This window comes from Camelina sativa, chromosome 11 (genome assembly GCF_030686135.1).
Source record: "Camelina sativa cultivar CO46 ecotype springtype chromosome 11, ASM3068613v1".
Taxonomy (NCBI): Eukaryota; Viridiplantae; Streptophyta; class Magnoliopsida; order Brassicales; family Brassicaceae; genus Camelina; species Camelina sativa.
Window position 1 is genome coordinate 15,780,792 of NC_141890.1, and position 55,040 is coordinate 15,835,831.

At 38.7% G+C, this 55,040-nt stretch overlaps 5 protein-coding genes, 1 long non-coding RNA gene, 4 other non-coding genes and 2 pseudogenes across 12 annotated transcripts; 9 read left to right on the forward strand and 3 right to left on the reverse strand.

Moving 5' to 3' along the window:
• Positions 1 to 1,717: 1,717 nt before the first annotated feature.
• On the forward strand, positions 1,718 to 4,623 carry LOC104728062 (BAHD acyltransferase At5g47980-like; annotated as a pseudogene).
• Positions 4,624 to 6,739: 2,116 nt separating this feature from the next.
• On the forward strand, positions 6,740 to 7,785 carry LOC109127633 (cellulose synthase-like protein B6; annotated as a pseudogene). The gene is made up of 2 exons (XR_015572673.1): positions 6,740 to 7,037; positions 7,238 to 7,785. The product of XR_015572673.1 is annotated as a cellulose synthase-like protein B6 (transcript).
• Positions 7,786 to 16,278: 8,493 nt separating this feature from the next.
• LOC109127295 (cellulose synthase-like protein B5) lies at positions 16,279 to 18,436 on the forward strand. The gene is made up of 4 exons (XM_019231884.2): positions 16,279 to 16,339; positions 17,060 to 17,238; positions 17,368 to 17,712; positions 17,822 to 18,436. Exons 1-4 carry the CDS (start codon positions 16,279 to 16,281, stop codon positions 18,434 to 18,436), a joined length of 1,200 nt encoding a protein of 399 aa, XP_019087429.2.
• A 497-nt stretch (positions 18,437 to 18,933) lies between these two features.
• Positions 18,934 to 22,111, reverse strand: LOC104728064 (UDP-glycosyltransferase 71B5-like). The gene has a single exon (XM_087470895.1). It carries the CDS (start codon positions 20,605 to 20,607, stop codon positions 19,180 to 19,182), a length of 1,428 nt encoding a protein of 475 aa, XP_087327021.1. The 5' UTR covers positions 20,608 to 22,111; the 3' UTR covers positions 18,934 to 19,179.
• LOC147934046 (small nucleolar RNA Z157/R69/R10) lies at positions 21,001 to 21,105 on the forward strand. The gene has a single exon (XR_015573487.1). It is a non-coding gene; the product is annotated as a small nucleolar RNA Z157/R69/R10 (small nucleolar RNA).
• LOC147934047 (small nucleolar RNA R11/Z151) lies at positions 21,244 to 21,339 on the forward strand. Its single transcript, XR_015573517.1, has one exon. It is a non-coding gene; the product is annotated as a small nucleolar RNA R11/Z151 (small nucleolar RNA).
• On the forward strand, positions 21,399 to 21,497 carry LOC147934048 (small nucleolar RNA Z152/R70/R12). Its single transcript, XR_015573494.1, has one exon. It is a non-coding gene; the product is annotated as a small nucleolar RNA Z152/R70/R12 (small nucleolar RNA).
• On the forward strand, positions 21,573 to 21,699 carry LOC147934049 (small nucleolar RNA snoR80). Its single transcript, XR_015573476.1, has one exon. It is a non-coding gene; the product is annotated as a small nucleolar RNA snoR80 (small nucleolar RNA).
• A 1,639-nt stretch (positions 22,112 to 23,750) lies between the features above and the next one.
• LOC147934050 (uncharacterized) lies at positions 23,751 to 24,774 on the reverse strand. Of its 2 annotated transcripts, none has more exons than XR_015571217.1 (2): positions 24,640 to 24,774; positions 23,751 to 24,438 (listed from the first exon to the last, which is right to left on the reverse strand). It is a non-coding gene; the product is annotated as an uncharacterized LOC147934050 (long non-coding RNA). The 2 variants fall into 2 exon arrangements; XR_015571218.1 differs by having other exon boundaries at positions 23,751 to 24,325; positions 24,640 to 24,770.
• Positions 24,004 to 25,004, forward strand: LOC104723746 (auxin-responsive protein IAA1). Its single transcript, XM_010442145.3, has 2 exons — positions 24,004 to 24,313; positions 24,407 to 25,004. The coding sequence occupies exons 1-2, from the start codon at positions 24,150 to 24,152 to the stop codon at positions 24,759 to 24,761; spliced, it is 519 nt and encodes a 172-aa protein (XP_010440447.1). The 5' UTR covers positions 24,004 to 24,149; the 3' UTR covers positions 24,762 to 25,004.
• On the forward strand, positions 24,857 to 29,808 carry LOC104723745 (acylamino-acid-releasing enzyme). The gene is made up of 18 exons (XM_010442144.3): positions 24,857 to 25,363; positions 25,607 to 25,788; positions 25,920 to 26,223; positions 26,307 to 26,531; positions 26,612 to 26,809; positions 26,903 to 26,974; positions 27,185 to 27,323; positions 27,483 to 27,634; positions 27,729 to 27,811; positions 27,919 to 28,037; positions 28,121 to 28,199; positions 28,286 to 28,466; positions 28,560 to 28,620; positions 28,703 to 28,825; positions 28,911 to 29,102; positions 29,186 to 29,254; positions 29,369 to 29,445; positions 29,537 to 29,808. The coding sequence occupies exons 1-18, from the start codon at positions 25,227 to 25,229 to the stop codon at positions 29,601 to 29,603; spliced, it is 2,460 nt and encodes an 819-aa protein (XP_010440446.2). The 5' UTR covers positions 24,857 to 25,226; the 3' UTR covers positions 29,604 to 29,808.
• A 6,287-nt stretch (positions 29,809 to 36,095) lies between these two features.
• Positions 36,096 to 39,117, reverse strand: LOC147934051 (uncharacterized). Its single transcript, XM_087472449.1, has 5 exons — positions 39,015 to 39,117; positions 37,940 to 38,787; positions 37,748 to 37,834; positions 37,493 to 37,630; positions 36,096 to 37,442 (listed from the first exon to the last, which is right to left on the reverse strand). The coding sequence occupies exons 1-5, from the start codon at positions 39,115 to 39,117 to the stop codon at positions 36,096 to 36,098; spliced, it is 2,523 nt and encodes an 840-aa protein (XP_087328575.1).
• Positions 39,118 to 55,040: the final 15,923 nt, after the last annotated feature.

A 55,040-nucleotide genomic window follows, 5' to 3' on the forward strand; every position in this document is an offset into this window, starting at 1 on the left:
AACAGATCACGACCAGAGGAGCAGCCGACGACCTGAAACCCTCTTTTTTCCCTCTCTTTGAAGCTTTGAAGATCCACCAAACTCTTTTCTATTCTATTTGCTTTGCTCTTTGTTTCTAAAGAAAGAAGATCCTACACTTTGTTTGATAATCATTGAAGTAATATCTAAATCTCTTTTCTCTATTTATTCTTTTATGTTTATGAATTGTTTAAACCTTGCTTTGATGATTCCCTTAAACATGCTAGAGTAGTTTTCTAGTTGGGTTTAAAAGGATAATCAAATGGGGAAAATGATCTTAGTTTAGGTGGCAACTTTTAGGGTTTGTTAGATTTATATTCTTGTTTATTCTATACTTTAATTCTACGTCTTTGCTTAATGCTTTAAGTTAGCCTCATGAACTAACTATGATCTAAAGTGTGTGTGCTTTGCCAAAAGCTTGCATGTGTGCTTGACCTAGCTTAGATGTGTGAGGAGTCATAGGAAGCACATACCCCTTACCTATGGAATCTCATGAATTAGAATCGAACCTGCTTAACATGCTTTGATCTATGCGTCGTTGCCTGCAACAGTTGAGTCTCGGAGTATAGAGATCTTTGACAGTTAGCTTGTGAACTATAAGTTAACGGTTCATTCGTGTTTCGTAGTCTGAGTTTTAGATAAACAAACTAATCCTAAATTTTCCTAGATAGATAGATCATTGAACCCCTATGATTCTCCTTGATGCCCAACGCTCGTTTTATTATTTTCACTTGCTTTTTATTTACGTTTATTGCTTACTTACGACCGTAACAACCAAAACCCATTTTTATTGAGTCCTAGCCTTACATCTCTTCCGATGGATTCTCTAAACAACAACTCTCTCTCTGTGGGATCGATCCTTAAATACTACTACCGATTAGCTGTGCACTTGCAGCAGTTGTGTGGTCTTTTAAGGTAAAAGATTTGAAGTGATAAAAACCACGCATATCAAGTATGGACAAAACGACTTTGTATCTTGGAGGAGTATCACCGAAAAACAGTGAAATATTGGGCAATCGTTATAGTTTTGGCTTGGGACAGCTCCATGTTCGATATCTCGGTCTCCCCTTAATACCTCGAACACTCACTACAGCGGATCTTTCCCCTTTATAAGACCAAGTCCGAAACAGAGTTAAAACGTGGACGGCACGCACCCTCTCTCCTTTGCAGGTCGTCTTGATCTCATACGCTCGGTGATATGGAGCACGGCAAGTTTCTGGATGAGTTCTTTTAGGCTTCCAAGGGAAAGTATTTGATAGCTGAATAGTATATGTTCTGCTTTTTTATGGTCAGGTCCGGATTTGAATACCAAGAATGCCAAGTTGTCCTGGTCTGATGTGTGTAAACCAAAGTGTGAAGGTGGTTTAGGACTGAGATCGTTGAAAGAGACAAATGATGTTAGTTGTTTAAAGTTGATATGGCGGTTGGTCTCTGGAGGGGCATCGTTATGGGTCCAATGGTCTCAAATGAATTTATTTAAGGATGGATGTTTCTGGTCGATTAAACCTGCATCACTATCGGGTTCATGGATGTGGAAACGTTTGTTGAAGTATAGAGACTTGGCAAAAACTTTTGTTAATGTGGAGGTGAAAAATGGGCTCACACATCGTTCTGGTATGACAACTGGTCGGCTAGCTCAAGGTATATGTTGGATAAATTTGGTCCAAGAGGCATGATTGATTTTGGGGTAAGAGAACATATGACTCTCCATGATGCATGGCACAGTCGGAGGAGACGGGGTCACCGTATGGCATTGTTAAATGACATCGAAGATGCTCTGCATCAAGAGTATCAGACTAGAACCACTTCTCAGTCAGATCGTGTCTTATGGCGAGGTAAAGGTGATGCTTAGAAGGACACATTTTCTACTAGAGACACCTGGAACCATATAAGAACAACTTCCAACCTAGTTTCTTGGCATAAGGATGTTTGGTTTGCTCATGCAACACCAAAATACTCTTTTTGCACTTGGCTTGCAGTACACAACCGTCTGTCGACAGGGGATCGGATGGTCGCATGGATTAATGGTTGTAATGTGAGCTGTGTTTTTTGCTCTGTTCTAGTAGAGATGAGAGACCACTTGTTTTTCTCATGTCCATATTCCGCTGCAGTTTGGTCAGGTATAGCACAAACTCTATATAAGACTCGATTCAATACTTCTTGGTTGTCGTTGCTCGACGTTATCTCTGGAACTCAAGCTGATCGGGTGTATGGTTTTTTAATTCGATACACGTTCCAACTTACCGTTTACTCTGTTTGGCGGAAGAGAAACGCCCGACGGCATGGGGAGGTTCCTACGTCTGAGCTAACTCTTATTGGCTGGCTCGACAAGCAAATTAGAGCTCAACTGCTAGCTATTAAACGAATGGGATATCGACGCTATGCTATGGGTCTTCAGTCATGGCTGGCAACAAGATACTAAGGCGATAGTTTATACTATGATAAAAACTGGTTTTTTTGTTCTAATTCAAATATTCTTTCAAATCAAGCTAATGTAAAACGCTATTTTTCTTTGAATATATTTTAACATTTATTCAAAAAAAAACAAAAAAAAAAAACAGTTGTGGAACGCAACAGGAAAATTACCAGAACTCTGGTGTCACAAGATAGCAGCTGTAAACGCAACAGGAGAATTGAACACGAGAAGAATCAAGCTGGAAATGAAGATGATGTGGCGTGATTATGTATTAAATTTTGTTAAGTGTACTGTGTACGTCCTTGAGTGGCGGCCAAGATACTTACGGATCAAAAAAAAATATTGTGAGAATAATTTGGCGTCTAAGTTTAGCACATGTAGGTGATGTAATGAGTATTACTTTTACGTATAATATATATTGTTGGCTAAGTTAATGGTGAGTAAACAAAGAGTGAAAGCATAGTTGTTGTTGTACAGTGAATAAGGTAGTTAGGAATTGCTCATAACGACTCGTGTTGACTCCATGTAAATCTAATTAAGTAATTTTGGGTTAGGTAGATTAGGAATTACTCATGACGTGTAAATCTCATCATTCATACAAATATTTTAATTGTACTACTCAAAACGATGATATAGAGATGACACACCATAGACACGTAGACACGGGTGGATGATGTAAGATTTTAAGTATGAGGACCTATATATATCCGATGAGATGAGATGAGATGAGTCCTCTGTGTGCCACATCATCTACGGTTCAAATCCCTACATTTCCATTCACATGGACATGGGCTGTTTCACATAATTCCAAATAAAGATATAAAAATGTGAAAGGAAGATAATCACCAGAGGGTGAAATTAGCCAAATCTTTACTATATAATTGATATAGACTCACCAGAGGGTGAAATTAGCCAAATCTTTACTATATAATCCAAGACCTTGACCAAGTTCTACCCTCTTGCCGGAAGAATCAACGGAGTCACTGTAGACTGTAACGACGAAGGAACTGTCTTTGTCGAAGCTCGTGTCAATGAATGTACTCTCTCTGGTGTTCTGAGATTTCCGGATTTCAAAGCTCTCCAACAGTTGCTTCCTCTAGACATCGTCGAAAACCCGTACGAGGCTGCTGCTACGTGGCCTTTGCTGATGGTGAAAGCAACTTATTTCCAATGCGGAGGCGTGGCCATTGGAATCTGCATCACTCATAAAATCTCGGACGCAGCCTCCATCTCCACGTTTGTTCGGTCTTGGGCAGCCACGGCTCGAGGAGAGGACGATGCTGTGACGGGAAATCCTGAATTTGCCGCAGCCAAATTTCTATCCACCAGCTAACGAGGCCTTTAGGCTTCCAGTGGACGAACAAGCCAGCAAGAGAAGCAACATCACGAAGAGATTTGTGTTCCCTGCGTCTAAGTTCGAAGAGCTCAGGGGAAACGTAGCTAGTAAAGAAGCCTTAGACCGACCTACGCGGGTGGGGTGTGCCACTGTGCTTCTTTGGAAATGCTTCGTCGCAGCTGCATCCTCAAAGAAATGTGATCACAAAGTGCTGATCCAGCTCGCTAACTTGCGCTCTAAGGTACCTTCCCTTCAAGAAAGCTTGATTGGGAATGTCATGTTCTCTTCTGTGGTCGTGAGTATTGGTCGAGAAGAGGAAGTTAAAACTGAAGAGGCCCTTAGGGACTTACGGAACAAAAAGGAGGAGTTACGAATTGTGATCGAAGACATTGATGGGTCATCTGACTCATCTTCCGTGACCGGATCTAAACTAGCACATTAGATGCTCACTAAATATTCGCAGTTGAGCTCTCACACTCGAACCCTACACCGTGAGTAGCTGGTACAAGCTACCACTTTACGAGGCTTGCTTTGGATGGGGATGTCCAGTTTGGGTTGTAGGAAATGTGGCCCCCGAGTTTGGTAACTTGGCCATTCTAATGGATTCCAAGGACAGACAAGGGATTGAAGCGTTTGTCACCCTTCCTGAAGAGAACATGTTGTCATTCGAACAGAACCCAGATCTGCTTGCATTTGCTTCCCTGAATCCTAGTATTTTGGTTTAAATTCTGTACTCCAACTTACTGTTTCCTGAATAAAGAGTTGAATCATTGTCTTCGCGCTGTGCTACAAGAAATGTAACGTATAGGAAAAATAACTTGAAGGTTTTATTAACATAATTTCTCTCGTGGCATAACGTAACGTAATGCAAATTACATACTAAACCCTAATATTTTATATTAATTTATTGTACCATCAAAACCGAACCAAATTCAAACCAAACTATACCTGAAATATTTGGTTACACTAAATTAAAATTAAACAGAATTACAATATATGGTTCTCTTGTGGAAAAGTCAAAATTGGTAAAGCTTGCACAAAAGCGATAGAGATCTCCACAAAATGCGATGGAAATAAAAGGGAAGAAAAGAAGGAATGTAAACACGTGGTTCTGAGCTAGTTGAGCTTTAATTTGTGTAAGCGTTGCCAATTTTGAATTTTCTACAAAGAGTAAGCGTTACCAAGTTTGCATGTCAACATGGAACTGAAATTTAATGTGCATAACGACACACATTGTTTGTTATTTGTCACATGTCTTACGTACGCTCCTCATTTGTTTTCACTGTCCCAAGTTTCACGTTCACATGCAAACTGATCCCTGAAGCGGTGACTTGGAGAGCTTAGAGATTTTAAAGCCGGCTTTTGGGGCACATACCTAGGAAGCGGTTAGCGTAGGACCGCTCGCTCTCATATTTGATTAGTGCTATCACGTTTGACTATACTGTACGTACGTGTCAAACTTTTCTTTCTTTCTCTAACATATTTCAAAAATTCCAGCTAGGCTGAGGAAAATGTCTAGTGACTAGTACATGTATCCTGAACCAGTGATCGGACAAAAAACTAAGAAGCTTAAAAATGCACTTAACGACCTAATTAAAGGGATTATTTATATGAACAAAGAGGATTCAAAAGTCTACTGAAACTGATGTCTATCAATTCAGCAAGTGCATAATAAATGACTTATATTATGGTTAAGAAAAGATATTAAAATAAAGATAATGAGTCCTCATTTTACTTTTAAAATTTCTTTACATACCAATTTTCTTATTAATAAATACATGTACTTTTCACATATATGACAAAATTATCGAATATTTAATCAAACATATTATTTTTGTAAGATTAATTATTTTGTAGTTCATTGTGAACTTTTTGCTCCAATGGTATGTTCTATCCATAGTGATTAGGATCGTGATGCATAATATACATATGGTCACCGCGACTTATCAGGTCAGCTACAATCCGTAGGTTCTATTTCCAATATTTGAAGGTACGTTGTAAATGTAATGGGTATTACTATTACGTATAATATATTCAAGATTTGATCTACGCAAGTTCTTTGGATAGATGAGATATTTCACACACACATATATATTATTAAATCATATATGGTGTTATTAGGTGATACAAGTGACCCTTTCTTTAACAAAATAAAAGGATACAAGTGACCCTGTATGCTGTATCTAGACAAATAATAGCAAAAATGGCCATTTGCAGCTTAGCGAACTCATTCTTCTACACATAGCCTAGAAACAACGCCAAAGAGAATGTAAGTTTTGGAGAGAACGACCTTCGTCAATTGGGCTCGACATGGGCTGAGACTAAATCCTAAAGGGCTAATCGTTATGAATGCCACTATTGAATGGTAAACTATCACTCGATCGATGACTGTGGTTTGGAAATAAAAAATATATACTGTAACATTATTAATCTTCGAATTAGCTAGTAATATTGAATCTATACATTCTAATCTTACTAATTCCAGCAAATTAATAATCTTAACAAACCTGAATTTGAATAAAATTACAAATCGTAACTAACCTTACCATAACTTGTATAAGTGGTTTGTATTATTGTGGTCATTATGTCACCATCCGGATTCAATTTCGTATAATGCATGTTGTAAAAAATAAAATAAAAAGTAGCCATCTAATTTTTATTACAAAACCTAACTAGTATATCCACCTCATTAATCTAATGAATCAAAACACCTAATCTTGGATTTACCAAACTAATTGAGAGAGATAGAGTGGGCTGGCCAAAAACCATCACTTTTTCCATTAAGACTAAGCTAGATCAATATAACTTACTTCATTGTTGGTAATTCATATCTACTCTAATTTAGTTAGGTATATCTACAAATATTTATTGTAATGGGTTCAACTTTAAATTGTGTACAAATCAAATTCTATATTAGTGTGTATATATATGCTTCCTCAGCGCACTAGTACACATCATGTAAACACACACATTCATATCCGTAAAAAGCAAGAAAGCTCACAAGCAAGCTCCTCCAATGGCGGATTCAAACTCTTCTCTCCTTCCTCTTAGCGAAAATATCTCACACAAAAGCTATGTTTTGAGAATTGTGGATCTCACGATTCTCGGCCTTCTCTTATACCGAATCTTACATATGAGCCAAAATGATAATGTTTGGCTTGTGGCTTTTCTCTGTGAATCTATTTTCTCATTCATATGGCTGATTATTACCTGCATAAAATGGAGTCCTGCTGAAGATAAACCCTATCCAAATAGACTTGATGAAAGGTACCATTTTATTTACAAATAATGAAGCTATACATTTAAAACCCCTATAATTTCATATTATTCAAACAATGATCCATATAATTTCATCCAAATAAAACAAGGATTTACATGTTAAAATTCTACAGTCTCGTCTTAAACAATTAAGTAACATCATTCATTTCTATGTTATCATCCTCTTCTTCTTTTTTTTTTAATTTCAGGGTTCATGACCTTCCTGCAGTAGATATGTTCGTTCCCACGGCAGATCCCGTTAGGGAGCCGCCAATTATTGTTGTGAACACTGTGCTTTCGCTGTTAGCTCTGAATTATCCAGCGAATAAACTAGCGTGTTATGTATCAGACGATGGATGTTCACCTCACACTTTCTTCTCACTTAGAGAAGCTTCAAAGTTCGCCAAGATTTGGGTTCCCTTCTGCAAGAAATACAACGTTAGAGTTAGAGCTCCTTTTAGATATTTTTTAAACCTTTGGTCGTAACAGATGATTCGGTATTCATTAAAGACTGGGAAATGACGAAGGTGAGTTTGACTATTGGCATTTGGGGTTGTTTAAAATAGAACTATAGAAGGTCCTGATTTTTAAAAACAAACTCAAACTGGCTTGTTCTGCCGGTCCAAGTGTCCAACCGGAAACACTCCTTCCCAAGTTTGAGTTTAGATACAACCACACTTTAACTGAACATGTAAGAGGATGACACATCTGAAACGAGGAGTCCACAAAATTTAAGTCACCATTCTCTGATTATTAACTACGTTTTTCTCTTTTTGTTTTCATCTCTTTGTTTCTTTATATTACAAGTCGATAAAAAGAAAGAAATTGAAGTAACTAACTTAACATTTAAATATTTTGTATATGTTGTTTCCATGTTATATTTAGGAGATTTTTATTTATTCTGTTTACTTTTGTATTATTATAAAGAGGGAGTATGAGAAGTTATGCAGAAAAATTAAAAATGCCATTGTTTGGATGCAGATGATGATTTTGAGGCTTTCTCAAACACAAAACCAAATGATCATTCAACTCTAGTTAAGGTATTATTATATTCAAGGAAACTATATGCCAAAACATTTTTTTTTTTTTTAAATATCTACTCTATTGTTCTGCACATATTATAAGGTTTGATTATAACGATGATTGAAATCCTGTCTAATGTGTCATGTGAAGGTGATATGGGAGAACAAGGCAGGCGTGGGAGACGAGAAAGAAGTCCCTCATCTTGTATACATTTCAAGAGAGAAACGACCAAATTGCCTTCATCATTACAAAACTGGAGCCATGAACTTTCTGGTTAGTGATTTATCTCAGACACCTATTTTCTTTTTTCTCTCTCTTTAGTTTCAAAGTAAGTACATAAGTTGTGACCGGCCTGTCATGGTTACAATATTAATTGGTTGAAATATAGATTAGTATTCATCCAGCATACGTACGTTTGATTAATATGACTTAAATTACGTACCTCGAAATAGTAGGAGTTTTCGTTAAATATGAGGATTACAAAAGAAATGACGAGCTTCGATATATTTTCAAGGAAGGTAAAATAGTATAAGAGAACTATACTTACATATAACAATAACAGTATAGCAATCTTATATAATAAAGAAGGTTTTTTTCTAACTTTGCCTAACAATGTTACATTTGACACTCTATTTTGTGACATATGTCATTCTCATTAATTTTAAATTTAACATTCTATTTTTTATTTGATGTTATTTTATTTGTATCTTATGTGGTGTATGGTTTGTTAAAAAAATATAATTGTTGTGTAGTTTGCTTTCTGATTTTTTTTTCAACATTGTTACAAAAATATATTCCTTCCATCTTTTAGTTTTAGCACCTAATATATTTCATAATAAAATCATACACCATAGAACCTAAAAAAGAAATACTGATTGCTAAAAAATAAAAACAAACTGAAACCAAATAAAAATAGAAAATGGTTTCATACTTTTAAAGTAAAAACTGAAACCAAATTAATTTATGATAGACTAATTTAAAAATATAGAAGATTTTCTAATATATATCACATTATATTCAATAATCATATATAATGTATTAAAGACACAACTCAAATTTGTTTTTAATAGTATTCTACAAGTTACTGTTTGACTGTTTTTAAAACATATGTACTAAAAAAATGGTATCATAACATAATTGTTTTATCTCCCCCATAAAATAAGAGAAAACAATTGTTTCAAAATTAAAGTATTGTTAATTATACTATTTATTTTAAAATAATTAGAAATAGAGACAATTGATAGAAGAAAAACATATTTATATTAAATTTGACACACTTTTATTTTCATCAATTTTATAAAAAAATTAGTTAGACTTAGAGTATAAGATATTTGTTTGTGAAATCGTTTCAATAAATTATTTTAAAATTTACTTATCATATTTTAAAATTATTTGTTGTTAACTATTACTTTTATATATCAAAATAAAATTAATATATAAGAAAACATAATTTATCTATCAAAGTAAGGTCTTACACCTTTTTTCTTAGAATACTTATCAGTTTTTTTCCCAAAAAAACCTACTATAAATAAATTAATTTATCTTAATTATTTAACGAACATACAAAATTTAATTAACTTTGCTGTAACTAATTGTCATATTACTATAAAATGGTTTCATACATTTCAAAGTAAAAACTGAAACCAAATTAATTTATGATAGACTAATTAAAAAATATTAAACAGTTTCTAATATATTAAAAACTCACATTATATTCAATAATCATATATATTGTATTAAAGACACAACTCAAATTTGTATTAATAGTAATTTATAGGTTACAGTTTGATTGTCTTTAAAACATATATACTAAAAAAAAAACATAATGGTATCATAACATAGTTGATATAACAGAAAACAATAATTTCAAAAATTAAATTATTGTTAATTATACTAGAAATAGAGAAAATATATAGAAAATAAAAAAATATATATTAAATTTCACACACTTTTCTTTTCATGATTTTTTTATAAAAACTGGTTAAACTTATATTATAAGATGTTTGTTTTGTGATATCGTTTTAATAAATTATTTTAAAATTGACTTATCATATATTAAAAATATATTTTTTTAACTATTACTTTTAGATGATGACAATAAAATTAATATATAGGACAACATAAAATTATCTATCAAAATAATTAAGTAAGAACTTACATTTTTCTTTCTAGACTACTTATCAGTCTTTTATTTTCCAAAAAAGAAAAAAATATAAAAAAATATAATTTATCTTAACTATTTAACGAAAGTACCATATATAGTTTACTTTGCTATAAGTAATGGTCTTATTATTATAGTAACATACTGTTTAAATAATTTCAACAATATATTGTAATCAAAAATACTTAGTAATATATACTTTAACGTTCCTCTTTTTCATGACCCTTCTAAAACACTATATAACATATATAAATTATAAATTGTAGTTGAATCGTAGTATTATAAATATTATTTTTTAAGACATATATTAACAATTACATCTGTACATTTCATATATAATTGAATAGAAACTTCATTTTATATTAGTTAATAATGCATACATAAACCACGCATCGCGTAGGCTACTTTCTAGTATTGAATATAATAAATTAAATTTCATATTTATGTCTTTAAATTCAATTGAAGTAGTATTAACGACTACGAATCTATTGATTGTTGTTGTAATAATCAAAATATTATGAGCCTAATATTTGAACAGTTAAGAGTGTCAGGGTTGATGACAAATGCACCATACATGTTGAACGTAGACTGTGACATGTATGCCAATGAAGCAGATGTGGTGCGACAAGCAATGTGTGTATTTTTACAAAACGCAAAGAATTCAAACCATTGTGCTTTTGTTCAATTCCCTCAAGAGTTCTATGATTCTTACGCCAACGAATTCTCCGTCCTACAGTCGGTGCAATCTCTCCCCTTCTTTTACATTTTTTACTTGAACTTTTGATCACTTCAATGTCATCTATAGACCGATGTTTACTCTTTGTTTATACGTTAAAATTAAGTATTTGGGAAGAGGAGTTGCGGGAATCCAAGGACCGATATATTGTGGCTCTGGATGCTTCCATATTAGAAGAGTGATTGTTGATGTACGAAACCGACAATATTAATAATACGAATCTTAATGGGAATAAATCGGAGCTGGTCCTTTTTTTTAACGTAGAATTGAAGTGAGGGTTTACGGAAAATAACAATCAAAGGGCTAAGCGCAATTAATACGAAAATAATTGCTCTTCTCTCTCTTATTGCCCAAAAATTGGATCCCTTCTCTGACAATGACATTTGCTATATATAGTGGGCCAGTGACCTAGGGCTTCCTCTGTCTTTCTGTAAAATGACGATTTTGCCCCTGCGGCCAGATGGACCAGATCCATAACTTCAGGCCCAAAATCTCTTGAGAATCTTCTGTTTGGGGCTTTAGGAATGTTGGGGGCATAGCTCATATCCAACAATGGTCCCCCCCTAGTCCGATGTGCGATGGCTTGCTTGAGCCCGTCGGATGCAGCTTCGCGTCTCTAGATCCGTCTTGCAGAAAGAACAGGAGACTTTAAAAGCTTGAAGGCCTTCCGGAAGGTTCCTGGATGAATAATGCGTTGCGCATGTTTATCGAAGCATCTGGGAGATTCAGGGATGAATAGTGCGTTGCGCACGTTCTACTAGGTCTCTCGGGTTTTAAACGGGAGTTCTTGCGTGTTCTGCACCCTACCCGAGGCACGAGAAGTGGAGACAGCTTAAAAATTAGGGTTTTCCTTTTCACCTCGGTCAACGCGCTGGTCCCCACTATATATATTTGTCTCTTTGACCTAATTTTACTTCTAACTTTCTACTCCTCTCCAAAAAGGTAAAACTTCTTCTCCTTCCTTATCTCTCTTGGTATGTTCGGCTATGGTTTCGCCGGACTTGTCTCCGCCGCCGCCGCGGAGGGTCCTCCCCTAGCCGCCTCAGGCCTGCGCCGCCGGTTCCTCGTCCGTTGATGAGGTTGGTTCGGTCCGCCGGTGTCGCCATCTTGCGCTCCGGATCTGGGCCTCCGTCGCTCCTACTCCTCCGTTGCTCCACCTCCACACGCTCCCTGCCGGACAGCCGCTCCCCGACCAGCCAGATCTGGCCGAATCCGCCGATTGCTTCTCGCCCTGGCGCGCCACCGTGCTCGTCGTCCGGACCAGGACCGTTAGGCGTCCTGGTCCCGCCTGCCGTGATGTCGTGTGTCGTCATCCGGACAGGGACCGTTAGGCGTCCTGGTCCCGCCTGCCGTGATGCCGTGTGTCGTCATCCAAACCAGGACCGTTAGGCGTCCTGGTCCTGCCTGCTGTGACGCCATGCCTTGTCGTCCGGATCTGGACCGTGAGGCGTCCTGATCCGATCCCCACCCGAGACGCGTTGATGGCGTGCACTGGACATGCGGCGGAGATTGACGATGCACTTGGTGAGATGGTGGTGCGGTGTGCCGCGGCGAGGTGGATTACTTGGTGGCGAGATTGACATGGGGCATGCAGGTTTTGATACGAGGCGTGCTGGTTTTCATTCGAGGCATGCTGGATTCTTGGGCGAAGTAGTGAAGAGGTGAGCTCCAAGATTCGCGGTGGAGAGGTGGAGATTCTGTAGGTAGAGATTCGAATGAATGTTGTTGGAGAGATGGGCTCCGTACGGTAGTGGCGAGGTGGAGACGTGCTTGGTGGTTTCTCGGCGATGCGTAGGCGAGATTGATGGTCCTGCGAGATGTGATGGCGAGCTCGCACATGTGTTTGATTGGCGAGATGGTGTTCTCGCAGAAGTCTCGTTGAGATAGGATGCAGTACGCAGGACGCGATATGCAGTACATGGCGCGCAGTACGCGGGTCGTGGTGCGCAGTATGCAGTACATGGTATGTAGTACGCGGGACGCAGGGTGCAGTGCGCAGTATGCAGTGCGCAGTGCGCGGTACGTGGTACGCAGTACGTAGTGCGTAGTGCGCGGCACGCAGTATGCAGTACATGGTACGTAGTACGCGGGACGCAAGGTGCAGTGCACAGTACGCAAGACGCAGTATGCAGTGCGCAGTGCACGGTGCGCGGTACGCAGTACGCAGTACATGGTACGTAGTACACGGGACGCAGGGTGCAGTGCGCAGTACGCAGGACGCAGTACGTAGTGCGCAGTGCACGGTGCGCGGTACGCAGTACGCAGTACGAAGGACGCAGTACGCAGTTCATTTGGTTGTGCTCGTTCTATCGGGAACCTATTGCGCTTTTGGTGTCCTGTTGCTTTAGTACTGACTGGTTGCTTGGTTGGTTTTGCAAGGTTTCGCGCAATGGCATCCGGAGATGATGTCTTTGGAGATGTTCCAGAAGAGCTTGGGTACGACCAGTATCGCGCGTTTGAGAGTGGCCTCGACGAAATCGAGATTTTGGTGGAAAGGTGGCGAGGTGATACAGCGAGGAGCATACAGGAACGGCGTGGTATCGAGGCACGCATACGAAATGGCGAGATGACTTAGCTTGACATTGCTAGGTGCATACGAGGAAGTTGTGGCGTTGAGGCGTGCATACGAAACGGCTAGATTGTTTTTGTGATTGCACCTAGACGTGAAATCATGTTGTGAAGATGATCTTGAGCATTTCCCGGAGTTTGTTATCGGAGACACCGACGAGACTAGTCAAGAGTGATACGTCTTCTAATTATTGTTTATTCCTTTTTTTTTTGTTATTGCTAACTTGGTTGCTTTATGAGCTTGGTCATTCGTACTTTTATTGATGATTTTCACGCAAAGGTTTATTATTGCTGATTTTTGTCGCGCAAAGTTAGATTATTGCGAAATTACCCTCAAAAAGAGATGCGACGTTTTTCTTGTTTACAGGGCATATTTTGCAGTGCAGGACGTCTCCTGGCTTATCCTGGATATGTTTTTCCCCGAAACGTCTTGAGTAGACAAGACGGACTTGTCGTACTGTTTTAGGTGCGGTACGCGTGACCGGCTTACCCTGTGGGTGCTACAGGAATTACGTGTGTGCGAGTCGGGGTCTCGGCTTACTCACTCCGCTTCCTGCTAGCTCATTGCGAGTCTGGGCTCGGCTTAAAATGTCCTACCGAAGTAAGGACGTGGATTATTTCACTACTGCACTCATGCGGAGCGCGTTTAAAATTGTACACCTGGCCAGGGCGACGATGTGCAAGCTAGGTGCGGCTTTTGCTTCTGGCTTATCCCGTGAACTCGATATTGTCGAGCGTGTGATGATTATTTTTTTTTTTTTTTTTTTTTGTAGATGTTCTCGTTGCGCCAAATGTGGCAAGTATTGGTCCTTGATGCGTGCTAGTGAATGTGCGGTGTTTGCCGGCGGCGCTGTCTGGTGAGGTTGAGGTCGAGCTGACTGCTTGCACGAAACTTGCTGCGTTTGTTGTTGCGAGATTGCAAGGCCATGTCACGTTGGCGAGATGGTGAGATTGAATTCTCCGGTGGTGAGATCAACACTTCTCCGTATGGAATCGTTGGCGAGCTCAACATTCCTCCGTATGGCAAGCTCAACACTCCTCCGTATGGAATCGTTGGCGAGCTCAATGCTTCTCCGTATGGCAAGCTCAACACTTCTTCGTATGGAATCGTTGGCGAGCTCAACATTCCTCTGTATGGCAAGCTCAACACTCCTCCGTATGGAATCGTTGGCGAGCTCAATGCTTCTCCGTATGGCGAGCTCAACACTTCTTCGTATGGAATCGTTGGCGAGCTCAACACTTCTCCGTATGGCGAGCTCAACACTTCTCCGTATGGAATCGTTGGCGAGCTCAATGCTTCTCCGTATGGCGGGCTCAACACTTCTTCGTATGGAATCGTTGGCGAGCTCAACATTCCTCCGTATGGCAAGCTCAACACTCCTCCGTATGGAATCGTTGGCGAGCTCAATGCTTCTTCATATGGCGAGCTCAACACTTCTTCGTATGGAATCGTTGGCGAGCTCAATGCTTCTCCGTATGGCGAGCTCAACACTTCTTCGTATGGAATCGTTGGCGAGCTCAACACTTCTCCATATGGCGAGCTCAACACTTCTCTGTATAGAATCGTTGGCGAGCTCAACACTTCTCCGTATGGCAAGCTCAACACTTCTCCGTATGGAATCGTTGGCGAGATGGTGTGACTTGCGTCATTCGCGGACAGACTGATTGTCAGCGAGCTTGAGAAGTTAGCGAGCTGCAAGGTGACCTGCTTAAGGGTTCACGAGATATTGTGATCGCGAGATGCTGTCAAAGGTGTTGCATTTGATACTTGGCATGTTTGAGGGCTGATGAGGTCGAGATTGTGGCTTGATTGAACTTCCTGTGAGCCCAAAGGGTCGTTGCGATGTCGCTGTTACGGGATATGCGTGCGAGATCGAGATTGTATTTGGGTGTGGAGAATATCGATGATTGTTCGTTGCGAGTAACAAGTGCTTGCGTATGGGCGTGGTACGCATGATTAGATGATGTTTGTGTCGTCCAGGGTGCGAGGATAATTTGGGTGTGATTGGTTGGAGCGACGCGCGTAGCGCCTACGGCTTCACGGTCGGTTGGATTGATGCCAGCGGCTACACGAACGGGGGCGTAGCACCTACGGCTACACCATTGGTTGGAGCGACGCGCGTAGCGCCTACGGCTGCGTGGTCAGTGAGGGTTGCGTCTTCGACCATAGCTACTTCGGTCCTGTCGACGCCTTGGAGCTGGTTCGTCCTCGCGCGGGTGCGCCCCCATATGGTGCGCCTGGGAGACTTGACGCCGGCCGCGGAAGAGTCGACGCCTTCGTCGCTGGAGAGATCGGTGTGAGACATGCTTCTGGTTTTCCGAAAACACCTATCTTCAAATTCTATTCGTCAAATGAAAGGATTTCGTCTAGCCCCACGGTGGGCGCCAAATTGTTGATGTACGAAACCAACAATATTAATAATATGAATCTTAATGGAAATAAATCGGAGCTGGTCCTTTTTTTAACGTAGAATTGAAGTGAGAGTTTACGGAAAATAACAATCAAGGGGCTAAGCGCAATTAATACGAAAATAATTGCTCTTCTCTCTCTAATTGCACAAAAATTGGATTACTTCTCTGACAATGACATTTGCTATATATAGTGGGCCAGTGACCTAGGGTTTCCTCTGTCTTTCTGTAAAATGACAATTTTGCCCCTGCGGCCAGATGGACCAGATCCATAATTTCAAGCCCAAAATCTCTTGAGAATCTTCTGTTTGGGGCTTTAGGAATGTTGGGGGCATAGCCCATATCCAACAGTTATGTACGGATTGTCAACGGACGATTTAGAAGACAACGGAAGTCTTTCTTCAGTTGCTACAAGTAAGTATTAGAAACCGTAAGAGATTTTCATATATTCCTCCACAACATTCTACTTAAAATATCTTAAAACATCATATAATGTATTACTTTTAATATATTTGTTTTTCCAATCTGGTGTGCAACAGTGTTTGTTTTAGTTTTAAATGGTTTTTTTCTTAAAGAACCCTGAAACTTCTTTTTTCTTTTTTTTTGGAAGTCTACTTTCAACTGCAAAATATGCAACCAAAACTTTTTTGAGTTGTAATAAACCCGTATACAATTTTAATATCACTCAAGTATATGTAAAAAGAGGGAACCAGATCCTTCACCGACAACACTACAGTTTCATTAAACCCGTCTTAGAACAATTGGTAATAAGTTTGTGGTGTTGTTCGTAATGTGGAGGGTTTGGATCTCTCATTTTATAGTATCTTCTTCGAACTATTTCATCTTAGACGTAGTTTCAAGAGATAATAAATACTTTATTCTTCACACTTTCATTTTTCATTATTCTAGTAACATTCCTATACATTCATTTAACATTCAGTTCATTTGTTATTCTACTGTTCAACTAATATTCAGTTATTTCACTATGCATACATTAAATCATTAAAGTCTTTCGGAAAAAAAATCCACTCTTTAGCACTTAAGTCCGTTTTAACCGGGACTGGCCGGATCAACTTATAGAGTTTATTAAAAAAAAAAAGTTCATTAAAGAGTTGTTATTGTTATTTTATTAAGGGGAGTTTTTGGCTGAGGAAAGTTTAGTGAGGAAATATGGGACCTCTAAAGAGCTCCTAAAATCGGTGACGGATGCATTACAAAGAAAATCAAATCCCCAAAGTAGCCTTACAAACTTCATTGAAGCGGCTCAAGAAGTAGGGCATTGTCACTACGAGTGCCAAACCAGTTGGGGCAACGTAATACTAGCTTCTCATTTTAATCAGTTTATTCTAAAATCAAACATATCACGAAACATTAACGTGTCCTTTCCTTGAACTTATGAACCTTTTGCCATAGTAATGTATTTTTCTATATAAGTCATGCAGCTTGGTTGGTTATACGGTTCAGTGGGAGATGATATAAAGACAAGTATTGGAATCCATACGAAAGGATGGACTAGCTCATTCGTTTCTCCGGATCCACCTGCGTTTCTTGGATCTACGCCATCGGTAGGACTAGAGACGATAGTCCAACAGCGACGGTGGGCTACGGGAGCGACTGAAGTACTTTTTAGCAAACAAAGTCCGTTGATCGGTTTTCGCCGGAAAATAAAATTCCGACAACGGTTAGCTTATTTTTGGATTCTCATGTGTATAAGGTCAACCCCTGAGCTCATTTATTGTCTCTTGCCTGCTTATTTCCTACTCCACAACTCTACCTTATTTCCCAAGGTGTCTTTCTCTCTTTGAATATAGTTTAGTTTATATTATCATAAAACTAATTTGAAGAAAAAGTTAATTATTTTCTTACATCTTTTTTTTTTGTGTGGGATTTTATTAGGGACCTTGTCTAGGCATAATAGTGACACTTGTGGGGATGCATTGTCTAAACAGTCTATGGCAATTCATAAAACTTGGGTTTTCGGTACAATCGTGGTATGTCTCCCAATCACTTTGGAGAATAATAGCCACTAGCAGTTGGTTATTTAGCATTCAAGATATCGTACTCAAGCTTTTTGGAATCTCGAAAGTAGGGTTCGTAATCGCTAAAAAGACTATGCCTGATTCAAAATCAGTAGATGAGTCTAAAACATCACAAGGAGAAGATGATGGGCCAATATCAGACTTAGGCAAATTTGAATTTGATAGCTCGTGTCTTTTCATTCCCGGCACATTTATTATGTTAGTGAATCTTGCTGCTCTAGCTGAGTTTTTGGTTCGTCTACTACAGTCGAGTTGTAGTCATGGAGGAGATGGGTCGGGTTTTGCGGAGGCTTGTGGATGTATTATGGTGGTCATGTTGTTCTTTCCATTTCTGAAGGGTTTGTTTGAGCATGGAAAATATGGTATCCCATTGTCTACACTTTGTAAAGCTGCCTTTTTAACAGTTTTATTTGTTGTCTTCTCGGTGGCAAAGTATTGTGGCGGCGATATGGTTTGTTTGTTGTGCAACTAGCACAACAGGTGGAAATCCACTTGTATGTAGAATTTACGTTCTATTTATGTAGAATTTTAATTTCTACGAAATTGAAAATAAATATTTTATACTTTGTTTAATGAAAATTATAATACATTTACTCGTGTTCTAAGAGTGTTAAAAGACATATTCTTTAGTTTTTTTTTTCATATTCTGTGAAAATTAGAAAGTACATTATGATGTACTTTGGAACACTTAAAATAGGAAACTGAATATTTCGAGTCTTTTTAGGTTTCGTCTTTATGCTTGAGAATATAGGATAGTCATAAACCAAACAACGCTTTGTAGGAATTAGGATACAAACTTCGAGTACAACGAAACCAAATAACCAAAAAAAAAGAGAGAGTTAACTTCTAAATTCTAGTCAATCCTAATTCAAAAGAATCAACGACGATTGTCTGCGTATTGGCCAACGGATGTCGATAAGTTTCTCCAAAACATACTAAAATCTAAAAACACACATCTACTAGCTCAGATTTTCTCTTTGTACTAATAAAAGTACATTACTACATAAACACAGTTGTGTCTACAAATTCAAGACAGAAAAAAACATAACACCATAACGATAACATACACAACGTAATTAAAACACAGTAGCTAGGCTATACAAATTCCCCCCCCCCCCCCAAAAAAAAAAAAACACATAGCAATAGCAAACAAATACATAATAACACTTGGAAGTTGGAACCGAGTCACCGTATCTCATACGTCCCTAACCCAAATTAAGCAACATTTTTGGTAACGTCTTGAATAAACTTTTGCAAAGCCAAATGCGAAGATCCACCGTCCATTAACGCAACACGACACTTCACAGCCATCTCCGTCACCCTCTTCCTGACATCACTGTCCTGCTCCATCACACACCTGGTCGCTCTCTCTATATCCTCTGACGTAACCGTCTCCATCTCACTGACCATCACCAAATCTCCTCTAATACACTTCCGTATCTCCACCGCAAGTCCCAGCTCTTCCACCATCTCGAACGCGTTCACCTTCTGTTCCGCGTAAAGCGGCCACGTCACCATCGGAACACCGAACCACAAGCTCTCTAGCATCGAGTTCCACCCGCAGTGAGTAACAAATCCTCCTATAGCCGGTTTCGCTAGCACCGCCGCTTGTGGTGCCCATCCGATCACTTTCCCTCTGTCCGATGTCCGGTCCAAGAACCCCTCCGGAAGAACCTCCTCCAAATCAGTGAAATCTCCGGGACCGTCCGTCCTTATATTCGGAGACGCACGACGGAGTGACCAAAGAAACCTATGACCGCTTCGGTCTAACGCTACAGCTACCTCTCTAGTTTGTTCCTCAGTGAAACCTCCCATGCTCCCGAAACAAAGAAACACAACAGACTTATCCGGTTGCACATCAAGCCACCGCAAAATCTCTGATCCCTTCTCGTCCTCATCGACAGAACCGTTTTCAAGATCCAACACTGGTCCAACTGGATAAACTTGAGGAAGATCACCACCTTCGAACATTTTCAAAGCGTGAGGTTCCAGCTCAGCAACAGTATTTACCAAAATACCCGTCATTTTCCGAAACGATCTAGCTAGAGTTCGGATAAAAGGAAACCACTCCTTTGAACTGAGGATATGAGGGAGACACTTCACAGGATAAGGACGAGTCAGACAAGGAAACACCAACTCGTCCACGGACTCATCCAAATCACTGACGTCATACTTCTTCTCATCGTACATTTGCTGAACGTGAAGAGTCATTCCAAGAAACGTAGCGTTCGATGTGTAGATCATGTAACACGGAACTCCGAATCCGTCGGCTACATCGATCATCGAGGAACAGAACATGTCCACCACGAACCCTGCCAGCTTTCTTGTTGGATCTTGAATGCTAGTAACTGCATCTCTCACTTGAGCCTTTTGTCTCTCGATGTAGACCTGAGATGGCTCTAGATCAGCGTTCGGTGATTTTTTAACGACGGAGATAGCTTCGTAACGGAGACGATCTTGAGACTTTGTAGTGAGTGATGCGATATAAGCGGTTACATCGCCGACGTCGTTTCTAGGAGGGATGATGATGAAAGTGATGGAGATAAGATCGTCTCTGCTGATGAGTTGCTTAGCTAGCTTCACGGTTGGCCGGAGGTGGCCGATGCCTGGTGAAGGTATAAACACAAGCTCGATCTTTGTCATTATTGTTTTTTTGGAATCTTCGTTGATAGGGACAAATGACAAAAGGTAGTGCGGTTTTATATAATAAAAAATGGAAGTTGTTTGTTGGGTCACGTAAGCCGGCCCATTTAGTGTTATTGGGCCAGAAAACAATAAAAATAATAGATTATAGATTATGGTATCCCATTGGTAGGGGTAGCCGCCGGCAGTAAAACCCTAATCCTCAGATGAGTTTCTTTTTTGTGTCTGTCTGTGTGTGTTGTGTATTTATATGGTTTTTAGAGACTTTCGTCTTCATCAATTCATAGGATCTTTCTCTCATTTCTCTTTGTCTGTTTGCTGTAGTTGTTTGGTTTTTAGGGTTTATTGAAAGAGGTTAGTGATGTTTTTGAATGGGTGTGGGAAAGGTGTAAGGATGATATGGTGATGACAAAAGTGTATTTTATGGACTAGAGTTTCAGATATGGGATTCTTCTCCCAGTAGTTGAAGATTAACCCCTTGGCTGTCTGAATATTATTATTAGCCCCTCTTCCTTTCATATCAAATCTTGTCTTTTTTTTTTTTTTTTTAAATCCATTATTGAATAAAGTTTTGTTTTTGAAGGCTTTTTGTTTGGATTGGATGTGTTTATTCATGTTTTTGTTTGGGGTATGAAAAAGCTTATGATGATAAAAAAAAACAATTATCTTAGCGGATTTCAGTGAGGTTCTCTTTGAATCTATGATCTGAATTTGTTACACACACTGAGGCTTTTTCTTTTATTGCCCTATTTTGGTTTGGTTGAATTGGTATTATGTTTTGGTTTGATGCTGATGCAATGATGAGAGAAAAGCACGAAGAGTGTGAGAAGAGCAGTGGGTTATACCGTGAGCTCTCCTTAATTAAACGACTTCTCCTTCCACTGAGCATTTTCCTTTATTTTGTTTTTTTTCCTAATTGATGAAAGTTTTTTTGTTTGTTGCCTTTTTGTTTTAAGGCGTCCATTACCAATTCTGAGGGATAAATACAATTCCTTCAGGTATAATGGCTTGTGACGCTATAGTTGTTGTGGTATATCCTGATCATCTTGCCTTTTCCTCTGCTTTTTGATCCTGGAAATGCCTCGTATATTTTATATCAATCACATTGGGTTTTGTTTTCCCTTTTTGTTTATCCCGGAAGGGGATGCGTTATTACATTATAGAAATGAGTAATTTGTTTGTGGGCAGATTGTGGTATCAGTTTTTTTACTCTGCTGAATTATTGAATATCTTCTACTGACAGTCAATTGTCATATGGCTACTTGCAACCATTGTGCTAGTTCAAGAGTTCAAAAGATGTTAACCTTCTGGTTGAACAACATTTCGGAGTGGTGACCAAAATAGACCTGAGATCGTTGAGAGAGACCATTGTTTTTAGAGAACATTTCATTAAGAGCTTCATTGTTGAATCTTTCGTCAAAGTTTTCTTTCTTGCAGTTATATAAAACGCTTTAACGATGTAAAAGCATTAATGGAATTCAATGCGATTTACTACTTCATTCAACAAGTACTGTCTATTCATGGCCTTGCGAATTCCTTTAATTTCTTAGTTTCGTCTCGAAGGAATTTAAAGGTCAAACAGTGAGCACACGTAGCTACAGTATTGACCCTCTTCCCATTGTAAATCGAGCTGTAGTCTTAACAATGCTCACTTATCTAAACCTCATAAGTTAAGAGGTTCTTAAACAATCTTGCAGTTTAGTGATGAACATGGTTCGGAATTGGTTTAGAAGTGGACACAAATGGAAATCAACACTTGTTTGGACATGGTTGCTGGCTTTCTCAATCACATAAAGTGTATATTCCTGTAAGCATCTTTCATCAATAATGCTCTTTTACATAGGTCATGAGAAAATTGGACAGTACACTAACCATAACCTACCGGTTAAAGCAAACGTCTCTGGTATGGTATGCTGCAAACTCATTAGTCCTAACCCACGTTAAACGAGCACGCGGAATAGCTTTGCTTCGAACTAGTCTTGTTTCTCGGATGTTTTGAACAACTGAGATATTTATGCCTCGGCGAAATGAAAACGTGTTCTAAAATTAGAGCCACACAAAGTAACTAAAGAATCAAACCATAACTCCGAACTGTACGGTCAACCACATTAGGACAGAAAAGTATCTAACGACAAGAGATTCACACGTGCCATAGATACCCCCACGTGTTGGACACCAAACAGAATAAAAACAGAGCAAAACCTTTCTTCTCTGTTCTTTCTCATCTCCTTGCCACTGGACTCAACTCACTCACACACCCTTGTAACGCTTCTATCTTTGAACCCTAACTCACATACATTCTCTTCCTTCGTCTTCTTTGTTTTAGGGTTTCGTTGGTTTTCAAGGAGGCAAAATTGGAGTTCGACTCTGTGATAATAAATCTCGTCGGAGATGGAGAATCAGACATCGACGGTGGAGATTCTGAAGATTCAAAATAAGAGGAGAAGCTCCACCAATCGATAATCAAGAATACGGCTTCAGGGAACGATGTGGAGGTCACCACCACGAATGAAGACATGATTGAGACTAGTCTCCAAGGTGAAAAGCTCTTTGATTAGGAGAAACTATTCGTCAGTGTCCCAAACACAAATCAAATTGACGAAGATACGAAAAAGCAAGAACACAATGAACTATTCATTGTGCCAGAGAAGGATGTTGATTGATTCAAAATTAAATATGGGTTTTAGAAGTTTGTGGTTTATGGGTTTAGTAATCATGGGTAGTTCTGATTAATTAGCTTTCTTATCATGGGTTATGGGTAGTTATTTTCTTCCTCTATATATATTTCTCGGTTTGTAATTCTCAGACTTTGTGCTTCTCAATTTCAATCGAGCAATTTTAGTTTCAGTTCTTCTTCTTCTTTCCTGCAATTTTCTGTTTTATCCAACAAAGGATGAGTCAGAAATATTAAGAAGAAGATTGTGTCGTCTGAAAAATGAGAGGAGGTTTCAGAGATGAAAGCTGAAGAAGAAGGCTTCACCATTGTTCTCGCTTATTCTTATTGAACATAAACATTATATATGTTTGTGTTTGTGTTAAATAGTTAATAATATAGCATAGCTCCGTTGGTGAAGTAACTATCATTCTTGAGAAAAGGTGAGGAGTTTGAATCCCATATTCGAATGGTTTTTTTAAAGTCTCAATAGCAAAGTCAACAAAACTTTATGATTTATTTTAAAGTCAACAAAAAAATGCTTTAAATCAACGAAAATGCATATTTGGAGATTTTTATGACATTTTTCCCCGTCCAAAATCTTTGTGTTCCACCTTTGTCCCCTTGCCTCTAGCTTGTCTCCTCATGCTCCCCGACAACGTCATAATTCCCACCTCTCTCTCTTTAACCCTAATTCCAAAGCAACTTCGTTATATAAATCCCTCTCTCTCTCTCTCTCCCTCACCATCTCACAAACACACAAAGCAAACTTCATCACATTTCAGGGATCTTATCACAAACCCAAAGAAAAAGAGAAGAAGAAGTAGATCAAGAGTTAAAGAAGAGAGACTCTAATAGTTGAAACAAACAACAAAAATAGTAGGAGAATATGGCGTTTGAAGAAGTCATCAATGGGCTTAACCTTAAGGACACCGAGCTTCGTTTGGGATTGCCTGGAACAGAAGAACAACAACTTGAAGTTTCTTGCGTCAGAAGCAACAAGCGCAAGAACAGCGACACGAAAGAAGAATCTGCTCCTCCTCCTCCTTCCAAGTAAGTTGAGATCTGAAATAGTATTTTTCATTCAAATCTCTTGATATAGATCGATCAGTGTACTAATGAGTAATCTTGTTTTGTAAACTTCAGAACACAAATCGTAGGTTGGCCTCCAGTGAGATCTAACCGTAAGATCAACAACAACAACAAAAACGTTAGTTATGTGAAAGTAAGCGTGGACGGAGCTCCATATCTCCGTAAGATAGATCTCAAGATGTACAAAAACTACCCAGAGCTTCTCAAGGCACTCGAGAACATGTTCAAGTTCACAGTAGGTGAATACTCCGAGAGAGAAGGCTACAAAAAGGGATCTGGATTTGTACCTACTTATGAGGACAAGGATGGAGATTGGATGTTGGTCGGTGATGTTCCATGGGACATGTTCTCTTCATCTTGCCAAAAACTCAGAATCATGAAAGGATCTGAAGCTTCTTCTTCCTTATGATCCCTGCCCTTTTAGTTGGCTCTGGTCATCAAGTTTCCTACTTTATTTTAGAGATCTTTTTAGACATAAAAACAAAGTTTGATGTAAAGAAAAACAAAGAGAAAGAGAGAGAGAGAGAGAGAGAGAGAGAGAGAGAGGTATGAACAATAGGGATACAAACACTATAGCCCGTTAATTATGTAAAGATCAGTTTTGATTATACAAAGTTTATATGTATTCTCAAGATAAACCAAACATTATGCACAGATCTGTCTATGTGACTAATCATTTACACATCAAACCTAAAGTGTCTAAAGGATTCAAAGATATGTAGTGGTTAGATGTGAGCTTCGTTGTTCTCTATAGTATAATACAAACACTAACTAATAAAGATTGGGACATAGTGAAAGATATAAAATTTTGGATTAAGAAATGTGGGAAATTTAATGGATATTATCAACATCGAAAGTTTTGGACTTAATATAGATGGCGAGAATCTTTACACACCACCCACCAATCAGTTGCTTCACCAAATTGGGGTTTGACTTGAGCTCTTCTCATCGTCATCTTCGTCGCCTTCATTTCCGACCTACGTTCATCACTCTATCACCCACTCAATCGCCGTAAGCTCTTCTTCTTCCTCTCTCTCTCAATCTCTGTGTTTTTGTTTGTGTTGGTACGGATTATGAATCATTGATGGTGTTGCTTTGATGGGTATCGTCTGTTTGATCTTTTTCAATCCGAAAGTTCACTCCTTTGATTGTTTTATCGTATGTTCTGTTTTGACGAATTTGGAGCAAATTTTATCTGTTACGAACTGGATTTGTTTTGCAATCATTTAGAGATTTATGAGATACTTGTTTCAGTTGCAAGAATTGGATTCGAAGATTTGTAGCCATGGATTCTTCTGGAACTGATTCGGCTAAAGAGTTGCATGTTAGTTTGGATTCAACTACTGAGGAAGAGTATGCCACACAGTCAAAGCTACTTAAAGAGTTCATTAATATTCCCAGCATTGACAAGGCTTGGATTGTCAACTCTGATTCTGGTAAGTTGGGACATTGAAATCAAGATTTTAAGCGTTTTGTTCTTGAGAATGAATCATCTGACCAGATGAAATGATGATTCACTTTATTGTAATGGGATAAGTTTGAAGTATTTGAAAACTTTTTACTGCAGGTCCTCAGGCAATGTTTGCCTTGAGTCAGGCTAACCTTTTGGCTAATAAAAGGAAGAAGTTTATGTTGTCGGGTCATATCTCGAAAGAAAGTAACCAATCTGTTAACTTTCACTGGGCGCCATTCCCCATCGAGATGACTGGTGCATCAGCTTTTATCCCATCTCCATCAGGTCTGAAGCTCCTTGTGATTCGAAACCCTGAAAACGAGTCTCCTACAAAGTTTGAGATATGGAATTCGTCTCAGCTAGAGAAGGAGTTCCATATTCCACAGAAAGTTCATGGCTCTGTATACGTTGATGGATGGTATACCACTTTTTTTTTGGCTGATTTTTAAAGACAAGTTCTTGTAGAAGTATAAAAACGAGTAATGCTTATATATGATGTAGGTTTGAAGGGATCTCTTGGAATTCTGATGAGACTCGTGTTGCCTATGTCGCTGAGGAACCATCTCGTCCAAAGCCTACATTTGATCATTTAGGTTATTACAAGAAAGGGAACTCGTTGGACAAGGATATTGGAAGCTGGAAAGGTGAAGGGGATTGGGAAGAGGAATGGGGAGAAGCATATGCAGGAAAAAGGCAGCCTGCGCTGTTTGTTATCAATGTTGACAGGTATTACTCAATTTTTTCATAAGAAAAGAACATTTAGTCGTAATTTTTCTGATGGTTGTTTCTCTTTTTCTGTTTAACAGTGGAGAGGTCGAGCCAATCAAAGGAATTCCTAGATCGATAAGTGTTGGACAGGTTGTTTGGAGTCCAAACAGTAATGGATCAGCTCAATATTTGGTTTTTGCTGGGTGGTTGGGAGATAAAAGAAAGTTAGGTATCAAGTACTGCTACAACAGACCTTGTGCCATATACGCAATTAAGTTCATTGCGGATGAACCAAAGTGAGTTGGTGACTTATATAACTACTAAGAGACATCTGAATTATTCCTAATTTCCCATAAATACTATAGAGTTTATGTTTACTTGGGTTTCAGAGATGATGCAAACGGATTCCCTATACATAATTTAACTAAGAGCATAAGCAGCGGTTTTTGTCCTCGCTTCAGGTTTACATCTTATGATTCCTTGCTTTTTAAGTTATATATGTGCTAAGAGTATTTGTTTTCCTTGTTACTCTGTATTCTTACACAACTTTTGTTCAACATTTCCCTTATATATAGCGGTGTGGATTTGCAACGTTCATTTTTGTTATGACCTGTTAGAACTTTCAAACTTACTCTCTCTAGTCATCATACATTTTTTTCCTTCCCTCACAGCAAAGATGGCAAATTTCTTGTGTTTGTATCCGCAAAGACTGCTGTTGATTCTGGGGCGCATTGGGCAACCGAGTCACTTCACAGGATTGACTGGCCAAGTGATGGGAAACTTCCTGAGTCAACAAATATCATTGACGTGGTGAGGTTATGCGGAATTTTTTTTCTCTTTAAAAGCCAATAAGACCTTCAAAATATTCCCGGGTTGACCACTTTTTGTTTGTTAAAAATGCATAACTCTTTCCACACAAACATATTTGTTATGTTATTTGATGATATTCAAAGATATCTTATATTGCAGATTGAAGTTGTAAATTGTCCTAACGATGGTTGTTTCCCTGGGCTCTATGTTACTGGCCTTCTGAGTGATCCGTGGCTGTCAGATGGACATAGCCTTATGTTGTCTACCTACTGGCGCAGTTGTCGAGCGATACTCAGCGTAAATTTGCTAAGGTGACTGTTGAATTGATATGGAAAGTTTCAGAATTTCCTCCTGCTGCTGTGCTAACTGCTAACTGATAAACTATATATCTTGAGAATATTTCAGCGGTGAAGTCTCACGTGCTAGCCCTGATGATTCAGATTATTCGTGGAGCGCTCTTGCGCTAGATGGTGATAATATTGTTGCTGGTAAAATATTTTGAGCGAGTTACTTAATCTCAGTTACTAGCTGCCACAATTTTATCTTAATGACACACCAGACTTGTAACAACATTATGTTTTCTTTTTCTGACTAGTGTCTAGCAGTCCAGTGAGTGTTCCTGAAATCAAGTATGGAAAGAAAGTTGTCGATTCAGCTGGGAAGCATTCATGGCAGTGGTCGAATGTTCAATACCCAATCAGATGCTCTGAAAAGGTCAAAAGCATATATTGCTTGAACTTTAGATTTAAATGATGTTAAGTCTTTTCCTCATCTATCTTTTGTTTTAATTGCGGCAGGTTATCTCAGAGCTTTCATCTCTTCAGTTTAAAATTCTAAAAGTACCAATTAGTGATGATTCTGAAAGTCTTACAGAAGGTAATTTACACTTTAATTTTGATTTTGACAAAAACTATTTGTTTTCTTGACTGTGGCCCTGAATACTCTGTTATTGTTTATGGCAGGGGCCAAAAACCCTATTGAAGCTATATATGTATCATCCTCCAAGTCTAAGGAGATTGGGAAATGTGATCCCTTAATTGCTGTTCTTCATGGAGGTCCTCATTCTATTTCACCTTGCAGCTTCTCCAGGAATATGGCCTATCTCTCCTCAATTGGATACAGTCAGCTGATTGTAAATTACAGGTTTACTTACGAGAGCGTACAGCTCCAAATTCCACTAGTTCATCAACCTTTTAGAGATCCTAACTTGGTAATGGTGACTCATTTGAATTGAAGGGGTTCATTGGGATATGGGGAAGATGCTTTGCAGTCTCTACCTGGCAAAATTGGATCGCAGGTAATTACTATATACGCCTGCAATGCCATTTTTCTTCTTTCTAACCTGCATTATGCTTAATTGATAAGCTTCTCTGACGCAGGACGTGAACGATGTGCTCACGGCTGTAGACCATGCCATCAAAATGGGACTCGCAGACCCGTCTAAAATAACTGTGCTGGGTGGTTCTCATGGTGGGTTTTTAACCACTCACTTGATTGGCCAGGTACTGCAGTTACTTTACCTCAGAATTGATGGCACTGAATTAGTAAGCACCATCCTTATTCATTTATCCCAAACTTTTTCTGTAGGCACCGGATAAATTTGTGGCAGCAGCTGCAAGGAATCCTGTATGCAACTTAGCATCAATGGTTGGGATTACAGATATACCTGATTGGTGTTTCCTTGAAGCCTATGGGGACCAGACCCACTATACAGAAGCCCCCTCACCTGAAGATCTTTCTCGGTTTCATCAAATGTCTCCTATATCACATATCTCTAAGGTCAGACCAACCTTGTTTATCCGGTTCTTCAGGACGTTTGAAAATATTTAATGATTCTTGTTGTGTATTTACTACTGCTGCAGGTGAAAACACCTACTTTGTTTCTTTTGGGAACTCAAGATCTCCGTGTTCCGATATCAAACGGATTTCAAGTAAGATCCTTTTTAGTTTTGAAAGAATCTGCAACTAGTTCAAGTTTGCAGACTCAAACTCGTTGGTAATATCGTTGGTAATGGTGTTTAATTTGGTGTTCTTGATTTGTATAGTACGTGAGGGCATTGAAGGAGAAAGGAGTTGAGGTTAAAGTTCTAGTCTTTCCCAATGACAATCATCCCCTGGACAGGTAAAAACGAAAGCCTGCCATTTTTGTTATTCATAGTTAATACTTAAATAATCTCTGTGTGAAAGTTTTAAACTTGTGATTGTGTATGCAGACCACAGACGGATTTTGAAAGCTTTCTCAACATTGCTGTCTGGTTCAACAAGTACTGCAAGCTGTGAACACCTGATATTTTCGAATACCGAGTTTGTTTTCTTAAAAAATCGGAATGGAAAGAGTCGAAAGAATAATCCTTTGGTTTCACCAATCTTAGATTGCTTGCAGCAAAGACTGCGACTTTATGGTTTCATGTCATAAACCTTTGAAAATAAAGTGGTTTAACAGGTTCTTTTATGCAATGAAAACACATGAGGGAAGAAAAATAAACGGCTAAAAACTTTAAGGCTTTGATTTTGTTTACACACAATGCATGAGTTTGCAGAAACGGAAGGTTGCGGTTAGTAACGTACGGTATTGAACTCAACTGACAATAGCAGCCGGAAACGGATGTAATTGTATTGTTGAGTGGCACTAGCATGTGTCATAACATATAAATAAACACGAATAACATAGTTATGTGATTAAATAATAATCAAACAATGTAATGCTTTCATCTTTGAAAAAATTATCAAGAAATGGGATGGAATACAAGGTACTTGTTCCAACTTGTGGAGTTTTCAGATTGATTCTTCTTCAATCTAAACGATATTTTTGCGGATGTCGAACCCAAAAGAACTCCTGATTACATATTCTTACGAACTATTATATGTGAATGTAATTATGTGTAACCGGTACCCTGTTTGGGTTTAAAGTTTGAAATGAAAGTAGTTAGAAAACACCTACAAAACAAAAAAACATACAACAACCGCACAGCACCAAACTACTATGAGAGCACATTACTCTGAAAAGTCCCAAACCACGTCACTAGTTCAGTATCTCCTGGAGGCCTTGAAACACGACATGCTCCTTGAGTTCTTGAGAATGCATGGTTCAACCATATTAATCCATCCTGAAACAATATAGTAATAATATCTCCAAACTTCTGTAAAGAAACCACAATCAAAGAACTCATCATGTAGATCACATAAGAGGCACGCTGAAGGAACTGCCAATCTCTAATGTATGAGTTTGTCTCTCGTCTAGTTAACCTGTGTCTTGCCACTATCCAAGTAATGAAGGCATGTTTTGGAATCCTTCCCTTGAACCACACATATTCATACCAATCCACCGTTTCCCTGAGGGATTTAAATATTCCCACCAGGTTCTGGCCGTTGAGAACCTCTGTGAAGCTTCACTTTGTCCCACTTTCCATAAGTACAAATCATCCTCCCCATCCTCATGCAGGTTCACCACAGCATGTATATATATATATTGACAGCATGTATATATACAAGTACAGTATTTATATATACATAATTGTGTGTGTGTGTGTTTAATTTCGTAATCAAGTTGACATGAATATATGGTAGGGAAAATATATTTTGTTATTTTACGTCAACAACATAACATGCATCGTGAATTACATGTAAATATTCTGTTTTTGAATTAGCTTTAAGGATTATTAGAAACTTTGTAGTACTCATCAATCACTATTCTCATTTTTGTATATTTATGTGTGTCAAGAACATAAATAAAACTAAAACCATTACTTAGATGTATTAGTTAATTACTATTACTTAAAGATTTTAGTGATATTATGAGGCGAACAAAATGACAAGAGAAAAATGCCTGAAGAGAAATTGACTAATGCTCAAAGCATCAGATATATTTATGAACATGACTATAGTAAACTCATTCATATTTCATTCGCTATGTGAGAAATGAATGAATGTTAATGTTTTAGATTAGTAAACCAAATTATCATATTTAAAACCGGATTGAATCGTTGGGCTATGTAAGCGTGGTAAAAAAGATAAGATAGTGACATTCATGACTTCGCTGAAACTTTCTTTAAAGCACGATGGACTTGCTTTTATAAGTAAACCGAGCACCCATGGATGTTACATTTATACATTTCCTTTAATTGATGTTCAGACTTGGCAATTTTGTATTTAATATGGGGTACGATTAGGTCAAAACCTTAAGAAAAAATATACTAACAAGATCTTACCATGGAATGAACTCTCTCTGAGATAAAAACATCATGGATGGTTCATGGTTGCCGAGACCAATTCATCTTATATAAACTAGCCGATTTTGGACTCTCTAGATCTTCTCTGGTTGATGGTGAATCTTATATATGTATCAACAGTAGTTGCAGGAACACCTGGTTACTTAGTCCCTGAGTGAGTAATCAATCAGTTATCTTAATCATAAAATATTATGAAATGAAATACCTATAGTTAATATTTTTTTAGGTACTATGGAACAAATTTGCCAAGTGAGAAGACTGATGTGTATAGCTTTGGGGTAGTTTTATTAGAAATCATCACAAACCAGCCTGTGATTGATTCAAACCAGGTGAAAGCGCATATTACAGAATGGGTTGGATTCATACTCATGGAAGGGGACATAAGGAATATTATCAACCCAAAAATGATGGGAGAATTCGATACAAACGGTGCGTGGAAGGCTGTGGAGTTGGCTTTGGCTTGTGTAAACCCTACCTCAAACAGTAGACCAACAATGACACATGTTGTGATGGACCTAAAAGAGTGTTTGGACTCTGAAATTGCCAGGAAACAAGGGAGTTAAGAGATGTATTCAAAAGATTCTATAGAATTAAGCTTCTCTCCTCTTCTAGATTCTTACTTGGACGGAGGTAAATTGAGAATAATCCATTGAACCCAATGATGTCTAATTGAATTTGAAGTCTTATGAACTCAATGATTGTTTAAAGAATCCATTGAAGTGTTTAGTTATCTGGAACTGAAAACACATTCTTTATGAATCTAGCAAGTGGTTTATTAGGAACAAGAAATCGATATGAAAGTACTCCACAAGGCACAAGGTTGACCTACACTTGTTTGATTTGCTTTTTTTTTTTTTTTTTTTTTTTTGACAACAGAGTACAAGATTGACTCAAACAAGGAGGGATCATCTCAGAAATCCCTAAAAAAATTTAGCAAATCTCCTATCTCCCTCTCTATTCTTTGTACCCCTCTTTCTTTTAATGAAATGTGTGCAGACTATTTTACCCTTCCTTCCTTTTATTTTTTTGTTTTTTTTGTTTTTTATTTTCTAAAAAAATAATCATTCACGATTTCTTTTCTTCCTCAGTCATCGTCCTTCCTTTTTCGCCGGAGCTCTCCAGTCTCCACCGTCACTATTTATTCACCGGAGCTCTCCATCCCTGTTGCTTTTCACCTTTTTTTAGTTCACGTTCTCCTTCAAAATGCATGTGTGTTCTTCAACATAAGAATACATTCTTGATTAAATAGGGTTAGGTTTTTAATTTTGGAAATGTAGATTGAATTTTGCTTGAAATACTTAGCAAATTGGGTGTTTTACCATGGGTTATGGGTCTATTGCGCTATTTAGTTGATAAGAAATGAATCTTACTGTTGAATCGTAGTGAATTGTAGAGATTATAATCCCAGACCATTCAATTCGATTTTCAATTATTGCGACTGGGTAAAACTAGTAATACTAGTAAATGTAGTATTGCTAGTAAAACTGGTAATACTTATTAATATAGTAGAACCAATTAAACTAGTAGTATTACTAATTGAGTTTTTTTTGGAATTGTTTTGGCAGGATACAATGAAAGAGAACCTTAGTATGCATTTTAAGTGTGAAGGTCACATGTATAGTATAATGTTCAAGACATATGTGATGGATATAACTTTGTTGATGTTAAAAGGAATGATATACAAGAAGCTTGAGTTTGTTGAAAGTCACGTTACATTGTAGTTGAGCTACAATCCACTAATAGTAGGAGCATCAGTACAATGTGATTTTAATGATGATGAAGATGTTAATGTATTTTTAATGTCCGTTGATCATGAGAAGCGAAGATGTATGTTGTTTGTGAATGTCATCTCTGTCTTGGAACAGCCTGAGCAAGTGCCGAGAGTGGTGGACCAAGGTTTTGTTGGTATGAACTATTGAAAGAAACATTCTGAGGATGATGAAATTGCATCTAACACCATTGTTTGATTCATGTTTGATATTTTGGGTTGTACTACTACTTTGTTGGTTATGTCACAACTATTATAAAACTTATTTTAAAATCTAGTAATGTTTGATCTTTCATTGATGTGTATATTTATTATATCATAACAGAGTAAAACATGCGTAACTAATATAAAAATGGTCAAACTAGTAAAACTAGTATTAAACGTTGAACATCCATAAATAATTTTTAAAGAAAATATAAGAATGTGTGTACTAGTAAACGTCAAAAGTAATGTTTAAATGTTTACTAAGAATGAAATTTTTAAAAATATATGAATTTTGGATTGTGATGAAAGAAGCTAAACAAGTGTTTCTTTATACTTTTAAGGTCACTTTGTAAATAATAACCAAGTTAGGATGACAAAGTTATAGAATTGTAGATTTTAAACATAAGAATGCATAACAAACTCATAATTATACGTTGATAGACTTTAATCAACAGTAAAACTAAAAAATATAATTTTAAGAGTAGGTAAAACTAATTAAATGGAAAAACCTCAAAAGTAGAACTATTTGCAATTGTGGTACAACTATTATTCTTGGTATAACTATGTGTGAACACTAAGTGTGAACACACATATTGCACACGTGGTAATACAATTCAGATTTGATTCTGCAAAATTTGATTTTTTTTCCCAAACGAAGTTGAAAATTGTAGATTAATCGTATAAATAAATAAAAAACTTGTAAAACTGGTTTACTACCCAATTTTAAATGACAATACACTAGTTTTATCTAGTTATACTATTTTAGTATCCAGAAATTCAAATACGAGCATAAACCCAGAATTTATGGACTTGTTTCCCTATTTCTTCTAGCAATAAGAAACGATGAGCCCTTCGTTTGCATAGTCACTCCGAGCGAGATTCTAGATGTATGTGCCACCGATCTCTCTTCATCGTGACGTTTGCAAAATACCTCTTCCTTCTACCTCTTTGTTTGTTTGGGCTTGCAAATCTTCTACCTATGAACTTTGAGCAATCTTCGTCCTCTTTTTCTCCACCTTGTTTTAGCCATTTTCGAGTAGTTATCGTTGAAATCTTGCAATAAACATAAAAACAAGTATTATCAAGTTCTATTAATATATCAAAATCACACTAGTTTTACCTAGTTATACTAGTATTACTACCCAGAAAAATCAAATATGAACATAAACCCATAAATCACAAATTATAATCCCAAAGCTTGTTTTTTGGACTCATCTTCCTTATCAATCGAACACAATAACAAAATACCTCTTCGTTTGTTTCGGCTTGCGAATCTTCTACCTATGAACTTTGAGCAATCTTTGTCCTCTTTTTCCCCACCTTGTTTTAGCCATTTCGGAGTAGCTAGAGAGTAGTTATCGTTGAAATCTTGCAATAAACATAAAACGAAGTATTACCAAGTTCTATTAATATTTCAAAATCACACTAGTTTTACCTAGTTATAGTAGTATTACTACCCAGAAATTTAAATATGAACATAAACCCAGAATTCACAAATTATAATTCCAAAGCTTGTTAATTTGACGCATCTTCCTTACGAATCGAACACAATAACAAAATACCTAGTTTTTCAAATTTCACGAAATCGATTTTGAGATAATAGTTTGAGAAATAATGGATGAGAACGGTGAGAAAAAAATGTAGCAGTTATTTGATTTTAGATTTTTTTAAAAAAAATTATAAGTAATTATATGTTTGTGGATTAGATCCAATAGATATTGGATGGGTGGATAAAGCCCATGTAATATATGTAATATTTCTGTGTTTGTTAGGGTAGTAAGGTAATAGGCATACTTTTAAAATTAAAAATAATTCTAAAAGAAATTGTTTTTCGAGAAGGGAGTTTTGAGATTTCTAAAAAAAAATTGGGGACTTTTGAGATGAAAACTCTTCAAACAAGCCAATATGAAGGAACATTGTTTACATAGGTAACTAAGTGCGGAACTGTGCGAACCCGTCGCGCTAAATTATCCGCTTTACCATTTTGGGATCGAGGGATGTAGACTAAGGAAAAAGAAGCAAACTCCTCTTTATCTGCTTGTATGTCCTCCAAATAAGGCGTAAAAGCTTGCCACTCGGAAGGCGAAGATACCATCTTCACTAAGTCAGAGCAGTCGGTGAGAAAGACGACAGATTGGTTATCCGCCCCAATCATACAGCGCATAGCCCAGAGAAGGGCTTCAATCTCGGCATGAAGAGGGGAGAGACTACGGCGAAGGTTGGCAGCTCCCATAGTAGGGGTGTCCCCCCAGGGTGACGTGCAGAACCATCATCTACCCGCATAACAATTTGTTGCTTTCCAAGAACAATCTACAAAACAAGTATAGCTCGAGAGAGACCTAGGAACCCCTAATCCCCCACTTCCACAGGGAACAACCGAAGTGTTAATATCCGATACTAATACCATATCCTCTGTCTGAGACAGAGCCCATGCTTTTGCCTCATGCTCCGCTAACCGCAAAATTGCACGGGGTTTGAATCCAGATTACTGAAAAGTTTATCATTGCGCGCTTTCCAGATATACCACAAAATCCAGGGAAAGAATTCATGGGTTGAAACATTTGTACACCGCTAAAAGAGATAATCCATGTTTTTGAAAACTGACACTGAAGGAAAAACGCCCAGGACCGCCGGAAACTGCGACAAGGCCCAAACCTGTCTAGCCGGCGGACATTCGAAGAGGGTATGATTAATCGTCTCCTCCTGAAAACCACAAAGGCCACACGCGGCATCACAACTCATACCGTGTTTCCGAAGATTAGCTGTAACCGCCACACAACCCGAAAGCACTTGCCACATAAAGTGACGAAGTTTTGGTGGACACCTAATTTTCCACACAACTGCCTGAAGAGGTACAATGTCCGGCCAAAATACTTTCGGCTCAGCGGGAGCCGTCATATTGGAAACAAGAATATGGTACTCTGATTTTACCGAATATTTACCAGACTTAGTAAAATGCCATCCCAGTAAATCCTGTTTATCCGATTGACGCAACGGTAAGGCAGAAATCATAGCAACATCTTCCGGTACAAACGTAGCCGTAAGGTGAGCCATATCCCAGGAAGTAGAACTCCTATCAATAAGATTTGTAACTCGGAGCAGGGGATTAGAAGGCGACCCTGTGCTCAGTGCTGGTCTCGGGGATTGAGCAGGGATCCATGGGTCAGTCCATACAGAAATGGAAGCACCATATCCTACATGTTTAATAAGTCCTTTGTTAACCAGATAGCGAGCAGAAACTATACTCCGCCACCCATAAGACGGCAAATAAGATTTAATTGGATCCAAAGGATCAGAATGCCGATAGTATCGGCCCTTAAAAACCCGTGCAAAGAGTGAATCCGGTACGGTGATCAAACGCCAGAGCTGCTTCACTAGCAAAGCGGTATTATAATCATCCAAGCACCGGAAACCCAAACCTCCTGCATCTTTACCACTACACAGTTTATCCCACACCACCCAGTGTAGCCCTCGTGATTGGCCAGACGAGCTCCACCAAAAATTAGAAATTGCACTAGTCAACTTCCTCGTAACCGTCTTGGGTAGCCGAAAACATGACATCACAAAAGTAGGAATAACCATAGCAACGGACTTGATCATTACCTCCTTGCCACCTTTTGATAAAAGTCTAGCGGGCCACCCACTTGCCCGTGATTGCAACCTGTCCTGAACGAACGAAAAGATTTTTGTCTTAGCCCCACCCAAGCTTTTGGGGATACCTAAGTAAGATCCCATACCACCCAGATTTGTGATCCCCAGAACCTCTTTTAACTCCTCCCTGAGATCATTATCCACCGTATGTCTGAACTGGACCGAAGATTTCTTAAAATGGATTTGTTGGCCAGAAACCCGTTCATACTTCCGAAGGATCCCTAATACCACCTCACATTGCTCCTTTGTGGCCCGACAGAAAAAAGACTGTCATCCGCAAATAAGAGATGAGAGATGGCGGGACTAGCAGTCAAAACCTTGATAGCAGTAAGGAGTTTCATCTGCTCTGCTTTCCAAAAATGTGCAATTAGCACCTCCGTACAAAGAATAAAAAGATAGGGCGACAAAGGATCCCCCTGACGCAGCCCCCGACAGGGGATAATGGAGCCATATGCCTGACCATTAATCAAGACCTTATATTGAACCGACTTTACACAGCACATAATCCAGGTTATCCACTTTTCACAAAAGCCAAACTGCCTGAGCAAATGTTCGACAAAAGATCACTCTACTCGGTCATACGCCTTACTCATATCCGTTTTGATAGCCATGAACTTCCCCTTACAGGAGGGGTTGGTTCGTAGGCCATGAAACATTTCCTGGGCAATCAAAATGCTATCCAAAATTAAACAACCCTCTACAAACGCCGATTATGTTTCCGAGACGAGAGATGGTAATATAGTTCGTAGCCTCTGGCACAGAACCTTAGATATAATTTTATAACCAACATTACATAGGCTAATAGGCCGTAACTCCGTCATCCTCGTCGGCTTATCCACCTTTGGGATAAGACAAATGTTTGTCACATTTAGCCTTTTGTCGAAATCCCCGTTCCGCAAGAAGGAATTAACCAACAATACTAGATCTGCTTTAACCGCAGCCCATGCTTTCTGGTAAAAAAGGGTGGTCATCCCGTACGGTCCTGGAGCCTTGTCCGGATGCATCATGAACAATGCATGTTTAATCTCCTGTTCGGAAACCTCTCGAGTTAAAAATTCATTTGTCTCTAAAGTAATAGATGACTGGATCTCATCTAACATGTCCGCAAAATCCGAAGGGTCCGAAGATGTAAATAAGTCTTGAAAATAAGAGACCGCAATATTTTGGACATCATTCTCCTCCGTCGTCCAAACACCATGTTGATCATGAAGACCAACAATGCGGTTCCGAACTCGTCTCTGCTTTGCATGAGCATGAAAATAGCTGGTATTATGGTCACCAAGCCACATCCATTGCCTTCTGCTTTTTTGGTACCAGTAAACTTCTTCATCTCTATACACCTCCCGTAACCGCCAAGTAAGCTTTGCAAGTTCATCAACCGAAGTAGTATCATTTTCCTGAGCTACCGCTAATTTGGACTTTAGATCCTCAATTGTCTTCCGCCCATAAGGTAATTGCTCTTTCCTCCAACGAGAAATAGCACGGCGACATTTAGTAATTTTATCCACCAGGGTGGCACTGGGAGCAGTTCCCGTCGTAGAATCCCATCCTTCGAAAACCGCAACAAAGAAACCCTCCTTGTCAAGCCACCGTCTACCAATCGAAAACCACCCTGACCCCGCCGAATCTTATCCTCAATAACAGCTAACACTGGCTTATGATCTGACGCAATCATTGTTAGATACTCCATAAAAGAGTCCTTAAACAAGTCATGTCACTCCTCATTCACCAAAGCCCGATCTAACCGACATCGTATCGGTTTGTTATCCACAATGTTGAATCCACAATGTCGAATCATTGAGTTAAAAGGCACAAAAGAAGAGGCAGGACACAATTTACCACCCCTCTTCTCAGGGTTTCCTTTTAACTCATTGAAATCCCCAATTAAAAACCAAGGAGAATCTCTATTCAAACCAATCCTTGTTAACCGTTCCCAAACCATTTCTCAATTCTTTGGAACTAGATCACCATATACAAAAGAGAGATAAATTAATTTTCCTTTGTATACAATTTTCACATCGATAAGTCTATTGGATTCAAATAAAATAAAAACATTATTATTTTTGTTATTATAAAATAGTGCAAGACCACCACTACAACCAACAGGTTCAACCGTTTTAACCAAAATGACCAAAAAAGGTTCTAAAAAAGAAAAGGATTGCCTAGTTTCAGAAAGAAACAAGAAATCTGGCCGATGCTTCCCCCATAAATCCCTGAGATACCCAATAGTAGCTTTATTACTCAATCCCTGACAATTCCAGCTTAGAATCTTCATATATCAGCTCTCGGAAGTGGTGGTTTGGTGCCACCCATTGCCTCCTTCTCCACCACATGTGGCTTAGGATTATTAGTAACCCCGGATGGACCTGTACCCTTCGGAGCTGGACGCTTACGAGGAGTACGAACATACACATTCAACTTCTTTGACCCCATCCCCTTAAGTCCCATGACACCCTTACCCTTACGCTGCTTGGGCAAGGTAGCTCCATCCGCCACCTGCTGATCTGTCACCATTGTCTCAGAGACAATATCACCTGACAAGCCGGTAACCAGAACCTCATCTATTTCACCAGAACCATCATGTTCCCCAATCATAACAACGTCGACATTAGGCAGGATCTCCTCATTGCCCAAGGAACACTCCCCAACCATCCCCTCTACAGCGATAACAGAACCATCTCCACTTTCCCCAGACCCGAGACCCACAGACTCCTCCACCTTCTCTAACACAACTCGATCCCCTGCTTGCCCTACGACACCCAAACCATCAGCCAAAGGCAGCTCCTCTGGATCTTTTGGCTTCTCCTTGTCCATGACCTCACCAACATTGGCTTCTTCCTCCTGAAACAAAGCCTTACGAACCACTTTCGTCGGGATAGGAACACCAGTCTCCACCTGAGAGTCAGACACACCACCCCTCTCCATCACCACCGACGAACCAAGAGACTCCTTAACAGTGGTCTCCTTAGCAACCGCTTGTGAATGGCAATAGTCATTGTACTGAACATAAGACTGAAAACGTCTCTGTTTAGCCACTGGTTCCCCTCTTGATAAATCAGACCTAGACTTTGTACCCTTTGTATTCCTCGCCTCAAAAGGTCGCTTCCCCTCCGTCTGAGAGCCTTCTCCTATGAACTTTCCTTTGAAACCACCCTTGTAACCACCATCTTGACCAGCACCCTACCTCCACTCAGAAGTGATAGCTCCTTTGTAACTCTTGCCCCGACAATCTTCCGGCTCATCTCGTTGCTGAATCAGACCAGCAGTGACCTGCGGCGGTTGTAACAGTGGAAAATGATCATCGTCATGGCACAAGCTGAAACATCGCCGAAAATACCCGAACAAACGTTTATATCGAAGCGACATTATGGTCTCCTCTCCATTGAAGAAGTCCACTTCAGTCTTGAAACCCAAATGCTTGAGACCATTAATTGTAACCTGGACATGACCACCATCTATATCGACAGCCTCGACACGCCCCAGATCCGCAGCTATCCCTCTGAAAGTCGGCTCAACCCAGAACTGGAATGGCACTCCCATGATGCGAACCCAGAAAGTTAAGGAAGAAGGATACAAAGGATCCACCGTTGGTGCCCATCTAACCATTGAGACCATCCAATGGTCAAAGTGGAATGGACCCATCTTCAACACCTCAACAATGTCTGCTTCCTCAACAAAATCAAACTGAAACTTTCCCATCCCTAAATCCGCACCAACCACTTTCCCTTCCAACTGCTAGATACGGGGAAACATGAGGAGAAGAGATTTCATGTCTTGACGTCGCGGATTAAAGCACCATCCCACCACCGTTTTGGAGTAACCCTCGATCAGAGCTGTGTTGGCAAAGAAAGGAACCTTCAACTTCCTCTTACGCACAACTGGAACCGCAACACTCATAACAGGACTCCTATCGACCAACAAGGACTGAGACATCTCGAGAAAAATTTTCACAACTCTAAAAACCCAAAAGAAAATAGACAAGAAACAAAAATTCTCGATAGGAGATGTCTTATAGATATATTAATCTATAAGACATCCTTTTGTCTTATAGATTTAGGATTTGATGATATCCTTTCCGGTTGAATTATCCAAATAGAAGATGTTGGGCATAATTTTAACCATATAAATTATAATAGATAAATTCTATTGTAAATATGATAATTTTTTATATAAGATGAATTCTACATTCTCTAGAAGATTGAATCAATATGGGCCGTAACGACAAAGGCCAAGTCAATACGAGCCGTAACAACAAACTTCGAGCCAATACGGGTTGTAACTGGACTTTGGGACCGACTTTGATTTGTGACAATATTATCAAGAAGATATTTGACTAAATCTCGTGGAGAGAATATTTGGAACGACCTCATCTCATAAAGAGTCGGTTACCCAAATCCAAATCCCACGAGGATAAGGATAAATAGACTTCTCTATAAAAAGGGAGCGATATCGACATAATACGGAACAAAATCGAGAGCAAAACAAGAGACCTAAAGCACAAGACACACAACTCAATTCTAACGCACGGGTTTAAAGATTGATTCGTTGTGCCTTGGATTTTTGTATTTGAGTTTGATACTTTGATCAATAAAAATGACTATTCAACATCTATTTCTTGTTTTCCGTAGTCTCTAAACGGATCGATTAATTTGTCCAAACAAAAGATTTATTAGAAAAAAACAATATAAATCTTTCTAGAATATAATGGACATTGTCACCACGGCCCATAGTAAAGCTATCTATTACATCAAATTATATATTTAAAATATATAATTTGGCTAAAACAAATCCACAAATCTACAATTTGGCTAAAAGAAATCTAATATGGCTAAAACAAACAAATTATAGTTACATTCTTTTCAAGTTATATATTTTTCCTGAAATCAAAAGAAAGATGTATAATTTATCAAGTAACATAAAAAAAGAAAGATGTATAATTTGGCTAAAACATATCTACAAATTTTCTCTTTTGTAAATCAAATCAATTATTGTATATATAGTTATAATTTTAATTACATTATCAATTCTAGTCCTAATCGCTGATTAAAGCCTAACTAAAAAAGGAGTGGGAAATAAACCGCCATGGCCACTTTCTTAATGTTTCTATAAACCACCATCATCCTTTAAGTTGCTAGCTGCCACGTACAAAACAAACTCAGATTCATGTTTGATTCTGATCAGAGCTATGATTTAGGTGTCTTGGTTTATTGGTTTAGTTATAGATTCTTTTCAATATTTTCTTTTAAACATTAGGATTACTGTTTGGAGTTTTATGCTTTAGTTTATGATTAGGTCGGTTGTACTAGGATTTATAAAAAGACTCCTTATGCTAATGAGAATATCAAGCTTCCAACAATTAACCTAATTCTGAAAGAGAGACTTGGGTTAAAGGAAGTTCGTTTTCAAAGGACAGCTCAACACTCGATCTTGTTCCCTAGGACAGGAAATCGTGAGAGCTTCAAAGGTGGAAGAAACAAGGAAGCTTAGTTGCCCCAACAAACATAAGAGAAACAAACTCCTCAACAACTGTTTTTGAAGAAATTGACCACCGCAGGAATGGCAGAGCGACGAGCAAAAAGTCTCTGCTTCAACTGTGATGAAATTTTCACACGAGGACATGTTTGCAAACCAGTCCTTTTTCAAATCACAATAGTCAATGATGGAGCTAATCAGGACGACGAACCAATTGAAAAGGAGGACATGCCATGAGCTGAAGCTTGAGGACAAGCTTCAAGTGGAAGAGGGGAGTAATGATAAGAGCTATTATTTAGGTGTCTTGGTTTATTGGTTTAATTATAGATTCTTTTTAATATTTCCTTTTAAACATTAGGATTATGGTTTGGAGTTTTATGCTTTGGTTTATGATTAGGTCGGTTGTACTAGGGTCTATAAAAGGACTCCTTATGCTAATGAGAATATCAAGCTTCCAACAATTTACCTATTTCTCAAAGAGAGACTTGGGTTAAAGGGAAGTTAGCTTTCAATCTCTTTGTTCTTTAGTTTAAAGAATGGGTGTGACAACTAGAGCTAAGGCTAAGGCTTTGGCTCATAACAGATTCATTGTTCTCTCGTCGATGGTGAACAGCTTCCACATGCGAACAGTTGTTGAAACAGCTTCAACATCGTCTTAAGCTACTCATAAACAAGAAGCACGCATTGTCAAGAGATATACATTCGGACATCGTTATATTCATTCGATTCAATGACTTCAAACATGCTCTCCGTCGAACTGAACAACTCGTCCTCGTCAAAAACTCGGTTATCGCATACGAATTGTTGCTTCGGTTCACTAAATACATCATCTTTCACATCCATGTTGGATATGGGTTTCACCCTGCCTTAACAGGCCTTCCACTTGGCCCATCTACGGAACAGTCAACACAATCTATGGGAACGTTGACCAACCAAATAGGATAACTTGGGCCGACGAAGCTTCTAGAAGGGCCCGACTTTATGTCCAGCCCGTTAAGCGATGGCCCGGGCAGAGACGACCGCCATTCATGTGCTAAGGCGGTACCACATCGACCCCAAAACATGAAGATGATACGTCCCATCAACTATAAATAGAAACCTTCTGGGCAAAAGAAGAGGACATTCTAGAACGGGAGTCTAGAATAAGACAGATTCTACTTTTAAGTACTGATAGTCTTTTAGCGAGAGTGCAATATTGTAATTAGCCGACCAGCTTTCACATAAAATATTGTGAACTCGCCGATCTTTCGCTATCTCAATAAAAGTCCTTTTTTCGCCCTTTCCTCTTATTGTCTTAGATCTTGTGTAATCACTCGTTCAACGATCCCCTACATTAAAAAACACAAGTTACATATAATATAATTCTATATATACATATTTTATTTTATTTCTCTCTTGGTTCTACTTTTCCTGAAATACAAAAACACTAATATATTATTCAATTATGAACATGCAGAAAATTGTTTAATGACAAGATTAACGAAGCAGTTTCGAGTCTTGTATTTGCCTCCGCGAGTTGTGGAGAATAACTATGTGAACTAGTTAGCATTAAAGAGCTGTTTTTTCAACGATACGGTCAAAGCTATGTAACAAGTGCTCTTCAGCTCTGCTGGGAATTAGAAGCGAAACCTGATGAAATTCTCGATACGGTCAAAGCTATGTAACAAGTGCTCTTCAGCTCTGCTGGGAATTAGAAGCGAAACCTGATGAAATTCTCGATAGAATCAAACCCATTTGCACCATTATCTATACTTTAGTTACTCTCTGTGGCTACAAAGCTGTTATCAAGTTCTTTCCGCATCATATATCCGATTTAGAACTCGTTGTGTCGCTTCTGGAGAAATGCCATACCATGACTTCTGTTTCATCCTTGAGGCAAGAAAGCACTGGTGAAATGGAGGCCCAATGTGTTACTCTCTTGTGGCTTTCGATCCTTGTGTTGGTCCCGTTTGATATTTCTTCTGTTGATACAAGCATTGCAAATGATAAGAGCTTATGTGGGGACGATCTTGCTCCTCTGGTATTGAAGATTTTGTGTTTCTGTAAGGACTATCTGCGCAGTGCGGGCCCTATGCGCAGGATTTCGGGTTGCTCCTCTCTAAGATTTTAACGCGTCCGGATATGGGAAAGGCATTTAAAAGGTCTGACTCTGTCACTCATAGGTGCTTAAGTTTTGAGTTTTGTTTTATGTGATTTGTTCTGGTTTGAACACTTGACTTCATCAACAAAATTGCTCGGAACATTCAAATGAACAAACTTATCTTTGTTGCACTTTGGCGTTTCTGTTTCAGTTTTTTTGAGTCGACACATGAAGTTTTATATTTTTAGGAAGATAATCTTGTGAACAACTTTTGCTTGCTTGGTGTTATGGAGGCTCTGGCTGCCATTTAAAAGGTTTTTTTTGGGATTTTTGCCATTTATGCCATATTTTTTTTAATTCTTATCAAATCTGTCATATTGTTAAACTTTTCTAATCTGCCATATGCATTAAACATGGCATTATAAGTTTTACCAGATTGCCTTCATAATAACGTCAGTCCGACGGTGGCACGAGGAGAGGGGACGGGCGCGTGATGAGAAGCTGTGCAAGTAGAGATGGGCGCGTGACTACACGCGGTACCCGGGACATGTGGTTGAGAATTTGTGGACAACATATAATGTCAAGGTATCGCTATTTTGGACATAAATAATTATGGACGACCACAAATAGGTGGACTTTACGTAAACTTATTTGAAGTAGTCAACCAAACATACAAAGTAGACAGGATACCCCATCTTAATGTATAACTTGTCCGGTAATAGACAAAATTTCGTAGAACTGATATTGGTGGACAAAGTTAAGTGAATGTTAGCAATTACTAATAGACCCTCGAAAATGGCGGGATGAAATGGCACGTATTGGTGTGTAATTGGACAGCAGGTGTTAAGCGGCCTCATTAGCGACTGACAAGACGTGTAGTTAATGCCAATGGGTTGGATAATGGGGTGTTTGTTGAATAATTTGCAGAGGATCCAGGTCTAAAAATGTTTAGGAATTGGAAACTTTTTTTTGTTTGGAAACAAAGAAGAGGAGATGTTTTAGGAGACGACCAACGTGAGTATTCGTATGGTTGTGGTGGACAAAAATTCGAAGGAGAAGCTATAGGTGTTGTCCTCCAAGGCAGCCATAGAAGGTATAGTCGTCCGCCATAAATGTCGGTGGTTGGGGAGCTGAAGAACTTTCTGTCATTAAATATCGTGGGACGTATATAAGTGTGCAATTTTTGAAATTTTATATATTTTTTTTTGGCAGGACATAGTGTTTAAGAAATGGAAGAAACCGTGTGTGCCCTTCGTGGCGAATGGGTATGTTGTGAAAACGGAGAATGAAAATTTATTCCTGCCCACGGAGAAATGTGAAGATGTGTGTCATATGGAATTGACACATGTTTCCGAGAGTTTGAAACAACCATCAAAAGGGTTTTTCGTTTAAACAAGGAGTGTAGCGTTGTTCTGACCTTTTGTGATTCAGGTGAAACGGCGCCATTAAGTAATGGGAAAATACCCCCGATTATAGTCAGCAACAATGTGGAGTTGGCGCTGTTTAAAAGGAGAATAAGTAAATTTGTTGGGATGAGGTTGTATGTTACAGTTAAGGAAGTTGGGAGGCTGTTGGGTGCAGGGTGGAAGAAGAAGCCCTTTCCGATGATGTCCTATTGGCGTATGTGGAGGGATTAGAAGCACATGACAAAGGTGAAAGAGTTGACAGTGTAGCTATTGGACAAGAAGGGCTAAAGTCGCAAGATAAAGAACAACAAAGGCAGTCTTCTATGATGGACGACTATATGTCTGCAATGTTGTCGTCCACTAGAAAAATATTGGAGAATGATGGCAGACAAATCAGAGGTTGTCCAAACATGCTGACGAGTAATAGGAAGGTTTGTTCTTTGGGGTCAGTGGACAATTGTCCCACTATGAGTAACTCTGTGATAGATTTAAGTGTTGACAGGACTGCTGGAATACATGTGTCACAAACCAACTTGTCAATGGAAGACAGCCTGGTTGAAGTGGAAGTTTGGTTATCGAATACATTTAATAATGATGAAGATATTACGGATGCAGAAGGTTCTATTTCCGTTTCTGATGATGAGCAAGATTACAATTTCGACGAGTGGAGTGAGAGAATTAACAACGATTATACAGTTGAGGGTGTTGTGCGTGTCGAAGGAGGGTCGACAATATGAAACAGTGGGTTGAGGTTGGGTGATGAATTAGATGTGTTTGGGCAGGGTCTAAGCAATTACCCTGTTTTGGAAGAACACCCAAGAACAGTTAGCCAAGTCAGCATTGGGGATGAGGAGTTTGAGAGAGCTAGATTTACAATCCTTGACATCGATGACCCCTTGCTGTTGGAAGATGCTCCACCTTTTCATGATAATGTCAAAGGTGCGCCACCCCAGGAGAGAAACATGGACCTTAAAAAAGCTGAGATTTAATTTATATAGGTCGAATATTTGAAAGCAAGGCATCCCTACGACAAGAGCTGTGTGTGTATGCCATGAAAAGGATATTTAAATTCAGAATTGGGAAGTCTGACAAAGGCAGGGTTATTGCAACATGCGTGGACAAGAACTGCGGTTGGCGAGTATATGCAACCAACCACCCGAATTCGCAGAATGTGGAAATCAAAACTGTAACTTTGAAACACAGCTGTGATGTTTCGTCCAGGTCTAAATATGGGGATAAGGCGACAACCAAGATTTTGTCTGAACTCTTGCAAGTAAAATTTGCAAACGGGAAGAGAGGTCCAAGAGCGTGTGAGCTACCTGAGATGGTGCTGTCAGAGCTAAACGTTACAATTTCGTATATGAAAGCATGGAACGCAAAGGAATTGGCCATGAATGTTGCCTGTGGGAATGAAGAAGAAGGTTATCGTTTTTTGGCAACGTATTTGCATTTGGTTGAGGCCACCAAACACAAAAAGAGGTGGTGGGAGACCATGTAAAAGAAAGATTCCATCTCAGGGGGAATTACATCATGTAAGTAGTTTACCTTCTCTATATACTTCAAACATTGCTATTTTCTTTATTGGCATCTGACATTGTAGAATCGCGTCACAAGGCAAGCAAAAAGGTAAGCAAAAGAAAATCCGCAAATGTGGTAGATATTTCAAAGTTGGCCACAACAGAAAAACATGCTCCACTCTTATATGAAAGGGTAAGGTAGAGGGCTGGCTTAAATTTCAAAGTTATAAATATGTATTTCAGGGATTTTTATAATTTTAAATGGACTGCCTTCACAGTTGTATTATGTATGGCTTGTGGAGAAGCGAAAAATATAAGTTTTTGGGTTCAGGTGTAGTGTTGTCGTGACAGTTGTAATTGTCGAATATTTACTTGCATCGGAGAGAAGGGTTAAAATTTAATGGACAATTCTTACTATTGGTTTCCCTATTCGATTATAATAGTCCACCATGTGGTTGTAGACTACTTATTTTGACTGACAACCCGAAACACTTTCGATGGACAACGTATGTTACACATCAGTTTTTTTCTTATTGTCTACACAATATACATTCATGGAGGACAACATTCATGGAAGACAACATAATGGAGGACGAATTTCATGGAGGACAACTTTCATGGAGGACAACTTTCATGGAGGGAAAATTTCATTGATATCAGCCAACATTCAAGGTGGACATTATATGTTTTACAACATCGATTGATGGTGGAAAACATACATACTAGAGACAACATTCATGGGGAAAAATATTCATGGTGGACTACTTACGTTGCGATCATCCATCATTCAAAGTGGACAACATTCTAGAAAGACAAAAACATAGGTAGACAAAACATAGGTTTAAAAACAAAGGGACAAGAACCGGTTACATATAGAGGACCTGTCGAAGGTTCGTCGATTCTTTTCCAAATCTTACAATGAACTACTTTGAGACATAATAAACCAAGGCAACCAGGAGAAAGAGGAGAAACACAATGGCAAATGCGATCAGAAGAGAATTGGGACCCAAGGCTAATCTGGAATAGTTAGAGCGTCCGTTTTCGTAATACCCCTTCACCTCATCCAGAAGCTCCGTGTAGCCGTCAACGGTAGGTCGGAGAAGGTGTTTCAATTCTCTAATTTCTTCTTTCATGAATTTAACTTCGGCCCACATCATGGACGATTCGATGGTGTCGCCATCAGGCCCTAAAGTGAGGTAAGCAATGCGGTCTTCCTTTTCCAGAATCTTCATATGGAGGTAGTGAATTTCATTAACCACAGCTTTATCCCAAGACTTGACGAGATGAAGACCACCATCCTTTGTGACATTATAAACATTTTCCCAAAAAATTGAATTTTAGATCTACTTTAACCAACTATGAAAAAAACTTGAAAAAAGTAAAAAAAAAAAAACTTGCCGAGGGGCTTACAAAATAATTTTCACACTTGTAAAACAAGCGACCGTCGACATGATTCGTGTCTGGTTCCAAAATTAAAGCACCACCACATGTACATTTCTTAGGGATGCCAAACTTTCTGTTACGCCGGTCACGGGAATTGATTGAGGAGGCGGACGAGGCAGATGAGGAAGAGGGTTGGTTGTAGCTATATTGCCCTATTTCTTCTTCACTTATCTCCTTTTGTTTCGTTTAGTTTTTGGGCACCACAAGAGGATTAGGTTAAAAGATATAGGGTGTGATATAGACTTTAAGCGACAAATCCCATTATTAAATGCTTAAAAAATTAACAAATTAATCAGTTTGACAACACGCAAAGGGATATTTGACTTTAGCTGTAAGTAAACAGTCCTAGACAGTGGGTTTGAGGAGCCCACTCAAACTTTATTTGCGGAAAATAATATCGGATTTCTCCTTTATGACAGGACATCAATAAATTGAAATGAGTGGAGACAAGTGAGAAAGACGGACTACACAGAAAACGAAGGACAACATTAAGCAAATTTTACAACTGATGGACATGAGCCATTGTTTAAGGTATTTGGAGCAATTCTTTAAACCTTCGGCATCGCCACCAAGTGTAGCATATCGGGCACCTGTTGCACGGCGAACACTTCTCGCAAACGTCAGGGTTGGTAGGTATTTTCCTTTCTAACTTTGACAGTGCTTTAACTCGCCCACGTAAGGAATGTCCACCAACCGCGATCATATCATAAAAAACTATTTATGCGACGACATCTATTGTGTTTACATCATAGAACAAACTCCTGAACTTTTTCATTAGGGCAACACCCTCTTCCGTTTCCCCGACACATAACATCAAAAGCGTTAGAGTGAAAGTAATGGATGAGGATGAATGCTTTTTACCGAAGAGAAAGCTCCACTTGTACGAAAGCAAGGCAATGGCTTCACGATAGTCGCCAAATCTGACAATAAATCTTATAGCCTCTAAATATATTGACGTAGGGTTTTTAGCCATAATGGTACGTTGAAAGAAAGGAGTATTGAGGCTTCTCTCATAACATACTCATTAAAAGCAAGTTGCATACCGTCTGGACCAGAAGCAATAAATGGACCTAGGTGCTGGAATCCTCCCTCTACGAGGAGGCTAACAATGTATATAGCTAGATGTTGTGGGATGGAAAGTAGGTTCGTCATTGTTGAAGTGGAGAAGCAGAATAACTCTGTAACTACTAGATATAACAAGAAACATTTTTAGTTTTAATTGCACAACTATAAATGACAAGTTGGTTGGGTGGTAGTGTGATATTGTGTGTGGTGTTATGTTTTAGTAACTTTCTAACCTACCAAAGTACTACGTTAATTAAGACTTGTCGTTATTAGGCAACACCCTCCATGGTACTACGTTAACAAACACACTTTGTATGAGTTATATCCTTATAACCCATCAAAAGGAAACCTAATAACCGAAAGACAACAAAAGACAAATAATAACTTAGGTTAATAAGTAACAGATGTTATACAACAACAGAGAAATAGTAACTTAGGTTAATAATTTGCAAACGTTATACAGCAAAAGACAAATAGTAACTTATGTTATAGCTTAAAGGTATACACGCAAATGTGTTGGCGATCAGCCACGTAGGCTGAGTACAAATTCGCTATAAACATCAACGGCAAATCGCATCCGCATCTCGTCCACAATCTCATCTGTCAATCCATCCAAACACAATCCTTGCGCGTGTAACTCTATAAACTTGATCTTCAGAGGGCCACAGACTCCGGTCCGGTCGTTTTGGTAAACATCAATGACCCTCTCAAACGTAAAGATGTTAGGTATGGGACAGATAATACTTTCCTTCTTCACAAAATCCCTAATTGCAAGAGGAAGCATTTCGGCAATCGGTTTCATGTGGCGCGGAAGCTTTCTCGAATCATTCTTTATGATTAGGGGATCAAGGATGAATAAATGTCCCAATCTCAAATCTATAGCGGCTGCAACCCAGTGACCCTTTCCCCAATTCATTGGGACGTAAACAGTGTCGACGTCAGTAAACCAAGCCATCCTCGCTGACCGACTCGGAACTACATTTCTAATATAGTTCTTGATGACACTGTTCCAAACAAAAGCTTACTTCTTTTTTGTCTTCTGGTATTGAATGTAATCAAGAGCAAGAGTTTGTGAAAACCAGGTATCCAGCACCGCAACCCTTGGCTGAAGGAATGAATCACCCAATCTTCTCCACAAAATGGTCAGCATTGCTTCAACATGCTGAAACATAAGGGTATTCGATATGAAGTCTGAGGGCAACAAAAATTCAAATAACAGACCATGTGAAGCAAGTACTTACTGGACTATCAACCCATTTTTGCAGTTTGTATATGCATTCAAAAAAGTTGCTTTTCACCCTATGACCATCAATGATGTACTCCCTGAAACATATTTAATATTGAGAACACACGATTACATTAGTTTTCAATATATATGATTAGAGAGTGGATCTACTGTAACTTACTTCTTGCGATAAGATGCTAGCTTTGCTAAGAATTTCTTCTTAATATCAGCTTTTTCACGGGCCGGAAGGGAATGTACACATGAGCTTCAGATTCGGGATCAGGTGCCTTCTCGTTTGTGGATCCTGACGAGAAACCAAACCTTCTAGTCTTCGCCCTAGCTCTTTTGGCAGGAAGAGGGGTAAGCTCTTCTATCGTGCTACATGGCTTTCTTTTCTTTCGTTGTAATAGAAATTTCCAACCATCAGGACTTCACATACGGTGAATATAACTTACAAATAAAAATTCCAACATGCTAAATACCTCGCCAGTCTGTATTGTCGCTAACTGTGTGTCGTCGGCGTGCTGGTCAGGATCAACATCTCCTTTATCACTATCTCCATAATCCTCTTTTTTGTCTTCCCCTTCTCCATCTTCCCCTCCTACAGCATCATCTTCTCCATCATCGTCTTCCACATCATCCCCTCCTACATCATCCTCTTCTCCCTCATCACTATCTCCACCAACACCTTCTCCGTGACCACTTTCTCCACCAACACCTTCTCTTCCAATATCTTCCCATACTCTAACACCTACTGATCAACAGGTCAATTAAAACCCAATGTGTACTCCACCACGATCTAGTGGTATCGTTGTAACACTTCAGGATCGAATCCACAGAGACCAAGCGATGCACTATGAAATTGTATAGATTTGAATATAGCTAAGGCAAAAAGAAAGATTGTGTTTCAAGTAACCAATTAAAAACAGAAAATAAATAAGAGTTTTGCAATCAAGGAAGGATATTGGGTGTAGGGAATCAGTTAGGGGATTACAATCACAAATTTAGATGATAGATTGGAAAGCATTAGAAACCGTTCTTGAACTCAAATCATGAATGTAAAACTAACCTACTGTCGCAGTGTTAGTTATCTATGCAATGAATTGATTAAATTCTAAACCGTCGTTTGAATCTAGAAATCCTAACAAGCAATAAGTTCAAGTTTGATTTTGTTCACAAGGTGCCTTAACTTCAACTTTCGTTGGTTAAGGATCACCTTGCTCACCTATGTTCTTTTCAAGCAATTCAACAACACTTTTGATGCCTAGATGAACTAAACCTACAATCATAAACTAGGTAGCTAATCTAGTTTAAGCATTAAGCACAACTATAGATGAAGAACACAAAAGATCAATCCTAAATCTAACAACCTAAATTTAGAGAATCATAAAAACCCTTTTGAAACCCGAAACCCAACAGTAAAACTACTCAGACATTGAGAAACAGAAACAGCAAATCAAAGATGAAGAAAACATAATTGAATTGCAAAGAGAAATAAGAAATAGGGTTTAGAAATCTTCTCCAAAGTGTCAAGAAGGATTAGAGATCTTCTCCCCAGCTCTCAATACAGAATAGTCTCAGAAAATAAAGCTTATGTCTCTGGAGGCTGAGCCTCTAACTAAAATATCAAAATAAAACCCTAAAAGTCGGTTTAAAAAGAAAAAGGAAAGGTTGCTTCGGGTACGGGATCGGTCGATCCCGAATGTAGATTGGCCGATCCAGGATGGTTTTCTCTATTTGTTCAATCTGCTTGCTAGTCCAATCAGTCTTCACCAAATTGGCTTCAGATGCTTGTCTTCATCACCAAAACACTAAGTTTCCTTCCAAAGTCACCTAGAACTTGTAAAGACTCTCACAAGACTAAAAAGACTCTAAACTCCAAAACCTTAAAGAACCTTCAGTCTGAACTCCAAAACCTTAAAGAACCTTAAAGAACCTTCAGTCTCCCTACTCTGTACTCCAAAACCTTAAAGAACCTTCAGTCTCCCCATCATTGTCTCTCTAAATCAAATTAATAAAAAGGTGTGGTCTTACCATGGGAGTATCGATCATTGAACTTCTTGACTCCTTCAACCTTTTATTCCCCAAGACCTCCTTCATATACTCCCTTTCCTCTCTCTTTTCTTTTTTTTACTGAGTACTGAAGGGAAGAGAGAGGGAAGCATACTTTGCAAGGAGATGCATGTCTCGTGAGGCTTGAAAGGAGGAGTCCTGTCCAATGTATACCAAGCCCCAAGGTAAGAAATTAAATCCGGTTAAGTCTTATCAAGGCTATAGACAACTTCTGGTTCAACCGATTGTTTTCCTTGGCGAGTGTCTTTTGGGGCATGTTGAGACTGCTCATGTTCATTCCAAATCAAAAGTACTAAAACAATCATAAGAGTGTTAGTTCAAGGCAAAGATTCCTAGAAAATGATCATAGTTTCCCAACATTTTTTTTTTAGACTCGATAAAATGACTCAAAGAAAAGAAAAATTCAAAGAAAACAACCAAAGAAAACGACATTAGTAACTTGGAGACATCCCTCCCCCGGACTTACTTCACACCGTCCCGGTGTGAAAGCAAAGCCAAGAAAAAGAATGAATCCCACAAAGCAAATAAGAAAAATGGAAAAGAAAAATAAAAAACTAAGGAAAAGAAACAAAAACTGGTGATCTTGCATCTGGTGTTGGAGGGTGTTGGAAAGGGTGGAGACCGATCAGTCTGAGGGTGGGATCGAGCGATCTGCAACATTATTGAACTTGGAGATGCCCGCAAAAAACCACCGGGATCGATCGATCTGTAAAGAGGATCGACCGATCCAAAGCTTCTGGAACAAAAAAATTCGCATCTTCTGCATTTGGAACCTGTTCCTGAAAATACTTAACACCAGACGTGATTTCACAATAATGAATCCTAAAAACAAAACCAAAATCCTAAGACAAATAAAAATTAAAGGGTAAGCCAGCACAAACCCCATGGGTTGTCTCCCATAAACGCTTGTTTAAGGTCTATAGCTTGACCGCTCAACACAAAATGTTAATCATGAGTATCAAAAGGCTGAGCCAATGGACCTTTAGTCCTTCTCTTGTTAATGCAATAAACAATATGTGTCAAGTAATACACAATTATCCATGGCAAAACGATAAAATACACATCAAGGAAGTTTACTACAAATGTAGCATATACTTTGAAATATTCCTTGATGGTTGGATGCTCATGAGGATCAAATGCATTTAATAGGAAAATAAAGTCAATTTCAGGTTCAAACGAGGTTTTCACAAAATAATCAACTTCATCACCATTAATTTCATAAAACACAATATCCTCATTCATATAATCAACCTCAGGGTCCTTTGCTTCATGCAAAATTGTATCAATATCAAGAACACACCCTAGGTAAGATTCTTCAAGAAGAAAGCTAGATACATCAGGCATTGAAAACTTAAACTCGAGATCATGAACATTCAAAGCACAATGATATTCAATATCAAAACATATTTCATGATAATCTCTAGCAAGTTATTATGCTCTTATAATGTCTTGACGTTGAGACTCACATATCAAATCATAGCATTCATCAATGAGCAATGGAGTATCCAAACTAGAAGTCACATCTTCAATGCATGGCATGTGAATATCCTCAAAATCATGAATTTCAAGGGTGGAAACGCATGT

Excerpts from the sequence above, each read along its gene's own strand:
- LOC104728064 (XM_087470895.1), bottom strand. The coding sequence starts at position 20,607 with ATGACAAAGATCGAGCTTGTGTTTATACCTTCACCAGGCATCGGCCAC.
- LOC147934051 (XM_087472449.1), bottom strand. The coding sequence starts at position 39,117 with ATGGTTTGGGAACGGTTAACAAGGATTGGTTTGAATAGAGATTCTCCT. Across the intron at positions 37,835-37,939 it reads GTTATAAAATTATATCTAAG|GAAATGTTTCATGGCCTACG; the intron begins GTTCTGTGCCAG and ends TTGATTGCCCAG. Across the intron at positions 37,631-37,747 it reads TGAGTAAGGCGTATGACCGA|GCATATGGCTCCATTATCCC; the intron begins GTAGAGTGATCT and ends ATTAATGGTCAG.
- LOC109127295 (XM_019231884.2), top strand. The coding sequence starts at position 16,279 with ATGTACGGATTGTCAACGGACGATTTAGAAGACAACGGAAGTCTTTCT. Across the intron at positions 16,340-17,059 it reads TCTTTCTTCAGTTGCTACAA|GGGAGTTTTTGGCTGAGGAA; the intron begins GTAAGTATTAGA and ends TATTTTATTAAG. Across the intron at positions 17,239-17,367 it reads GCCAAACCAGTTGGGGCAAC|CTTGGTTGGTTATACGGTTC; the intron begins GTAATACTAGCT and ends TAAGTCATGCAG.
- LOC104723745 (XM_010442144.3), top strand. The coding sequence starts at position 25,227 with ATGGCGAGAATCTTTACACACCACCCACCAATCAGTTGCTTCACCAAA. Across the intron at positions 28,467-28,559 it reads CAGCTGATTGTAAATTACAG|GGGTTCATTGGGATATGGGG; the intron begins GTTTACTTACGA and ends TTTGAATTGAAG. Across the intron at positions 29,255-29,368 it reads CGATATCAAACGGATTTCAA|TACGTGAGGGCATTGAAGGA; the intron begins GTAAGATCCTTT and ends TGATTTGTATAG.
- LOC104723746 (XM_010442145.3), top strand. The coding sequence starts at position 24,150 with ATGGCGTTTGAAGAAGTCATCAATGGGCTTAACCTTAAGGACACCGAG. Across the intron at positions 24,314-24,406 it reads GCTCCTCCTCCTCCTTCCAA|AACACAAATCGTAGGTTGGC; the intron begins GTAAGTTGAGAT and ends TGTAAACTTCAG.